Source organism: Pleurodeles waltl, chromosome 4_2 (assembly GCF_031143425.1).
Source record: "Pleurodeles waltl isolate 20211129_DDA chromosome 4_2, aPleWal1.hap1.20221129, whole genome shotgun sequence".
Taxonomy (NCBI): Eukaryota; Metazoa; Chordata; class Amphibia; order Caudata; family Salamandridae; genus Pleurodeles; species Pleurodeles waltl.
Window position 1 is genome coordinate 152,137,714 of NC_090443.1, and position 72,089 is coordinate 152,209,802.

Consider the following 72,089-nt stretch of genomic DNA (forward strand, 5'->3'; position numbering starts at 1 on the left):
ATATTAGAGATCATGAACTGCTGAAACCTCAGCTAGAACGCCAAACCCTGTGCAGCTGCTCCATCCCCACACATGTGCAAGTGCTGTGCTCACTGCACCTCTTGGCCTCGGGTGGCTACCAGGGGTGATTGCAGTTGCTGGTGGGGTGTCCCAAAGTGCCCTATGATTCTTTAGAAGGTTCCTAGATGCCATACTCGCACACATGTCCAGATACATATACCTTCCCAGGGATGCAGAGGAAATACACAACACCAAATTGGACTTCTACAGAAATGCAAACTTTCCCCATGTAATAGGGTGTGTGGACGGGACACATAAACCCATATGTCCTCCTGCAAACGTGGAATATGTGTTCAGCAATAGGAAATGTACTCACTCACTCAACATCCAGGTGGTATGTGATGCCCATAATGTCATAACTGATAGAGTGGCAAAATTTCCATGGAGCACACATGATGCGTACATATTCAGGCACAGTGGGATACACAAACGCCTAGTACGTGGGGAGTGTGGTAAAGGATATTTATTAGTTACTGTGTAGTACACACCAATGTCAGAAATACGTTCCAATGCATAACTATGTGAAGCCATGCTCATATTTGCTGTTTTGTTACACAGGTGACAGTGCATATGCTCTGAGGCCATGGATACTTACCCCATACCTAACACCTGCCAATCAGAATGAAAGGCGCTACAACATTTGACATCGGCGAACCAGAACTGTCAATGAGAGGACCTTTGGGATGTTGAAGTCATGTTTTAGATGCCTGCACAAAAGTGGAGGTGCACTCCAGTATGCCCCAGAGACTGCATGCAAGATTGTGGCGACATGTGCCATCCTACAAAACATAGCAACAGGACGTGGGCTACATCTCATCCTAGATGACACAGATTCTGAGGATGAGGAGCAGGAGTCACCAAAATGACAGCCTGGGGATGATAGCATCGCAATGGAGGGCAGATGGAGACGGGATCCCATAGCAACTCATTACCTTGGCAGGTAAGTGCCAACCGTAACAGCACTCACAAATGTAAGACACACATAGCCTGGTTGTGCAAAACAAATATATCCTTTAATGTCAGGAGTGGCGTATAGTTGGCAGTAAAGAAATATAATGTAACAAAGTCTGACACATTAAACTCATGTGCCTTAGGCTAAACCTAGGGAGACAACATCACACCCTCCTACGGCTACGACCACTATGGCCTGTGCCTGGTTGGTCCACTGATGGCGGGCACTGCTACTATGCAGAATGCAGACATCTGAGGCAGAAACGCTGCTTACGCTTGATATGTCCTTACTGTCCTGAGGGTTGTCACCAATACCTCTTGCTCCCTGGGAGGTATGAATGAGGTCAACTGCAGCAGTGATGTGCCCTAGTCCCCTTGCCACATCTCCAGCAAAATGGCCTAGTTCTACCTGGAGCGTGACAGTACGCCTTGACAGGCAGGTAGTTGTGGTGGCTAGGTGGCCATGGACTGACTGAGCTGGTCCAAACGTGCAGCTGTGTTGCGCTCTCTGCACCTTGCATGGGCTCGATGCCTAACCATTTCCCTACACAGGTCATTGATGGCGGTGGTGAAGTTGACCATGTTAGTGTTCATGGTGGATAATTGGTTCTCAACATTTCCAAATCCCTTTGTGACGGTCTGTTGCATTCGGTGCGGGTTCCGGTTCATCATCTGCATTTGTTTGTTTTGCAGGCGGTGACTGCTCAGTAGGGATGCCTCCAGTCCAAGGAATTGTTCTGTTGTGAGATCCTCCTCACCTGCATCATGTGTCAGACGACGTCTTCTACGCCCAGACTCAGCTGTTCGTAGTGGCAGACTCTCACCCATCTGTGGCCCCTGTGTCAGGTTTACTGCCTCATTGTCCACATCTGTCTCCTCTGTGGTCTCACGTGCATAGTGAACTATCGGTGTGGTACTGCACTCCCCTTCGGAAATGCTGACTGCCTCGTCTGCTGTCATGGTGGCATCGTCATCTCCCTCCACACTAAGGTCATCAGTGGTTACTTGCGGGAGACCTGTGGGACACATGGGGTACACTGTCAGTGCCTCTCAGATGTGTGGCTTCTCAAAATAAATATTCCTCAAAATTTGGACTACTGTACTACATTACCCATAATGCACTGAGGTTGGCATATCAGCATGGAACAATTTGGATGATGCCTGCTTTTGTGGACTGTGGTTGTGTGCATGGTGCCTTGAACAGTGTAAATAAGTGAAATTTGCTAATTACATTTGGAGGTTCCAGGTGCTGAACTGTCCAGTTCCCCAAATCCTACAACATCCTCTGGCTCCAGAGTGGTCTACACCATGCTCTCTATTGCTGTGAGTGGTGGTACTGTGGATAGTCCTCCCCTGTAACAAGCGCCTCCTTCAACCGCTCTGCTACCCTTTCCTCGGATCTGGACCTGATGTCATACCATTCTTTGCGCACCTCCTCGAAGGAGCGATGACTTACTCCTATTGCATTTATCTTGCTTTGTATGGCCAGCCAAATCTTCTTTTTTTGTGAGTCAGGGACACTCATTGCTGCCTTCCCAAACAGGACCTCATGGTGTAGGCAGCACTTCTCAGTGAAGACCTCCAACTCTTTGTCTGAGAATTTGAGCTTTATATTCCTCCCTCCAGTGGTTGCCTCCTTAATTTGGCTTGCCATGGCTGCAGTTGCTCCTTTCAGCTGGGTGCGCCTCTGCTGTATGTGCTGGCTAGACTCCTCCCACTTCCATGGGGGGTACTTCCTGGTTTTGAGGTCATCATCCAGCACCAGGAAGTGTGATTTCTCTTTTTTCCTGCACCCGTCTGCTAATTGTGACTCAGTCGCAATTTGCGATTCTATTACACACCGATGTGCAATTTAGGAAATCGCAATTTGTTATTGCACAAATTGCGATAAGACTCATCACCGAATCGCAAAATTGATTCGCCTTGTTTTGTTACATCCTGTTTTGCAAGTCGGAAATAGCGATTTGCATTGAGTCGCTATTTCCGACTCGCAATTTTTAGCTTTGTACATGTGGCCGTAAGTCTATAAGCTTGATCTGTTCATTATGAAAAGTTATATTCAAGCCAGTGGTCCTGACTTAATGATTGTGAAAAGGATATGTTAATGTTAATAGGCATTTAAGGGTGAATCTCCATGGAAATGTTTTGTTGTGTTGAATCTTACAATTTTCTATAGAGAGTAAGGGTTGTAGTGAATTAGTGGTTCATTGGTAAAAGTTATATTGAAAGCCATAGGTCTGATGTCTGATGTCTTCATTATACAAACATTATGACAAATGTATTAGACGTGGCTTATTTATTGTGAAAATAATTTGTTAAACCCAATGGGCCTTTAGTGGTGGATTATCATGCTGTGATTCAGGCTGTAAAGAGGTATTTTGGTACATGAAATCCCTCAGATTACTATAGTAGGCAAGGATTTTGGTGTTCTTCATCCCCTGTAACAATCCCGGGGGTGTTAGATATGCATTGTGATAATGCTTTTTATGCCCTTTTGAGAGAGATTGTAAATTGTTGGTCAGTTGTAATTTTGTACATATTGAAATTGTGTAACCTAATGCATGATGGTTGAATGCATATGCACATTTCAGTTGGATGTATTGGTTATGATATCAAGTCAAGGATAAAGGCTATAGGCCTATTAGGTTCTTGGGGAAAGTTACATCAGGTTTGATAGGTTTGATCTGTTTATTATGAAAATGTATGAGAAAGGTAATAGGCCTGATTTACTTATATTGAAAAATATGTATTAAAGGCAACAGGTTTTAATGATGGATTGTTAATACATTGTTGTCAAAACCTGCAGGCAGGTGTTTTCTTAAATGTATTCTCTTAGATTACCATAGTAGGTAAGGGTTTGGTGTTAGTGACCATCTCAAACAAACGTGGGTATGGAATATGTAGAATGTTATAATCCTTAGTAGGCCTTATAGAAGGGGTTTGTGACGGGCCGGACTGGGTCGGCCCGCACTGTTCCCCTGCTTGTGCTGGCGCTTCCCCTGCTGACCGGGAAGTGTTTCAACATCACACCAATCAAGACATCCTGCGTCAGCACCAGCGGGAAAACTGAATTTTAAATTGCTTGGCATCGAGTTGTCGGGGGAGGAAGGCGAACGAGAGGAAGACGAACGAGGAGAAGGCGAACAAGGAGGAGGAAGAAGGAGCAACCGAAGATGCGAACGGAGGACCCAGGGAGATCCCAGAGCAGTCCGTCCCACTCGGGGACGGGAGGAGGGAAGAGACCAGGAAGTCGGTAGTCCCAATTGGGGACAGAAAGAGCAGACTCCAGGAAGCAGAGTGCGACCGCCCGCCACGCTTTGGGAGAAGCGTGGCAGAGTCAGGTGCGTGGAAGTGGCCTGGGCAGGGGTAGGGAGGACGGGAGGGGAATTATAGGGCAAGAATTGGAGGGCACGTATTTCAAGTACAAAGTCACGAGGGAGGGTGAGCGGGATTACAAGAGAGGGGTGTGATGGAAATGCAACAGGAATTATGGTACTGAATAGGAAGAGATAACGAGAAGTAAGCGATGCAGTGACAGTGCACCAGAAAACAGAGGAGAAAACACCCAGATGTAAGGAAAAGAATAGAAACCAGAAAGACAAAAGAAAAGCCACCTCAGAACAGAAAGGGAAAGAATAAGAGAGGTGCAGACAGAGAGAGAGTGATACAAATCCCAAAGACAAGGAAGAGACAACAGCTGGAAAAGGGAAAGGCAGACACAGGAAGAAAAAAAGAGAAAACACAAACACTTACTGAGACTGTTTTTCTTCTTCCCACATGTGCTTCCCGAGAGACCTGAAAAAACAGAAAGAAAAGAGGAAGAGACCATGAACCACTGCCTGGAGCACATACCCGGAGAGTGAAAAACAGCACAAGACAGCCATCCATTACAAAATACTGCTATACTCAACAATAAAATAACACTTACCTGTGTATCTGACGAGTCTTGTGTAGTTACTCGCGCCAATCCCGCAACAAGTGGTGTCAGAAGTGGGATCTGAAACACGACATAATGGAGGAGAAACCCACCATGGCAGACGTAATTGCTCAGCTGGCGGAGGGCCAGCGCCACCTGCAGCTAATGTGAGAACAGCAAATGAAGGAAGCCAAAGAAGAACGAGAAGCCCTACAGACCGCTCTCAAGAGCCAAGCCACAATAATGGCGAACAATCAAGTGGTACATGAAACAGCCCTGGGAAAACTTACGGACACCATAGCACACACAAAGGTTCATCCCAATGTGCCCAGAAGCGTACTGCAAAGGTACCAGGAACATGAAGACCCGGACTCCTTTTTCACCAACTTTGAGAGAATTGAACTGCGAGTTGGCCGGAAGAGAAATGGGGACAGTATATCGCACCACTGCTTGCAGGGCATCTACAAGCCACCTATCAAGCTATTAACCCCAGTGGTACTCTTCCCTATAAAGATATCAAGAAAACAATATTGGAACAGGTAGGGCTGGACAGCGAAAGCTATCGTTCCAGGTTCCGCCAAACCAAGTGGCAACAACAAGAGAATCCTCGCACCCTCTACTATAGGGTTCAGCATGCAGCGGGGAGATGGTTGCATCCAACGGAAAAAAACAGAGAAGAAATGTTCGACATCATAGTCTTGGAACAGTATTTGGACGCATTACCCAGTACCACCAGTAACTGGGTGAGACAGCACCCAGGTCTGACCAATGAAACATCTATTGATCTCACTTGTGTGTATCACAGGGGCCCTGATTTCAGGGCCACCTCCAGTAGACATCCAGTCCCTTCCCCTGTGCGCCTGACTGTAGGGAGTGGAACAACACAAAGGCCAATGTTATTACAGGGACAAGACCGTACTTTATCGAACAACCCCTCTAACCCCACCTATCCAACCACTGGTCCTCAGTGTTACCACTGCTCCGAGTGGGGTCATATAGCCAGATATTGCCTGCATAGAAAGGATACGGAGGAACCCATGGAGATCGGAGTAGCAAAAGGGAGAGTCTCCTGGGCTGGCAGAGACAAACCTACCTACACTCTCCCTATCGTTCTCAATGGTGTGGAGAGGGCAGCGTTGATCGATTCCGGGTGTAGCCAGAGTGTAATACGACAGGAGTTGGTAGGACCCGACCAGTAATACCACAGGCACAAGTTTTGATCGCATGTGTACATGGGGATCAAAGATATTACCCGGTCGCTCTAATACAATTACAGTGGAGAGAAGAGAAAGAGACCCTCAAAGTAGGTGTGCTTCCTCGTCTGGAGGAAGATATCATCGGAACTGACTATAAGGACTTTTCCACCTTGTTAACAAAAGCAGGTCAGGAGGACACCCTTAAGACTTGGTGGGAGGAAGTACCCTTCGGGGCGGGCGAGGGAGTAAGTCGAACCCCAAAGGTAACCCTCAGTAGACGACAAAAAAGGGTCCAGCGACAATCCTATATGCAAAACCACAATACTTTGCCAAGACCTAACCCAGAAGTAGCAAGCAGGGTGTGTAAAGTTCCAGGGGACTTCCGACAGAGTCAACGAGATGACTCCTCCCTGAAAAACGTGTGGCCACAAGCCCTGAACCCAGAGGAGCATGCAGTAGGTCCACAATTTCTCATACAAAACCACCTCTTATATAGAATACCAAATCCAGAGGAAGGGCGGCAGAAACAATTGATAGATCCCAGAAGTCACAGACAGCAGGTCTTACATCTAGCTCATGGGGATAATGGAGACGGACATCTTGGAAGGGGAAAAACTGAGGAGGCAATACTCTGGCGGTTCTATTGGCCTGGAGTTTTCGGGGACATACGTAGACACTGTTCTGACTGTCCAAAATGTAAATTGTTCAACCCATCTCCACACCAACCTGCTCCCCTCCAGCCCCTGCCAGTCACAGAGACCCCTTTCTCAAGAGTGGGCATGGATATTATTGGACCCCTTACTCCGTCTAGTCGGGGACGGCAATATGTTTTGGTATTAGTGGACTATGCCACCCGTTATCCAGAAGCTATTCCCCTTCCTAGTATACACACTAAAGTAATTGCACAAGCAATGACTGATTTCTTTTCCAGAGTGGTTTCCCCAAAGAAATACTAACCGACCAGGGGACCCCTTTCATGTCTAGACTCATGGCAGAAGTAAGTAAAACACTAGAGGTGAAGCAGATCAGAACATCAGTGTACCCCCCACAAACAGACGGTCTTGTAGAGAGGTATAACAGGACAATTAAATCCTTACTCAGGAACAGTATTTCCGAAGGAGGTAAAGATTGGGAGAAAAAATTGCCTCTTGTGCTATACGGTATTCGCACACACGTTCAGTCCTCTCTAGGGCACAGTCCCTTCGAATTATTGTTTGGACGACCTCCTCGGACTCTTCTCGAAATGCTGGCCGAGCAATGGGAAGAGTCCGAAGATGAGGCAAAAGACCTCTTGACATATACTCGGGAGTTGAGGGATAATCTCCATACGGTGTGGGAAGAAGCCCACAACACCTTACAGGAATCACAAAGCAAACAAAAAAATTGAATGATACTAAAAGTGTGCTTCGTAGTCTAAAAGTAGGGGACAAGGCCTTAATCCTCCTTCCCAGTTGTGAAAACAAACTATTGGCCCGATGGCAAGGACCCTACGAAGTTATTGAGCAAATTAATCCCACCACATATAAATTAGCCTTTCCCCACGGCCAAGGTAGAGAACAAATATACCATATAAACCTCTTAAAGAAATGGCAGGAACCGACGGGCGAACAACCCATTCGGTATGTCACCAATGTGGCCACAGACGAAATCCCATATCTGTCCTTCCCCACGCAGCATCTTCCTGAGGGGTCTTTTCCCCAGATGAATTCCTCCTTCCCAGTTGAGAAAAAACTGCATTCGCAGCCCCATCTGGTCTCTATCAGTTCACGGTCCTTCCTTTCGGGCTCCATGGGGCCCCTGCCACATTCCAACGGCTTATGGATTGGATCTTACGACCCCATCACCAATACGCGGCTGCATATCTGGACGATATAGTCATATATAGTAACACCTGGAAGGAACACCTAGAACAGTTGGGTGAGGTTTTGCAAGCATTAAGGGAAGCCCATCTAACAGCAAACCCAGAAAAATGCAGGTTGGGATACACCAATATCAAGTATCTTGGTTATGTCTTAGGAGAAGGACTGGTCCGTCCACAGGTTGAAAAAATAGATGCCATCAGACAGATACCTGTACCATGAACAAAGAAAGATGTAAGAGCCTTCCTCGGCTTAGTAGGGTACCACAGGCGGTTTATCCCTCAGTTTTCCACCTTAGCAGAACCACTCACCAATCTGCTCAAGAAGTCCTGTCCCAACACTCTGACCTCCCTCTCTGACGCTGCACGACGCAGTTTTGAACACCTGAAAACCGCCTTAACTACGAATCCTGTATTATGCTGTCCAGATTTTCAAAAACCTTTCTTATTATAAACAGATGCCTCCGATGTGGGGCTTGGGGCGGTCTTATCCCAAACTCAAGGTGATGGGTCCATACACCCAATACTGTATATTAGTCGAAAGCTCCTTCCAAGAGAGGTCCACTATCCCACAATCGAGAAAGAATGTTTAGCCATTAAGTGGGCTATGGAGTCACTGCGGTATTATCTCACTGGTTGGACATTTATCCTTGTCACGGATCATGCGCCTCTCACCTGGCTCGCTCGCAACAAAGACACTAATTCTCTTGTCCTGCAGTGGTTTCTTTCATTACAATCTTTCTCCTTTCAGATCATACACTCACCTGGCAGCCACATGACGAATGTAGATTTCTTGTCCCGCTATCCGGCTCCTGAGCTTCATCTACTGCCGCTCTCTAGGGGGAGTGTCTGTGACGGGCTGGACTGGGTCGGCCCGCACTGTTCCCCTTCTTGTGCTGGCGCTTCTCCTGCTGACCCGGAAGTGTTTCTACATCACACCAATCAAGACCTCCTGCGTCAGCACCAGCGGGAAAACTGAACTTTAAATTGCTCGGCATCGAGTTGTCGGGGGAGGGAGGCGAACGAGAGGAAGACGAACGAGGAGAAGGCGAACAAGGAGGAGGAAGAAGGAGCAACCGAAGATGCGAACGGAGGACCCAGGGAGATCCCGGAGCAGTCCGTCCCACTCGGGGTCAGGAGGAGATAAGAGACCAGGAAGTCGGTAGTCCCAATCGGGGACAGAAAGAGTTGACTCTGGGAAGCAGAGTGCGACCGCCCGCCACGCTTCAGGAGAAGCGTGGCAGAGTCAGGTGCGTGGAAGTGGCCTGGGCAGGGGTAGGGAGGATGGGAGGGGAATTATAGGGCAAGAATTGGAGGGCACGTATTTCAAGTACAAAGTCAAGAGGGAGGGTGAGCGGGATTACAAGAGAGGGGTGTGATGGAAATGCAACAGGAACTATGGTACTGAATAGAAAGAGATAACGAGAAGTAAGCGATGCAGTGACAGTGCGCCAGAAAACAGAGGAGAAAACACCCAGATGTAAGGAAAAGAATAGAAACCAGATAGACAAAAGAAAAGCCACCTCAGAACAGAAAGGGAAAGGATAAGAGAGGTGCAGACAGAGAGAGAGTGATACAAATCCCAAAGACAAGGAAGAGACAACAGCTGGAAAAGGAAAGGCAGACACAGGAAGAAAAAAAAACCAAAAAGGGAAAACACAAACACTTACCGAGACTGTTTTTCTTCTTCCAACATGTGCTTCCCGAGAGACCTGAAAGAACAGAAAGAAAAGAGGAAGAGACCATGAACCACTGCCTGGAGCACATGCCCGGAGAGTGAAAAACAGCACGAGACAGCCATCCATTACAAAATACTGCTATACTCAACCAATAAAATAACACTTACCTGTGTATCCGACGAGTCTTGCGTAATTACTCGCGCCAATCCCGCAACAGTGTTGTATATGGTTTTTGATAACTGTTAATTGGGACATATTTGTAATTGTATTGCTATCTACCTGGCCATTGTAATTGTAATAGTATTTATAGAGCGCTTACTACCCCTGATGAGGCGTCGAAGCGCTTTTCGGCGAGTAGCACGCTACTCCGGAACCCAACAAGAATTAGTGATGGATTAGTTTTGGGAAATGTGAGTAGACTTTTAGTATTATTATGAGTTAATTTGAGCCGCGGATATGAGAGTTAGTTAGTTAGGTTGACTTTAGTAATGGAGGGGTGGAGGAGGAAAGAGTCTTAATTGGGAGTATATCCCTCATTTACTCATCCCAACGGCTTGGGATGAGTAAAGGGGCATGGAGGAGGGAAGGGTTAGGGAGATCATAGTAGCAGGGTGACATAAATGAGGGAGAATTTAGTAGGGTTGTTTGGGAGGTCATGGTAGAGTAGTGAGGTTTGGTGAGTTAGATGTGGAAGCAGAGGGAAGAGGTTAGGCAGAGTTATTTAGGAGATGAAAGTAATAGAATGGATTTGGGATGAGTCAGAGTGGGAATGGAGGATAGATTGATAGAGACATGAAATATGATGATGGGTAGATAAGTGTGAAAAGATGAGAGCAGTGATTCATAGATAACTAGTATAACAACCCACCCAGGAGCCATGCAATGACCCACGAACATGCCAAGCACAGAACAACATACACACACACATACATACATATATTTATATATATATATATATATAGATACATACACACATACACACACACGTACAAACACACATGAATACACACACACATGCACACATATTTGTAAATACATAATTAGAACCATGGGTAAATATACTTAATCAAACAGGTTTAAAGAGTGTGTGTGTATTTTATTGTTCTGACATAGTAGCAATACATATTTTCTAAAGAACTATACATAACTAGAAATAGACACATAATCAGAAAAAATATTTATCAACATAGGCATATGCAGTCCATAGTTGTTTGAATATGGTGGTTATGAAGGAAAGAGCCAACTCTTGACTAGTTTTCTGAAGACACAAATGTTATCTGTGGCTCTTATAGTTGGGGGTAATGAATTCCGTAGTTTGGCTGCTTGAACGGAGAAGGATGTACCACCTTTAGGGGCATATTTATACTCTGTTTGCGCCGGAATTGCGTCGTTTTTTTTTACGCAATTCCGACGCAAAACGAACTCCATATTTATACTTTGGCGTTAGACGCGTCTAGCGCCAAAGTCCATGGAGTTAGCGTCATTTTTTAGCGTGGACACCTACTTTGCGTTAATGAGATGCAAGGTAGGCGTTCCCGTCTAAAAAATTGACTCCGAGGCATGTGCGCCGTATTTACACTCCCGGGCAAAATTCACGCCCGGGAGTGGGCGGGTCAAAAAAAATGACGTACGGACGCTTTTGCGCCGTTTTTTAGCGCTCTGAAGGAGCCCAGAGGTGCCCTCCCATGCCCCCAGGGACACCCCCTGTCACCCTTGCCCACCCCAGGAGGACACCCAAGGCTGGAGGGACCCATCCCAGGGACATTAAGGTAAGTGTTTTTTTTTTTTTTTTGTGGCATAGGGGGGCCTGATTTGTGCCCCCCTACATGCCACTATGCCCAATGACCATGCCCAGGGGACAGAAGTCCCCTGGGCATGGCCATTGGGCAAGGGGGCATGACTCCTGTCTTTGGTAAGACAGGAGTCATTTCAATGGGGGTTGGGAGTCGAAAAAAATGGCGCAAATCGTGTTGAGGCGAAAAATTTGCCTCAGCCTGACTTGCCCCATTTTTTGGCGCCCAAGCTCCATATCCCCCTACGCCAGCGCTGCCTGGTGTACGTCGTTTTTTTCCACGCACACCAGGCAGCGCCGGCGGCTAACGCCGGCTAACGTCATTGATTAAATACGGCGCCCGCATGGCGCTTCAGAATGTCGTTAGCCGGCGCAAATTTTTTAGACGCAAAACTGCGTTAGCGCAGTTTTGCGGCAAAAAGTATAAATATGGCCCTTAGTCTTTTTCTTGTATGGTGGTGTTCTAAGGCGGGGTGTCAATCTTGAGCGGAGGTTTCTTTGTTGGATGTATTTGGTTATTTTGTTTCTGATAAAAAGCGGTCCTGTTCCATGAATAGCTTTGTGGGTGATACAAAGCAGCTTGAAAGTGCATCTTCTGGCAATGGGTAACCCGTGTAGTGCTCTCAAGGCAGGGGAGATGTGTGGCTTGCGGCTTTACATGTAATAGTAGCCTAGCTGCGGAGTTCTGAACAAGTTGTAGTTTTTTCATAATAGATAGAGAAGATCCATGGTAGAGGCCAGTGGCATAATCCAGTTTGGATAGTACAAGCGAGATAGTAGCTTGCACCTTGTGTGGAAATCCGAGGTGGGGGAAGATGTGTCGTAGAGTCTTCAAGGTGATGAATCTTGTTCGTGATAATTTGTCCACTTGGGCATTCATAGTTAACTTGGTGATTCCAAGGTTTTTGACTTCCTTGGATAATTGAGGAGGTGGTCTGAGATCGTCAGGCCAGACGCACAGAGGGTCATAACTTTTCCAGTCTGTTTTGGAGGTATTTAGTTTGAGATGGCTCCAGGTCATACAACGATCAAAGGCTCTGAGGCAACTGAAGATTTCTGAGTTTTCAATGTTTTTGGGACATTCTAATTTAAGTAGTATTTGTGTGTCATCTGCATAGTTGTAGCATGTGAGATGGAAATCATTGATCAGTTCTGGTAATGATATCATGTAGATGTTGAAAAGCAAAGGTGAAATGATTGATCCTTGGAGGACCCCTGCTTTTGTGAGGTAGGGTTTGGACGAGAAGGGGGGCGAGTAGATGATATTAGATCTTTTTTGAAGATAGGAAGTAATCCAGTCGAGAGCAGTCCCTTGTATGCCGGCTTTGTGGAGTCTTTGAATTAGGGTGTGATGGTCAACTGTATCAAAGGCAGCTGAGAGGTCCAAGAGAAGTAGTGCAGCAACTCCATTGCGGTCGAATGTGTTTTTAAGATCATCCCAGATTGCTAGGAGTGCCTATTCAGTGCCTCTTCCTGGGCAGAATCCAGTTTGGAAGTCTGAAAGTATAGAATTGTCTTCAATGACTTGTGACATCTGGGTGAATGCTGCTCTTTCTATTAATTTACCCAGGAAAGGTCCATTTGTGATTGGTCTGTAGTTGTTGGGGTCTTGCAGGTCTAGGTTTGTTTTCTTTAATAACGGTCGTATGGATGCCTTTGTCAGGTCTATAGGAAAAGTTCCTGTACTTAAAGAGTTGTTGATGCTTCTTATTACAGGTGTGGCAGCAGAAGTAGATAGAAGAATGTTCTTGAAGATTGTGGTGGGCAAGGGTCAGAAGGGCAACCGGAAGGTCTGCTTGCTTTGACCAAACCCATAAATTCACCATGGGATATTTGTTGGAAGGACTGTAGAGGCTGGGTTGGTTTATTCTTAGAGGGTATTTCAGGAAAGGGGTTGGTGCTGATGGTTTTCTTCTGTTTTAAATAGGAGTACAATGTGTCTGCCTTGGTTGTGTAGTGAGTTGCCAATTTGTTTGTGAAATCTTGAGTAGTGGGATGACTTCCTTCCATGCATGTAGGTTTTTGAAATTCATTGAGAATTTTATAAAATTCCTTGGTTGTAGATTGAGCATTTTGAATTCTGTCTGAGTAGTACCTTTTTTTTTAGCTTTTTTGATTGATGATTTGTATATTCTGTTAAGTTTGTGTAGCTGCAGTTTGTCTTGACTGTTGTTTGTTTTGAGCCAGGTCCGCTGCAACTTTCTGATTTGTTGCTTTATCTTTTTAAGTTCTGTGTTTCTCCAAGGTGTTGGTTTTCTTTTGTCGTGTTTAGTTTTTCTGAGTGGTATTAGGATATCAAAAGCTTCCTGTAGCCACTCATAAGGTTTTGGCACATAATTAATTGTATCTAGATCTGTGTTGGCTGTTAGTTGTGTTTCTAAGTTTTCCAAATTGAGCTTGCTCCATTGTCAATAGGTGCATGCATGTAAGTAGTTGTGGGGTGTGTTTATTTGTTTATTTATTTGTGGAGTTTTATGTCGGAAAGTTATCAAATGGTGGTCTGACCAAGTGATTGGCGTGATGCTACGAACGGGAACTAGTTCAGGCTTAGCAAAAATGATATCTAGGATGTGTCCGGCGTCGTGTGTGGGATTGTGTACAATCTGATGTAGGTTCAATGCGACTAGGCCATTGGTGATAGCTTTTGGATGGGGCATATTGGGTTTGCCAAACCAAATGTTTAGATCCCCAAGAATGCATAGGTTGGAGTATAGTGTAATAAGGTTTGAGACTGTATCTAGAAAAGCATCTGGGAATGTGGAGTTGTTAGGTGGAGGTCTGTAAAGAAGGAGAAAGTTACAGGAGGAAGTTGGAGTAGGGTGGCATCTGGTAAGGAGGGCTTCACAACCTTGTATGGAGATGTTGTCTGTTTTACTGAGGTTCATTACTTGTTTGAATATAATTGCTAGTCCACCTCCTCTCTTGCCTATACGGTTTTGTGTGATGGTTTGATAGCCCGGGGGAACGGCTTCGTGCAACACTAGGGCCATGCCATCTCCCAACCAGGATTCCGTTATGAATAGTAAGTCAGGTTGTGTGTCTGGGAGCAGGTCGTAGATGTGGTGCTTGTTTCTTGAGAGTGATCAAGCATATTATGAGCCTGAAGCAGGAGTGTTGCTAGTTGTGATAACTGTTTGAGGCTCACAATAGTCTTTCTTTTCAATATAGTGTTCCTCTTCCAGCACGTTAAGGAGGCATTTTGTTGGGTCTCAGTGTGTGGGTGGTGGACTTGGTGGCTGAGAGAGACATGAAGAGTGTATTGTTTTTTGTAGGGTAGTCTTATTATGTAATAGACAAGGGGATGCGAGGTTGCTAAGAGTACCATGTTGTTTATTTTGTTTGCGTCTGTTTAGTGTGGATGGAGTGTGGGTTAGGGGTGGTGGAGGAGCATGTGGATCATGATGTAAGGCTCTAAAACTGTGCAATGGAGGAGAGGCAAGTGAATAAAAGTTGCTGGGTTGGGGTGCTTGTGGTAGGTGTTTGTGAAGAGTGAGAAAGTAGGGGTAAAGAGGTTTGCATTCTTTGTGTAGTCCTGAGGGTGGGAGTGGGTGTGACGATAGGTGTAATGAAAGTTTGTGTTGCTTTGATGTGCTGATATGTGTGGTCTGTATTGTTTTTGTGGAATAGTGAGAGGGGATATTCGTGTAGTTGTTTTTGGTGAGGGATTTGTATGTGAAATAGTGCTGGTGAGTGGAATTAGAGTGTTAGATGGGGTGTTGTGTTTTGGAGATGAATGTACGAGGTGTGTAAGAGGTGAGGGATGTGTGTCAGGGGAGTTAGTGTTAGTTGTGATGACTGGAAGAGGCAATGTGTGTGGTGGAGTGAAGTGTGGGGATTGTTTGGTTGTGTGTAATTGGTGAAGAGAGGGGAAGGGTGTTTGTAGATGGTGTGTTGGAAGGCTGGGTTTTGACATTGTTATGATGAAAGGTGGTCTGTGTGAAGCAAACAGTGGATAGTGTTGTTGGTTAGTATGAGCAGAGAGTGTGTATCTAGAAGGCTGAGATGGAGAGAAATTTATACTGTAGTTTTGTGTCGTGTGGGTGATGGCAGGTTGTGTTAGTGGGAGTGGACAGAGTAGTGTTTGCGGTGAGAATGAAGGTGTTTGACTCTTGTAGTTGTGGAGGATATGTGTATATGTGTTGCATAATGGGTATTGTGTTGGGTGATGAGACATTGCAATCTTTCTGCGGTCAGTTTGTGATGCATGAGTCGGATGTCTTTGCAGATAATGTGTTTGCATGTTGATGGATGTGTAGGGACTGATATCAATCCTAGTCAATAGTGAATTGGGCAGCATTTCTGGCCCTAGGCCCTAGTCCCTACCTGTCCCAAACAGGCCCAAACAGGCAACTGCCCTTGTCCTCTCCGTCCTTTGCCCTGACGCTCAGGCTGAGACGCCCTGAGTCCTAGGCTTAAATAGCCCTACTGGCCAATAGGAACCTGGTCCTAACCCTAACCAATCTAATTTCTAATCCAAGTTCAAACAACTAATGGGAGACCCAGCCCTGATCACCAATCATACCCCTAATCCTGACCACCAATCACATCCCCAGCCCTGGACCAAGCAACCAATCAGAATCCCAGCCCTATCCACCAATCACAGCCCTAGAAACAACAGCTTATCAGAATCCCAGCTCTATCCACCAATCACAGCCCTAGAAACAACAGCCAATCAGAATCCCAGCCCTATCCACCAATCACAGCACCAGCCCTGGAGCCAGCAACCAATGGAAGGACCAGCTCCCAACAACCTATCACAACAACCTATGCAACAATCAATAGGAACTTATATAAGGAGCAAGTTAACTGAAGTCCAGTCCCTGTGGCCAGGGAGGAGGCAGCTGCTGTTCTATTCAGAATCTCCTTGGATACAGACAGGCTGAAGCCACACTTCCAATCTAGCAGAGTCTACTTTCCAGGTAAGGGAGAGATTTTTAAAAACAAACACTGGAATACTGCTGGTCGCGCGCTCAGAAACGTGGCTTTTTTAAGGCAAAAAACAAGGGGAGCAGACAGTTTCTAAACACAATTTAAATCACAAAAACAGATTAAAACAGTCTCCTAAAAACACACTCTGCAAGATGTATGTAGCCTTTTTACTTAGAAAAAAGAGGGGGGGGGGGTTATGAAGTCATGTGCCACAAACCAGCAAGGTAATACACACAGTCACAGCAAAAGCTATTTAAAAAAAAAAATCCCCACTTTAAAAAGGCCAGGCTGCCTGAAACACAGAGAGTCCACAGTAAAACAGGCACAGGTAGCTGAAATAAACACTTTTGAACAAATAATACTATTTACCCAGAAAAGTCTGGGGGCTCCTTACCTAGGTCTTTTTGCAATCCTTGAACACTGGGCTGTATTAAGACACAGGGAAGATGCTGAGGCTCACAAAATGGAGGTGGCTGTCTTGGGCTTCCCTCCACAAACTTAAGGGGCCAGAACAGGTGTGGGGGGGAGGGCTCAGGTTCACAGGGACTCAGAGAGCCAATCAGCTAAGTCCAAGCCATGTGGCCAGGGAGGAGGCAGCTGCTGCTCTATTCAGAATCTCCTTGGATACAGACAGGCTGAATCCACACTTCCAAGCTAGCAGAGTCTACTTTCCAGGCAAGGGAGAGATTGTTTAAAAACAAACACTGGAATACTGCTGGTCGCGCGCTCAGAAAAGTGTCTTTTTTAAGGCAAAAAAACAGGGGGAGCAGACAGTTTCTAAACAAAACTTAAATCACAAAAACAGATTAAAACAGTCTCCTAAAAACACACTCTGCAAGATGTATGTAGCCTTTTTACTTAGAAAAAAGAGGAGGGGGGGTTTATGAAGTCATGTGACACAAACTAGCAAGGTAATACACACAGTCACGGCAAAAACGAAATTTAAAAGAAAATCACCACTTTAAAAAGGCCAGGCTGCCTGAAACACAGAGAATCCACAGTAAAACAGGCACAGGTAGCTGAAATAAACACTTTTTAACAATTCATACTATTTACCCAGAAAAGTCTGGGGGCTCCTTACCTAGGTCTTTTTGCAATCCTTGAACACTGGGCTTTATTAGGACACAGGGAAGATGCTGAGGCTCACAAAATGGAGGTGGCTGTCTTGGGCCTCCTTCCACAAACTTAAGGGGCCAGAACAGGTGTGGGGGGAGGGCTCAGGTTCACAGGGACTCAGAGAGCCAATCAGCTAAGTCCAAGCCCTGTGGCCAGGGAGGAGGCAGCTGCTGCTCTATTTAGAATCTCCTTGGATACAGACAGGCTGAATCCACACTTCCAAGCTAGCAGAGTCTACTTTCCAGGTAAGGGAGAGATTGTTTAAAAACAAACACTGGAATACTGCTGGTCGCACGCTCAGAAATGTGGCTTTTTTAAGGTAAAAAACAGAGGAAGCGGACCATTTCTAAACACAATTTAAATCACAAAAACAGATTAAAACAGTCTCCTAAAAACACACTCTGCAAGATGTATGTAACCTTTTTACTTAGAAAAAAGAGGGGGGGTTTATGAAGTCATGTGCCACAAACTAGCAAGGTAATACACACAGTCACGGCAAAAACTAAATTGCTTTGTGGAAAAGCTTCTCCTCAATAATGCAAGTGTATTTGGTTATGATGACGAGCCAATAATCAAGGCTACAGTCCTCATTGGTTTATTGGGTAAAGTGATGGCAGATGTTTTAGTTTTGATCTGTTTTTATAAAAGATACCTCAAAGCCAGTAGGCAGCGGAGGTTGGTTCTCCATTCAGGGTTGGTTGCTGGGACAATTTAGAATATGATCAAAAACCACAGAAATTCACTGAATAAAAACAAAGGTTAAAGTGGTGTTCTAGTCAGGTTAGGGGCTAAGACCTTAACATTTGTTAAAAAACCCTAGAAATTCAGTGAAAAAGCCAAAAGCTTAAAGTGACATTATAGTTAGGTGTATAAATGAGACCATAATTAACATTAAAATGCTAAAAAATACTGAAATGTGCTAGTTATACGTAGTCAACTAACTATAACTTGTGCCCCCATCATGCACTATGACCTGATGTATTACATTATATTCACTGCATACGTACCCAACTCTCTAGATGCACTCATTTCCCATGCCAGTCACCTGTCACCTTTTTATCTTTATTGTTTTTCGTGGGGGGACACAACACTCCTTAGGAATTTGAACAATGTTGTTCCGAATCTAATGAGTGATGACATCAAGGATGTCATTAAGTATGTCATGATTGATGTACTGTGTGAGGTTCAGTTTTGAAGCGTTGATTTCTTTAAGATGGCGTTCAGGTGTTTCTTGAACTCACACCTTTGTCATAATTACAGAATGTTAGCACTCTAGTTTTTCACTAGAACACTGTGGTGAAGCTGCAGAAGAACAATAGGGAAACAACATTTTTCAAAGGGTAAAATCACCTTAAAACAAACAACAGTTTTTAGAATAAGCATAGTACCATCAGCAAACGATTTATATTGTGAGTAAAATCTGTTACCACCCTTCATATTTGTTCCTCATTGTGACTATTAAAAACAATGCATTTAAAAAATCAGAACAGTCTTGCCGGTTCCTGTAATGGCTGCCACAACTTGTAGGCCATGTTGTGGCCAGGCATTCAAGTAGAGGTTCCTTCGGGTTCCTTCAGGACCACCCACATGCCCTGGGGCTCAAAGTGTGCTAACCCTGCCTTCTTTAATATTTAATTCATTTTCAAGATGCAGGGATCATGTCCCTTAGTCCTGTAATGAGTGCCACAATTTATTGTTCACGCTGTGGTCAGCAAATTAGGATTGACCAATCCCCTTAAATTGGACAACCAAAGCATATCCGAAGGTCAATGGTCCAGATATCACTAACCTGTTCTGACCATCTCTTTAAATGCAAATTTCTCAAAAGCTACTCAATAGAATTACAGCATAAAACAAAAAGCACACTTTGTAAGTAAAGTTCTACCTTTGTGCCACATTTGGTGTAATTTCTTAGAGCAGTATCAGAGAGCAAACTTTCCTATGGCTGTCACGGACAGGGAAATATAGAATTGTCCCTGCCTGGCGGGAGCAGAAAGAAAAGCTTTTCCCGCCGGGTGGGAGCAATGCCAGCACCTGCCACACAAGCAATAGGTGCTGGCAGAGGAGCCAGCTGTGATGTGGGAGCCATGGGCCTCCCTCTCATGTCCTCAACTTAAAAAATGTTGTGTGGTTCTCCAGGTGGGCAACAGGTACCCCATAGTTTTAAAAACTGTTAAACAGTTTCATTAGCTCTTGTGTGGCACCAGGGAAAGGGCAGTTTGCAGAGATCTGGCAGGGCCAAGTGTGCCCTGGGGCTCCCCCAGCACGCCAAACGTTAGTTAACAATGTTTTTGGGTACCCGGTGTGGGCATCTGGGCACCACAGTGATAAAAAAGTATTGTTGCCGGGTCCTTTATGGCCTCGTGGCATGGGGCTGCTTGCAGGGAGCCGGAGGAGTTGGCCGTGGAGCTCCTCTGACAGTCACCTACAAAAGTTAAAGCTCTGGGTGTACCGAAAGGGACCAACACCCACTAAAAATACATACATAAATAAATGGAAGAATAATAAATGAGAGGAGGAATTGCTAATTTATTGTTCATGCTCCTGCCAAGGAGTGCCCCATAATACCATTCAGGGCTAATTCACATGCATAGGGCTGCATGAAGGTGCCCCATTCTGGGCGGGCTCACCACCAGCATGTTTTTAAGTGTTAGTCTTTATCACAGAAACTGCAGCACTCAGAAATAGATCATGATTAACCAGTCATCCAGATGAGTTTGGTTGTAGTAGGTTCCTTTTAATTTGTATATATGGACATCATAGTAATAAGCTGAGTGTCATTCCACCATTACAGCCAACAATTGTTTCGTCACAACAGGTGACTTTTTCAATGCTGCAAAATATACAAAAATGTGAATGCTGAACCTTATAAGCAGATGTTAAGGATGATAACATAGAGATAAAAATGTTAGCTCTGATGACTTAGGTATGTGTCCATCCAAACCAGGGGCAAGTGGTGAAGTACCCCTATGCCAAAATAGAAGGAGCCAAGTGGTTGTGAAGCATGTGAGACAATTAGTGATAGATCAGTGATCCCAGTGATGAGTGTGCAGGCAGAACGCCAAGGTTGAAAGTGCCCACCTCATAACAGTACAAATGGAACTAATCCCGAATGGGCTTAGTCTGCCCAGGCTAAAATTAGTGGAGTAAGTTTACTAGAAAAACCCACAAGGGTGGTGGTGGTAGTACATTGTGGGGGAGACCGAGCAGTGCAAAAATACAGCAAAAAACAGTAGTAGAACGCCATACCTCATTAGGTATAAGAGATCTAACCTGGAAGAGTCACAACAACGTGTGTCTAAAATAGAACAAGTAATTGTGATCAGTGGTGAAAAGAAAGCCTGTAACTGAAAGCTATGTAGAGTGAGCTAGCCCCTAATTGACAACTCACCTTCAAAAAACAACATGAAAGAAGTTAGATATGACGTCAGTCACAAGTTCCTGCACCGGGGTAGTAGGTGATCCCTGATGTAACAGACCATGGTAAGCCTCGACCTGGGGAGAAAGGATATAATTAATGTTAATGTGTCCAAATACACACCATGGTGTAAACTAATTTGAGCACTAAGAAGGAGAAATAGTAAGCTAAAGGTAAGAAAAATTATAAGAAAAAAATAGGAAGAAAATGGTGAACAAGGTCAATGGATCAAGTGCGCTGACTGTTCTGAAGCCACAGGGACCATGGCCAGTAAAGTAAGTTGGGAAAGTAAGGAAGGCGTACTCATTTAGAGACCAGCATGGGGCAAAGCAGCTAATAATTGTAAGCGGTCAAAGAATCATTGTGTCTAGGAACTGGGCAGCCCCCAGCCTAACCATGTAAAGCAAATAGAGACATGGGCCTCATTACAACATTGGTGGTAAATCCCGCTTACCGCTGTGCAGAAGACCGCCAACACACTGCTGTGGTGGCGGAAATCCGCTACAGCTATTACGACCCACAGACAGGAATCCGCCAAAATCCAGACACCCACACAAGTCCGCCACACCAAAGGTCAGTGATAAACTGGTGATAACAAAACCGACACCGTCACGCCAACAGGAATACGCCCACACTATCACAACCCACGAATCCACGCAGCGGTCTTTCAACCGCGGTATTCCATTGGCGGTACACACTGCCGCGCTCAAAATGCACACACATTTACAAAACACAACCACATTGGACAATTCCAAATACACACAATTGATACACATACACACACCACTCCCACACACCCAATACAATATAAAACACAAACCCACATCACCCACATCACCCACAAACCCCTACAACTAAAATTGAGAACGAAGCATAAAGAGAGACACCACTATCAACAAACTAGCATCCACAGGCACACAACACCATCACTCACACAACATCCACGCACCTCACACAACACACACAAACACATCCCCTCACACATCACCCACACCACACCATGGCACCGCTAAGACACCCCAGGTTCTCTGAGGAGGAGCTCAGGGTCATGGTGAAGGAAATCATCCGTGTAGAGCCACAGCAATTCGGATCACAGGTGCAGCACACCTCCATAGCTAGGAAGATGGAGCTATGGTGTAGAATCATAGACAGGGTCAACGCAGTGGGACAGCACCCAAGAACACAGGATGACATCAGGAAGAGGTGGAATGACCTACGGGGAAAGGTGCGTTCCATGGTCTCAAGACACCAGATTGCAGTTCAGAGGACTGGCAGCGGACCCCCACCTCCTCCCCCACAACTAACAACATTGGAGGAGCAGGTCTTGGCTATACTGCATCCTGAGGGCCTCGCAGGAGTAGCAGGAGGAATGGACTCTGGTAAGTCAAATCTTAACTATTCAATCCCCCACCCTACCTGCATGCTATCACATACCCCACCCTCACCCTCACCCCCATCACTCCAACACCTCACATATGTCCCACTATCACAACCCACACATCCCAATACCAAGCCCTGCATGCAACACCAAAGCATGGACACCCATCACCAAAGCATGTCCACTACAGATACCCACACAGATCCCCAAACCAAATATCACACAAGGTCCTAGACAAGAATGTAAGCACTGGGTTAGAGGGTCACCCACCCATTGCAAACGATGGCACACACAGATGCAATAATCATGCCTTTACACCCCTGCAGGACCCCTACCCAACGTCACCAGACAGGAGGTTCCAGACATGTCCACTCCCCCCACAGAAGAGGCCCACAGTGATGACAGCAGCTCTGTCCAACTGGATCTAGATGACCAGCCCAGCCCATCTGGGACCTCGGGACAGTTGGTTCCCCACACACTGGCACATGCCACCACAGAGCCTCCCCCTCAGGAAACACCAGCACAGCACCCACCCAGCGGGCCCATACCTCTGTCCCCAGGACACATCAAGCAGCAGTGTGTCCACCACTACAGGGAACCCAGGCAAACCCACCAACCCAAGAACATCAGGGACCTGGGGGCAGTGGCAGTGGGCACACGGTTCAGGGGACAGAGGAACAGGAAAACCGGGCAACTGGGAGGACTGCTGTGCGACAGGGGGAGGACAGGCACAGGCAACCCACTCTCCACGAGGCCCTCTCCAACATCATGGGAGCGTACCATCATTCCCAGGAGACAATGGCAACGGTACTGGACAACTTTCAGGAGACCCAGCGGCTGCAGGAGGAACAGTATTTGGGGATCAGGGAGGAACTCAAGTCCATCAACATCCCCCTGGTCACCATTGTAGGGGTGCTGAAGGACCTTGTGAACACCAGGAGGGACACTGTGGCACAACAAGGGGCCCCTGACACTAGCCTCGATGATGAACAGCCCACCACCTCTGCCGGCGCTAGTGGACAGGAGGCACCGCCACAGGACCACGACCCCAGCACCCTACCCCCTGCAGATGGAGAACCACCCCGCAAACGGTCCCTGAGATCCAGGACAAAGACAGAGAACAATGCCAAGACCCCCACCAAGAAATGAGACCACCCTGAATGTCATCCTTCTGTCCCACTTCGTCACCCTGTCCATCCTTAAACTGCCTTATCTCCACTTCCTATGCCCCTTTGGACAATGCACCTGTGAGACAAATAACTGAACTCTGCCATGGACATTCCTCCACCATCACCCCTGAGCATTTTAAACCCCCCTCCACTATTTTGCACTTAAATAAACACCCTTGAATCACAAAACAATCAGGAGTCAGTCTGTGCTTTCACAAATGTGTATTTGCTATAACTAAGGAAAATAGCAATGTCCATTGTATTGTCAACATACCTAAGTCACACAGCTCTAGTCCATGAGGTAATATAGCAGAGGACACACAGTGGGACCCACATCTGTGAAATGGAAATGCAAGGTGACAAGTCAGGGTCCATACACTGGGTGAAAGTGACAGACATATGATAGGTCTAACAATTGTATGAGATGTAGGAGGAAGTGATGTCTTCTTACCCGTGTCTCACTGGAAGTATTGCTGGATAACGTTGTTTCTGTTGTCGATATCCTCTTCTTCTGCCTCCTCTTCTTCACTGTCCACAGGCTCCACAGCTGCCACAAGACCTCCTTCTGGACCATCCTCCTGCAGAAAAGGCACCTGTCGTCGCAAAGCCAGGTTGTGCAGCATACAGCAGGCCACGATGATCTGGCACACCTTCTTTGGTGAGTAGTTGAGAGAACCACCTGCAATATGGAGGCACTGGAATTGGCCTTCAGGAGGCCGAAGGTCCTTTCGATCACTCTCCTAGTTCGCCCATGTGCCTCATTGTAGCGTTCCTTTGCCCTTGTCCTGGGATTCCTCACTGGGGTCAGTATCCATGACAGTTTGGGGTAAGCAGAGTCACCTGCACATGTCGAGGGACAACTGTTAGACAGACACTAACCCTTAGGGGCAACCCCAGACCCAGACAATCATTCACACCGTATAGGGTCCTTGTCCTCACCTATTAGCCACACACAGTGCCTCTGGAGCTTCCCCATCACATAAGGGATGCTGCTATTCCTCAAAATGTAAGCGTCATGCACTGAGCCTGGAAACTTGGCATTCACATGGGAGATGTACTGGTCGGCCAAACACACCATGTGCACATTCATCGAATGGTAGCTCTTCCTGTTTCTGTACACCTCTTCACTCCTGCGGGGGGTACCAATACCACATGTGTCCCATCAATGGCACCTATGATGTTGGGGATATGTCCCAGGTCATAGAAGGCATCTTTCACTGTGGGCAAATCCTCCACCTGATGGAAAATGATGTAGCTGCGCATGTGTTTCAGCAGGGCAGACAACACTCTGGACAACACGTTTGAGAACATAGGCTGGGACATCCCTGATGCAATGGCCACTGTTGTTTGAAAAGACCCACTTGCCAGGAAATGGAGTACTGACAGGACCTAGACTAGAGGGGGGATTCCTGTGGGATGGCGGATAGCTGAAATCAGGTGTGGCTCCAACTGGGCACACAGTTCCTGGATTGTGGCACGATCAAGTCTGTAAGTGATAATGATGTGTCTGTCTTCCATTGTCGACAGGTCCACCAGCGGTCTGTACACCGGAGGATGCCGCCATCTCCTCACCTGCCCCAGTGGACGTGCCCTCTGGACGAGAACAGCGAGCACAGAGTCAGCCAACACTGAGGTATTAAAAAAAGAATTTACTGCACACATTTGTCAACCCACAATGTGCCTGTCACTGTGTGTATGCAAGGCCTAGATAGGTGTGACGCATCTAAAATTAATGCAATGTGGCCTCCTCAAATGGCAGCTGCCTGACCTGTAATGTGGGACAAGGGGATATGAGGTAACTGCGCTGGCATTGTACACCGTCGCGGTAGGCGGTCGAAGACCGCAGCGCAATCCTGCATTGGTCAACATTGGACCCTATGGGTCCCAGGAGCCAATGACGATGTATGCCGGCGGTGACGGTACGCACCGCCGCGGATGTGACTGCCATTTTCTCTCTGTTCACTCACTTGATACGTGACCTTCGACAGGAGTGGACCTACACTGCAAGTGCTGCTGTGACCTCAGTCTGGAAGCAACGATGGCTCATGTGTCTGTGGAAAGGGCCCCTGCCTTCACTTCGGAGGAGTTGGAGAAGTTAGTGGATGGGGTCCTCCCCAGTACACGCTACTCTACGGTCCTCCAGACAAACAGGTGAGTACACTGTGAGCATGCTGTAAGGGCAATGCCTGTTTGGAGTGGTGTGGATGGAAGATACAAGGGGGGGGACTGAGGCCAGCATAAGTGGACGGTGAGTGTATGTGCGTCAGGGCAAGGGTGGGAACGTGGGTCAATGACTGTGACAGTCTGGACGGTTAAAGATTATCTTTTTCCTCTGTACTATTCCTCTAGGTCAGCGCCCACCAGAAGAAGGATATTTGGCGTGCCTTCGCCAAGGATGTCCGAACCCTGGGGGTCCACCACAGATGGAGCACCCACTGCCGGAAAAGATGGGAGGACATTCGCCGATGGAGCAAGAAGACGGCGGAGGCCCAGCTGGGGAGAAAACGGAGTCTGAAGCCACCAGTGGGATGGAGGGCGAGGGGAGCTCCACGGCGGGGACAGGAGGTGACATCAGCGACAGCGACTCCTCTTCTGATGGGAGATCCCTTGCGGTGGCGGGCCCGTCTATGCCCCCCGCATCAACAGGTACAGCCGCCACCTCCCCTACCAGCACCGCCCTCCCAGCAGCCCCTCAGCGTGTGTCCCGTGGTCGCTCACCCAGGAGGGTGGCATCTCCTTCGCCCCAGGCACCTCAGGCCCTGCCCCATTCACCCCTGCTGCCCTCAGTGAGGAGGCTATTTGACCTCCTCAGATCCCTCATTGTTGGGCAGTCTACCATTCTGAATGCCATCCAGGGTGTAGAAAGGCAGTTGCAACAAACAAATGCATACCTGGAGGGCATTCATTCTGGCCAGGCAGCCCAACAGCGAGCATTTCAGGCTCTGGCCTCAGCACTGATGGGAGCCATTGTCCCTGTGTCCAGCCTCCCCCCTCAAACTTCCTCCACCCAGACCCAATCCCCTGTACCTCAGCCTATCCCAAGCACACCATCAGACCAGCGTGCACACACATCAACACACAAGGGTGGCTCAGGCAAACATAAGTACCACACATACCACAGGCACTCACACAAGCATCATACTCAGGCACACATACCAACATCCACTGCCTCCACTGTGTCCCCCTCCTCCACGTCTCACTCCTCCCTTCCTGTCTCGTCTCCACTCACACCTGCATGCACTACATCTTCAGCCACTACCTCCATCATCAGCACACCCATCACCACACACCGCTCACGTGCACTCACCACCCCCACTACCATTCACACATCCCCTGTGACCTCTACCAGTGTGTCTGTGAGCCCTCCTCCCAAAGTACACAAACGCAGCCACACACCCACCAAACAGCCATCCACCTCACAACAGCCGCCAGCCCATGCACCTTCACCCAAAGTGAGCAAACGTACACCTCCTAAATCCACTACCTCTTCCTCCACTCCCAAACCCCCTCCATTAACCCGTCCCAGTGTGTCTAAAAAGCTTTTCCTATCAAATGTTGACCTCTTCCCTACACCTCCCCCACCCCGTCCGTCCCCTAGGGCCCGCCTTTCCAGGTCCCAACCCAGCACCTCAGCCACCGCATCACCAGACACAGTGGTGCCAGCAATAGCAGGATTTTGGAGTGCGGCAAGCAACAGGGCTGCCAGTGTCCCACGGAGCGAGAGCAAGGACATTCCGCCACCTCCAAAAGTAAAAAAGTTGCCCACATCCCAGAGTGAGAAGGCGAAAACACCTGCTACCAAGGGCTCAGGCAAAACAAAAGTGGAAAGTGGCAAGACAGCTGTGCCACCATCCAAGGTGGGGAAGGGCCAGAAAATCAAGGGCAGGTCCACGTTGATGCCAACCTGAACTGCAGACAAGACCGCCACCAGCACTGCCACCTGAACCGCCGCCACAGAGACTGCCGCCAGCACAGCAGACACTGAGGCCGCCACCAGCACCGCAGTCACCGAGCCCGCCACCAGCACCGCAGTCACTGAACCCGCAACCAGCACCGCTGCCACAGAGACCGCCACCAGCACCGCCGCCTCAAAGACTGCCGCCAGCACCGATTCCACAGAGGCCGCCGCCAGCACAGATTCCACAGAGGCCTCCGCCAGCACCGATGCCACAGAGCCCGCCGCCAGCACCGATGCCACAGAGTCCGCCGCAAGCACCGCCGCTACTGACACCGCCGCCAGCACCGATGTCACTGAGGCAGCCTCAAGCACCGCCGCGACTGACACCGCCGCCAGCACCGCCAGCGGCCACGCGACATCCTGTGCCAGTGGCACCACCGCAGACATGGCTGCCATTCCCAGTGGTAAGTCGTCCGAGGCTGGTGGTCAGTTCCAGGAGCCTGGGCAGCTTGCATGTTGCACCACCGTCAGTGGAGTGTCACACCCGTTACCCCAATCCTTGGCAGGATGAAGCACTCTGGGCACAAAGCCCCCTCCAGAACCAGTGAGACTGTTATCCACTTGAGAGACTGTGGCTTTGCACTCCCCAGGATAAAGCAGTGGGCAACCCCCCCACTGGAGAGACTCGAGAGACTGTGGCTTTGCACTCCCCAGGATGCAGCAGTGGGCAAACCACCCACTGGAGAGACTTGAGAGACTGTGGCTTTGCACTCCCCAGGATGCAGCAGTGGGCACACCACCCACTGGAGAGACTTGAGAGACTGTAGCTTTGCACTCCACAGGATGCAGCAGTGGGCAAACCACCCACTGGAGAGAATTGAGAGACTGTGGCTTTGCACTCCCCAGGATAAAGCAGTGGGCAACCCACCCACTGGAGAGACTTGAGAGACTGTGGCTTTGCACTCCCCAGGATACATCAATGGGCATGGAGCCCCGTCGTGGAGCTGGCGTCGTGCACTCATCCAGCTGAGGTGCCCCCCTTCCCTTCCCCCTGAGGTGCCTGTTTCATTTTGATCTGATGCCCCAGCAGTGTTCTCTCCGTTTGGAGTCTGATATCGAGTGTGGGCCTCGCCCATGCATTTTGGGCCCAGTGGTCTGCGGACTATGAATGGTGCACTATCCGGACTTGTATAGTTGGTGTACATAATTGTTTACCCTGTATTTCAAGTTTTGACTAATGGATTTTTATTGATTACAATCGTTCAACTCATTTCCCTTTGTCATTGCGTACTTCCAGGGGGGGATTTTGGGGGGTGTAATTGTAATGTTGCAGCATGTATTAGTGTGTATGTTGTTGTGGGTGAGGGTGGGGGTGTTGCGTGTTGCGTGTGTGTGTCACTCTCTTTTCCCTCCCCCGTCCCCTGTGTTGTAGGTGCAGGACTCACCGTGGTCGTCGCCGCCGTTGTTAGTGCTCCTGGTAGAGGAGCAGGAATACTATTGCAGGGAGGGTTTGGAGATCTGGCTCCATGGCATCCTGGTTCCTCGTGGGTTGTGTAGAGGTGAGTGTTTTCCTTTCCAAGTCCTGTTTCCGCCGTGATTTTGTTCGCGTTGGTTCCGCCCCGGAAAAGGTGGCGGATTGGCCTCTCATAATAGTGTGGGCAGTACATTGTCTTCCGCCTGTCTGTTGGCGGTGACCGCCATGCTGTTTGTTTGTACCGCCGTGGCGGTCGGAGTGTTAAAGTGGCTGTCTATGTTGCGGTTTCCGCCATGGTCGTGATTCCATTTTTTTTACCGCCGCTTTAACACCGACTGCCAGGGTTGTAATGAGGGCCATGGTCTCCAAAAACCTCCCCCATACTCTAGGGCGCTGCTGAAAGATGTGATGAGAAAAACATAAGGAGAAATGTTGATGAAAAACAAGTGACACGTTAGGTATGCTACAAAGTAGTGAGTCAGCTAAAGTGATGTAACACAGACAGGAACAGTATGAGCACCAGTAAAACAATAAAGGCATGGAAAACAGGTCTACAAACAGAGCGACTAGCAGTGTAAGAGCCAGCCTGTAATAAGTACCTGAAGTACAGCTGATGGAAACTAATGTGGGAATAGAGAGAAGTCTTAGGGCCTCATGCCGGCCTGGCGGGGCCCGCCAGAATACCGCTGCGCGGTCAAAAGACGGCCGCCCGCCAGCCCAGCGGAAAACACCCTTCCATGAGGATGCCGGCTCCGAATGGAGCCGGCGGAGAGGAAGGGGTGCGACGGGTGCAGTTGCACCCATCGCGATTTTCAGTGTCTGCATGGCAGACACTGAAAATCTTTGTGGGGCCCTGTTACGGGGGCCCCTGCAGTGCCCATGCCATTGGCATGGGCCCTGCAAGGGCCCCCAGGGGCCTCACGACACCCCATACCGCCATTCTCTTCCTGGCGGCCAAAACCGCCAGGAACAGGATGGCGGTATGGGGCTCGGAATCCCCATGCGCGCCGCCATGGAGGATTCCCCAGGGCAGCAGGAAACCGGCAGTACACCGCCGGTTTTCCGTTTCTGACCGCGGCTGTACCGCCACGGTCAGAATGCCCATGGGAGCACCGCCAGCCTGTTGGCGGTGCTCCCGCGGTCGTTGGCCCTGGCGGTTTTTACCGCCAGGGTCAGAATGACCCCCTTAGTCTGGAAGTAAAATTCCTGAAAACAAACAAGATAAAATTCTAGCCGCTTACCTGTAGCCATGCAGCAAACGTACGGGAAACATTGTTCAAAACAAGGTGAGTGGAAACAACACAAAGCGCTTATTAGCTTGGTGAAAATCAAAGAAGGAAATGTAGGGGGCGGAGGGCACCCAGAGGGATGTGGCGGCCATCTTTAAATGTACTGAACCAGAGACATAACGCAGCAAATACAGTGGTAACCACGTGAGAAGCAGTTACACAAATGCACGAAGCTCTCAAAGACAGTTTGGCCCTCATTACAACCCTGGCGGTCGGTGGTAAAAGCGGCAGTAATACCGCCAATAGGCCGGCGGTAACAAAAATTGAATTATGACCACGGCAGAAACCGCTCAGACAGAAAGCCACTTTAACACACCGACCGCCACGGAGGTAGTAACAAGCACCACGACCGTAACCGCCAAAAGTCAGGTGGAAGACAATGTACCGCCCACTGCATTATGACCTTTTCTGGGGCGGTACCAATGACATCAGTAGCACGGCGGAAACAGAAGTCAAAGGACTCACCTCTGGAGACACAGGGAACCACCATGACGCCATGGAGCCCGAGTTGCACATATTTCCCATCCTCGTCTATCTTTTCCTGCATTACGAACACCAACGCCAGCGAAGACGACCACGGTGAGTACTGCCGCCTAGCACACAGGGGAGGGGGGAGGAAAAAGAGAGTGACACAAACATGCAACACCCCCATCCCCACCCCCAACACCATACACACAATCAGATGCAGTAAAATTACAAATCCACCTCTCAGGAATAATGCTAGGACAAAATGATTGGAGGAAAGTGAGTGTAATACGATTAAAGAACATGAATAAGTGCATTAAGTTACAAACGTATATCCATACGTACAAACGGAGGGACACTACCCAGTCCTCAATGTCCATTGGCTACATGGCCACAACACATAGGCCAAGGCCCCACATCACTCCTGCAACAACACGAAAAAAACACTGCAGTGGCATGAGGTCGAAAATACACAGGCACCTCAGGGGGACGGGGAATGCGGAGGCACCTCAGCCAGAAGATGTTACAACACCCTGGTCCTGGAGGGGGTTACATGTCCTGTGTGATGTCCTAGGGAGTGCAAGGCCACAGTCTCTCAAGTGGGGGGTTTGCCCACTGCATGGTCCTGGGAAGTGCAAGGCCACAGTCTCTCAAGTGGGTGGTTTGCCCACTGCTTGGTCCCGGGAAGTACAAGGCCACAGTCTCTCAAGTGGGTGGTTTGCACACTGCTTGGTCCTGGGGAGTGCAAGGCCACAGTCTCTCTAGTGGGTGGTTTGCCCACTGCTTGGTCCTTGGGAGTGCAAAGCCACAGTTTCTCTAGTGGATGGCTTCTCCACTGGTTCTGGAAGGGGCATTGTGCCCAGTGTGCTTCATCTTGGGAAGGATGCGGTGAGTGGATGGCTTCTCCACTGGTTCTGGAGAGGCATTGTGCACAGTGTGCTTCATCCTGGTTCTGGAGGGGGCATTGTGCTCAGTGTGCTTCATCCTGGGAAGGATGCAGTAAGTGGATGGCTTCTCCACTGGTTGTGGAGGGGGCATTGTGCCCAGTGTGCTTCATCCTGGGTAGGATGAGGTGAGTGGATGGCTTCTTTCACTGGTTCTGGAGGGGGCATTGTGCCATGTGATGCAGATCTTGGGGAGTGCAAGGTCACAGTCTCTCACCTGGGTGTCAGACCCACTGGATTTGCAGGGGCCAGGATGCACAACAGCCCATGGAGGCAGGACTACACACTGTCCGCCGGCAGTGACGGCTGCTCAGTGGTGGCAGTGGCGGTGCTGGTGGCGGTGCTGGCAGTGGTGGTGGGGGGGGCTTCAGCCCTTCCCCTACAGCCTTTGATGGCTGAACCACCTTGTTTGGTGTTGGGGGCTCTGAATGTCGACACTACTGTGCCCCTGGGCTGGGTGGCTGAGGTGCTTGCCTGGGTTTTCTTCACCCTGGCCTGATGTGAAGGACGGGGGGGTAGGAAGGGTAGGGAAGAGGTCAATGGTGGAGAGGAAAAGCTTCTTAGGGACATTGGGGCGGGAAGAGGGTGAAGGTTTGGGAGTGTAGGAGGAGGAAGTGGTTGTAGGAGGTGTCTGTCTGCTGTGTTTGGATACAGGTGCATGGGCTGGATGCTGTTGTGAGGTGGATGGATGTTGGGTGTCAGAGTGCTTGCGTTTGTGTACTTTGGGAGGATGGGGCACAGACACAGTGGGAGAGGACACGGGACGTGTGCATGGAAGTGGGGGTGGTGACTGCCAGTGATGGGCGTGTAGTGATAGGCGTAATGGTGGTAGTGGATGAGGATGTAGTGCATGCAGGTGTGAGTGTAGACGCTACTGGGAGGGAGGTGGACGAGGAGGAGGAGGGGGACACATTGGAGGCAGTGGATGTTGGTATGTCTGCATCTGGATGGTGTTTGTGTGAGTGCCTCTGTGATGATGTGTGGTGCTTGTGTTTGCCTGAACTATTCCTGTGTGCTGTCCAGGGTGCATGCTGGTCTGCCTGTGTGCTTGGAATAGGTTGGGATTGACGGGATGGGATTGGGCAAAGAGGTTGGAGGGGGGAGGCTAGAAACAGGGACAATGGCTGCCATCAGGGAGGAGGCTAGAGCCTGGATTGATTTCAGTTGGGCCGCCATGCCAGAGTGAATGCCCTCTAGGAATGCATGTGTTTGTTGCAAATGGGCTGCCAGCCCCTGGATGGCATTCACAATGGTTGACTTCCCAACAGAGATGGATCGCAGGAGGTCAATAGCCTCCTCACTCAGGGCAGCAGGGCTAACTGGGGCAGGGCCTGAGGTGCCTGGCCCGAAGGGGATGCCCACCCTCCTGGGTGAGCGGGCATGGGAAACACAGAGCGTAGGGGCTGCTGGGAGGGCGGTGCTGGTAGGTGGGGTGGCGGCTGTACCTGTAGTTGGGGTGGGCACAGAGGTGTCCACCACCACCAGGGAGCTTCCAGTGGAGGAGGTATCACTGTCAGAACTGTCCCCTTTAGTCTCCACTGTGGTGCTCCCCTTGCCCTTGTCTCACTGGTGCCCTCACCGTCGGTGGATTCAGCCTATTGGGACCTGTGGGATGTAGCTCTCCCCGTTGCCGGTGCACATAAGAACAGGGTGCAAAACAAAAAGGGGGGACAAGACAAAGGATACCCATGGCCAATGGCCGCAACAAAACCACTGTTGGCGTACACAACACACTCACACACAGGGAACAGCCCTACGCACTAGGCAATGCACTACCAGTCACAATGCTAGTCACCAGCCCATGGACAGGGATACCTAACGCCAATTGCAGCATACCTGAGTCCCACAGACCCCTGCCCAGTAGTGGAGGCCTACTAGCTTGTTTGGAGGAGGTTGACATCAGACCCTGCCCAACATGGGCCCTACCCTGCACTGACCGGCCTGGCCTAGGGGCACCCACAGGCCCACATCCCCCACCGGATGCCACCCAACCATGTCCAGGTAGTATATTGGGGCACTGTACTCACCCCCTTGTGGCTGCTGTGATGCCCCCAAGCGCCCATCCAGCTCTGGATAGGCCACCGTCAGTATGCGGGCCATCAGGGGGTCAGGGTTCGACGGGCACCTCTTCCTCGTTGGAAGGCCATCCCCAGCTGGGCCTCTACCGTCTTCAATGCCCAGCGTCTCAGGTCCTCCCACCGTTTGCGACAGTGGGTGCTCCGCCTGCCGTAGGCCCCCAGGGTCCGCACGTCCTTGGTGATGGCACACCATATACCCTTTTTTTGATGGGCGCTGACCTGCAGAGAAATACACATAGGAAAAGGTATCAGTCAGACTGTCCTGCCTGTTACACTCATGGCCCACCATAGTCCTCACATCCCCTTACGCACAGACATTGCCCACCATGCATGAGGCATGCTGCCCAGTGCCCTTACCCCAACCTCCCCCTACACGAGGCCCTCACACACAACACTCCATGCATTCATGCCCCATTCATTGTGCTCACCTGTTGGTCTGGAGACCCATACAGCATTCGGTACTGGGGTACGACCCCATCCACCAGTCTCTCCAACTCCGCAGCGGTGAAGGCAGGGGCCCTTTCCCCAGTGACACGAGCCATGGTCGGTTCCAGACACAGGTAACAGCAGCACTTGCAGTGTAGGTCCTCTCCTATTGAAGGTCAGGTAGCAAGTGAGTGAACAGATAGAAAATGGCAGTCACGTCCGCGTACATCCACATTGGCCACTGTAACCCATAGGGCCCAATGAGATCCAATGAGGAGTTGCACAGCTGTTTTCGACCGCCTCCCGCAATGGCGCACAACGTCAGCGGTATTACCTCATTTTCACATGTCCCTCCATACAGGACAGGAGGCCACCATTTAAGATTGGGGCAGGCTATGGCACCTAACTGTGTCACAGTACACATAGGCACCATTTGGGCCTGTGCAACAATATTGTGTTACAGTCACAACATACAATGCAGTGTAGTGTTTGGAAATATGGAATACTGCCGAGCTACTCACCTTTTGCCCCCTAGATTGCACCCGGTGCGGATGAATCGGAGACGGAGACACCCCCTGTGTACAGGCCCCTTGTGGACTTGGCAACAATGGAGGACAGGCACATTATCCTCACCTATAGACTGGATAGGGCCACAAGCACAGAGCTTTGTGCCCGTTTGGAACCTGACCTGATATCTGCTATCCGTCAACCCACTGGGATCCCCCCTCTTGTGCAAGTCCTATCTGTGCTCCATTTCCTTGCAAGTCGCTCCTTCCAAGTGACAGTGGGCTTGGCAGCAGGAATGTCTCAGCCAATGTTCTCAATAGTGCTGACCAGAGTATTGTCTGCCCTGCTTAAACACATGCGCAGCTACATTGTTTTCCCCCAGGTGGAGGATTTGGCCACAGTGAAAGCTGAATTCTATGCTATGGGACATATCTCCAACATTATTGGGGCTATTAATGGTACACATATTGCATTTGTCCCACCCCGGAGAAATGAACAGGTGTTCAGAAATCGAAAGAGCTTACGTGAATGTGCAGGTAGTGTGCATGGCGGACCAGTACATCTCCCATGTCAGTGCAAAGTATCCTGGGTCTGTGCATGATGCCTTTATCCTGAGGAATAGCAGCATCCCATATGTGATGGCTCAACTCCAGAGGCACCGGGTGGGGCTAATAGGTGAGACCTGGTTCCCACCCAGGGGTTGTTGGTGTATGGGTATGGTGTCCCAAGGGTTAGTGTGTGTCTAACAATTGTCCCTCGATATTTTCAGGTGACTTTGGTTACCCCAACCTCTCCTGGCTACTGACCCCTGTGAGGAATGCCAGTACGAGGGCAGAGGAACGTTACAATGAGGCACATGGGCGAACAAGAATAATAATAGAAAGGACCTTCACCCAGGTTTCGTTGCCTCCATCTAACAGGTGGATCCCTGTACTACTCACCCAAAAAGGTGTGCCAGATCATCGTGTCATGCTGTATGTTGCACAACCTTGCCTTACGTCACCAGGTGCCTTTTCTGCAGGAGGATGAGGCTGGAGATGGGCGTGTGGCAGCAGTGGACCCTGTGGACAATGAAGATGAGGAGGATGAGGATGAGGACAACAGAAGTGCTATAATACAACAGTACTTCCAATGACACACAGGTAAGACACTGTAAGTACACATTACATTGACAGTTTTGTATTTGACATTGTCACTGGCAGGCTGATTTTCCCACTTCTATGGCCACTTACTGTACCCTTTGGCATCTCTATTTTCAGATATTTGTGCCCCACTATCGCTCCTGGTGTGTTGACTGCAGCCAACTACAGGTCATTCCTATGTATACATTACTGTACAGTTATGTTTCAGTGTTTAAAGCTTTTTAAACTAATACATGGTTAAATGTTTTGACAGACCCCATACTTGTATTTATTCAAATGGTGTTTATTTAAGTGCTAATGATTAGAGGGGGATGTGCAATAGGTTTGGGGTGATGATGGAGGAAATTCCAGGATAGAGTCCAGTCTATTTTTATCACAGGTGCATTGTCCAAGGGGGCATAGCAAGGGGAACAATGGCAGTTCAAGGTGGACAGGGTGACAGAGTGGGACACAAGGGTGACATTCAGGAGAGTCTTATTTCCTGGTGGGGGTCTTGGCAATGTTCTCTGGCTTCTGCCTGGATTGCAGGGACCATTTGCGGGGTGGTTCTCCTTCTGCAGGGGGTGGGTTGCTGGTGGCCTGTTGTTCCTGTGGTGGGGCCTCCTGTCCACTAGTGGCAGCGGAGGTGGAAGGCTGTTAATCGGTTTGGCTAGTGTCAGGGGCCCGCTGGTGTGCCACTGCCTCCCTCCCTCATGGTGTTGGCCATGTCTGCCAGGACCCCTGCAATGGAGACCAGGGTGGTGTTGATGTCCTTCAAGTCCTCCCTGATCCCCAGGTACTGTCCCTCGTGCAGCTGCTGGGTCTCCTGCACCTTGTCCAGTATCTGGCCCATCGCCTCCTGGGAATGGTGGTATACTCCTAGGATGTTGGTGAGTGCCACCTGGAGAGTTGGTTCCCTAGGCTGTGTCCTCCCCTTGTCGCACAGCAGTCCTCCCAGCTTCCCTGTTGTCCTGTGCCTCTGTCCCCTGAACTTTGTGCCCACGGCCACTGACCCCAGGTCCCTGATCATCCTGTGTTTGTGGGGAGACCTGGGGTCCCTGTAGTGGTGGACACACCACTGATCGACATGTCCTGGGGACAGAGGCATGGGCCCACTGGGTGGGTACTGTGCTGGTGTTTCCTGAGGGGGGAGGCTCTGTGGTGAAATGGGACTGTGCCTGGGTTACCGACTGTCCAGAAATCCCTGATAGGCCAGGTTGGTCATCCAGATCCAGGCATCCAGAGCTGCTGTCATCACTGTGGGCCTCTTCAGGGGGTGGACTGGAAGTTGCTGGCACCTCCTCTCCAGTGACGTTGGGTGGGGGACCTGTGGGGATGTAAATGCAGTGTTATTGTTTGTGGGTGTGTCATCTTGTGCATGGGTGTGTTGCCCTTTATGGTTGTTATTCCCCTGCCAGCTTTGCCTTGTGTGAGTAGTGATTTTGTGGGTTAGGTGATTCTCTCTAATGTGAATGCTTTAGTGATGGGTGTCCATGCAGGTCTGTGAGGGGTGTCCATGCATTGGTGTTGCATGCAGGGCTTGGTAGTGGGATGAGTGGGTTGTGATGGTGGGGTATGTGGGAGGTGGTGAAGTGATGGGAGTGAGGGTAAGGTGGGGGTTTGTGATGGCATGCGGGTGGGGGGGGGGTGATAGTAATAGAGGTTTGACTTACCAGAGTCCAGTCCTCTGCTTACTCCTGCCAGGCCTTCAGGATGCATGATTGCCAAGACTTGCTCCTCCCATGTTGTTAGTTGTCAGGGAGGAGGTGGGGGCCCACCACCAGTCCTCTGTACAGCTATTTGGTGTCTTGGTGCTGTGGAACGTACCAGCCCCTGTAGGTCGTTCCACCTCTTCCTGATGTCATCCTTTGTTCTGGGGTGCTGTCCCACGGTGTTGACCCTGTCCACGATTCTCCGCCATAGCTCCATCTTCCTAGCAATGGACGTCTGCTGCACCTGTGATCCGAATAGCTGTGGCTCTACCCGTATGTTTCCTCCACCATGACCCTTAGCTCCTCCTCAGAGATCCTGGGGTGTTGTTGCGGTGCCATGGGTGTGTTGGGAGTGGTGTGGGTGAGGGTGTGTGGGGTGCTGTATTGGGGTGTGTGATGTAAGGTGCGTTGATGGTGTATAGGTGATGGTGGTGTGTGTCTGTGGTCTTGCTATCTCTCTTTTGGCACTTGTTTGTAATGGTAAAGGGTTGTAGGTAATGTGGGCGTTTGTTTTATAGTGGTGTGGGTGTGGTGTGTTTATGTGTGTCAGGTGTGTGTAGTTTGAATTGACCAATGTGGTGTACTTTTGTTAGATTGTGTATATTTTGAGCGCGGCTGTATGTACCGCCGATGGTTTAGCGCCATTGAATGTCTGCCATAGTGATTCGTGGGCTATAATACTGTGGGCGTAGTTCTGTTGGCGTAGCGGTGTGGGTTTTGCTACCCCCAGATTATCACTAACCTTTGGGCTGGCGGGCTTGTGTGTGTGGCTGTATAGTGATGGATTGCTATGTGTGGGTCATAATATGGGTGGCGGTAATCCACTGCGATGGCGGTATGTTGGCGGCAGTCAGCATGGCGGTTAGTGGGATTTACCGCCAATGTCATAATGAGGGGCTTTGTTTCTTTGTGAACAATAAAAATGGGGTCTACTAAGTAAGAGGATGCTGGCTGGACCGTTGTTACGCTAAAGGAGAATAGAAGAAGAAAGCTAAAGGAAAATGGCAGCTATCTTGGTATTGTGTATATAGAAGCATGGCCTATGTTACTGCAGTGTCCAAAAAAAAGCTGTGTGAATAGAAAAATCGAACTAGCATCTGAAGACAATGGCAGCCATCTTGATGCAGTCCAGAAGAACTCAATGTAAGAGCATGCAGTGTAAAGGGGTAAATGCAACGTGCGGTTCGATAAACAGCAGCACATGCAATGAAAGCGGAAGCACGCGGATTATGTAAATACACAGATTGGCCAAAGAAGGGATGTAGAGTGTACAAAAACAAAATAATTTTGATACTTATGACTTAAAAAAACAAAAAACTGTTTTAAGTACAGGAAAAGAAACTAACGAAAAATGTGGAAAGTCACAAAGTCTGTAAGCTCCTTAGTAGACCTAAAGAATGGTTTGCTACTCCTAGTATATGTAGAAAGTGGTAGCCATCATAATGTAGCCCAAAGACCTCTAAAAAAAACACGCAGCCACAAGGAGTAAATGCTGCATTGAACACCTAAAAGTGTAAATATAAGTGGTAGCGAGTGGAATTAATAATGATTATTTCCACAGAAACTTATGACGTGAGAATGGAAGAGAAACTCTGCAAAGCCGATGGCTAAGTACAACCAACAGGCTCAGTTAAAGGCAGGAAAAAGGGAGTACCATGCAAAGTGTGGAAGACAAAAGAAGTGGTAGTATGGAAACCAAGTCACTAATTGTGGACATGCTAATACGGTGACATATGATGGTTTGGTCCCGGTGTTCCGGAATGTAAGCTTACATCATAGATATTAAGGGGGACCTCAAAGGGATGAAAAGATCACACTAGTAATTCTATATACATATAGGAAAATGTAAAGTAACCCTCCTCACCAGAACTGCAAGGTTATTCATGATTCAACACTGTATAGTGAATTGTCAAACAGTGAAGATAAAACATGAGTGACACTCCATTATATGCTTCATGACACACGGATACAGAAATTCAGCGGGTATTAACATACAATGCTCAGGTCTTGAGTAAAATGATTTACAAAAACACCTGTAATTCTCTATCAACATTGAGACCCAGGTCAACCACACGTAGTTTGATGATCCATTTAGCCTCACACTTTCTCAGTCTAATGACCATGTCACTGCCCCTTAAATCATTAGTAATACGTGTGATGCCATGGAATCTGATACCCATGACCACTGATCCCGCATGTACAGAGTACTGGGCTGCCAGGAGGTAGCTGGGGTGATTGTTCCTAATAGCTCTAATGTGTTACTGGATCTGTTCTTTCAAAGGGCGAATAGTGCTGCCCACATAAATAAAACCACTTTCCATGGCATCACACGTATTACTAATGATTTAAGGGGTGGTGAATCATTTTACACAAGACCTGTGCATTGTGTGTTAATATCCGATGAATTTCTGTATCCGATACAACATATAAAACCCAAATCCTCACTAAAATATTGGCATGAAGAATGGATACAGTCATACCTGGTCAGATCCACCCCAATCAGAGCGACTTCTTGCCCCATAAATCCACCAGTCATAATATTCAGTAAAGGTTTAGCACCTTGGCGGTAGGCAAAGGAGTACAAGAGCCCACTGTCTTACTATTTATAGGTTTAGCGAAGGCATTCATCAGTGTATGCTGGGAATACCTCTTTAAATGGCTTACGCATGTGAAAGGGAGCCCCTGTTTTGACGCTTGCACACTTAGAGCCTGAGTTAGAGTGGGGAACTCAGTATCCAATTCTATTGAGCTTGATGTAGGGGTAAGGCCGGGTTGTCCCCTTTCTCCTCTTCTCTTTGCTATGGCAGTGGAGCCCTGGCCCATCGGATCTGGCAGTCAAGTCAAGTGTTGGGCTTAAAGTGGTCAGACAACCTGGAAGACAAGATATCTGTATGCAGATGATCTTCTCATTTCCTTGTAAAACCAGAAACATCAGGTCCAGCAGTGATACAGCTGCTTGATGACTTTAGACACTCTTCAGGACTTCAGGCTGACTGGAACAAGAAAAGCCTATTTCCTGTATTTGGTCATGTATACTGTGGGCCACGGAGAGAGGGATCAACATGCAGTATGTTTGGAAGTCTATATCACAGGGAGGGAGGACTAGCCTTTGACAAAAGTATACTCCCTCTGTTAGATGATACACGCAAGGATACACAGGCCCATATTTATACTTTTTGACGCTAAACTGCGCTAACGCAGTTTAGCGTCAAAAAATTTTGCGCCGTCTAACGCCATTCTGAAGCGCCATGCGGGCGCCGTATTTATGGAATGGCGTTAGCCGGCGCTAGCAGACCGGCGCTGCCTGGTGTGCGTGGAAAAAAACCACGTAGACCAGGCAGCGCCGGCGTAGGGGGAAAATGGCGTTAGGGCGTCTTAAAATGGGGCAAGTCAGGTTGAGGCAAAAAAATTGCCTCAACCCGATTTGCGCCATTTTTTTCGACGCCCAGACGCCATTTAAATGACTCCTGTCTTAGTAAAGACAGGAGTCATGCCCCCTTGCCCAATGGCCATGCCCAGGGGACTTATGTCCCCTGGGCATGGTCATTGGGCATAGTGGCATGTAGGGGGGCACAAATAAGGCCCCCCTATGCCACCAAAAAAAATTAAAAAATATAAAAAATTATACTTACCTGAACTTACCTGAATGTCCCTGGGGTGGGTCCCTCCATCCTTGGGTGTCCTCCTGGGGTGGGCAGGGGTGGCAGGGGGGGTCCCTGGGGGCAGGGGAGGGCACCTGTGGGCTCATTTTGAGCCCAGAGGCCCCTTAACGCCTACCCTGACCCAGGCGTTAAATAGTGGCACAAATGCGGGGTTTTTTGACCCGCCACCTCCCGGGCGTGATTTTTGCCCGGGAGTATAAATACGACGCATTTGCGTCGCCGTCATTTTTTTAGACGGGAACGCCTTCCTTGCATCTCATTAACGCAAGGAAGGCGTTCACGCAAAAAAATGACGCTATTTGCCCATACTTTGGCGCTAGACGCGTCTAACGCCAAAGTATAAATATGGCGTTAGTTTTGCGCCGAATTTGCGTCGAAAAAAAACAACTCTAATTCGGCGCAAACGGAGTATAAATACGGGCCACAGTATCCATTGTCAGTGATTAGGAGAATCTCTTAAAAATGGTTATCCTTCCCATGATTTTGTATATCCTGTAAAATGACCCTTTTGCCCTCTCCAGAGACTATCTTCATATAATGACTTCTACCTTGAAAACCTTTCTCTGGACTAAAGGTCATCCACAAATCTCTTTTGCCAAATGCTGCCAATCAATGTACGAAGGAGGCCTAGATTTGATAGATCCTACACCATACTATAGAGAAGCCCATTTAATAGCCATAAATGTCTGGATTTTTACTTTTAACCTGAGATCTATGGTGGATCCGGCATACGCAAAGAACTCTTAATGCTGACTAGAAATCTCTAATTCATTTCCTGTATGAGGGATGATCGCCCAATGACATATCAACAGCTACACAAGTGGTTGATGAAAGCTGGAGATCCACCGGAAATACAATGGGTGGGGGAGGTGGCTCACTGAAAAGACCCTACATGGGTGGATGCTTACCTCCCAAAGGTGACAGCCCTGGAGGGCTTTTTCGGCTAGGAGAGGCTTAGGGTTTCCTTACTAGGAAATGTGACCAGGGGAGGACACATAAATACATTTCCAGAACAAAGGGGTGCAGACCCAGTTCTATAGGTACCTACAGCTCAGGCATTCATTGACACCATAACATAGCAGTGTGGATGTGATCCCGGAACATAGCCCCCTCTTCCTCCCTGGAGGCGAAACTGTCAATGTCCCCGTTCCCCCAAGAGGGAAGGTGTCCCATGTACAAATAACTCTCACATAACCTTCATGAAATGTAGAGAGAAATGGCTGATGAACATTGGCTTTTTAGAGGACAGGTAATGGATGTTTGCGATCTTGGCTCCACTCGAAGCATCTGCTGCAAACAAACTTGCCTCATACAGTTCAGGTTCCTTCATAAAGTAAAATTAACGACAATTGTAAGAGGCATTTATTCAAATCCAGAGCACAGTTCAAAAATGTTTTTTTTAAAACATCTCAATGTTATTGTTTTTATTATTTTTCACGATACACACATCTATTTGGATTCATATATTCGTGCAGTATAGTCATTTTGTTTCATGATTGTTAGAAATAATTCCTTACTCCATTCTCACTTGATAAGGAACGAAAAAGTCAAAAAGAAAATCTCTTAAGAAAATGAATATTGAAGACGTAATATAGCAACACATGTTTCACAATATCTGTCACTTTGTCAGGGCTAGCTACATTTCTTATTGATAGCTGGTAATCCTAGTAATGAAGAGACATACCTGCAAAATGTTACTAAAATATACATATTGAGATGTTTATATGATGTTTAGAATGGGCTCATCACTTCGTTTTTTATCTGACAGAAGTTGACATATCTTTGAGTTCTTCTACTGTGACTTTCCCTGATGATGATCAAAGGTTGTGTCCCTCACAACCTTCTTTTCTAATATCTATGCCACAAGCGATGGGATGTGTAATGTGGACAGCTGATGAATAATGTCATCATGGGGAGTTGCAATTGACTGTTTCATTACCTCCACCTTAAGTTATATAGGGGGTCATTCTGACCCTGGCGGCCGGTGGCCGTCAGGGCCACCGACCACGGGAGCACCGCCAACAGGCTGGCGGTGCTCCCACGAGCATTCTGACCGCAGCGGTTCAGCCGCGGTCAGAAGCGGAAAGTCGGCGGTCTCCCGCCGACTTCCCGCTGCTCGGGGGAATCCTCCATGGCTCCGGAGCGCGCTCCGCAGCCATGGGGATTCTGACACCCCCTACCGCCATCCTGTTCCTGGCGGGTCTCCCGCCAGGAACAGGATGGCGGTAGGGGGTGCCGCGGGGCCCCGTAAGAGGGCCCCACTGTGTATTTCAGTGTCTGCAATGCAGACACTGAAATACGCGACGAGTGCAAACTGCACCCGTCGCACCCCTGCAACTACGCCGGCTCAATTCTGAGCCGGCGTCCTCGTTGCAGGGGCATTTCCTCTGGGTCGGCGGGCGCTCTTTTGGAGAGCGCCCGCCGGCCCAGAGGAAATGTCTGAATGGCCGCCGCGGTCTTTTGACCGCGGTGCGGTCATTTGGCGGCTCCCTCAGAATGAGCCCCCTAGTTCGTAGCATGGTTGTTGTATGTTGCCACAAAAAAATGAGTTCTTTCCATGAGTGCAAATATATCTTATCAAGTATGATTAGGCCTGCTTGGCTATACGTAAAGTATCTTAATTACTAATAACATTGTCTCTGGCTGCTGAGTTTGCAAAAACGTGCATGCAAGGAAGATTGGATCTGAAAAGTTTTCTGTGAGTCCCAAATTTGCACTTTCACAAACCACAATTCCTAAAGAGAGTTTTGTTAGAAGACACCCCAAACATTGTTAGCAATGTTTCCAGATGCTTTTGAAATAGCCCCTAAAACGGCAAATAGATTGCACAGGTATCTAAGAGTTCTACTCATAAGTCTGATTAGGAAACAAAATATGTCCATCCCATTGGATTAGAGCAGGTGCTTTTAACCTTTTACCTCTGTTGATCCCCACTGAATCACTACTGGAAGCCAAGGACCAAAGCCTAAGCAATTTCTACTATTTGAACCTCAGAAAATACACAAACATACAGAAGCAAGTATACATCTAATAAATAAACAAATTATAAAATATTTTATTTAGTTCACCAACCAAAACAATTATAAAACAAGAAACATAATCTTATTGGGAAGGTTAGAGCTTATCAAAATCTGGTTTTATTTCTAAAAGAGGAAGTGAAATGATAGACCCTAGTTTGTGGTGTTTTCGGTTTTTGCTGCTAATGCATGCTCTCTTTTTGTCAGTGGATATCAGTGCTTCAGCTGAGGACACCAACCGTCCAGAGAAGGTTCAGTTTGATGAAAAATACCAATTTCATTTTTAGCCACCAATTTCAAATTCCTAAATTCTTTCACTCATGCACAGCCCTTTAAATTTTAGATTTTCAATTTTGCTTTTTTATGTATATGTACTTTATTAATCTGCTAATATTATTTAATTTTCTAAACAGTTGCAGACCCCCTGAGTAGAAGCTGTACATTCCAAGGCATTCACAGACCCCAGGTTCAGACCCTATGATTAGATACATTAAAATTAAACTTGGACCAACACACTTGTGAACTAAACTGACTCTGGAGTTCCACCAAGTCCCTGTAAACATAGTTGCTCCAGCAGTGGAAACATCTTAAGCATAGCCCGTGTGCAAACTATTATAAACAAAATTACTTCTACTGTCTCTGATATTTTATGACCTAGCGCTATGAATGTATGTCATTGGTCCTGAGGTGAAAGAACAGTGAGATGCAGATGTTGAGTCTGGAGTGAAAATGAATTCGATGACCGCTTTCAAATGCTGGGATGGTAGAAAGAGTTTCAGTTTGTGCAAAAGCAATGTCTCTTTTGGAAAGCGCAGACCGTCTAGCTCTTGGTATTGGAAAATTATAGTTTGGGGTTCAGATAGGGTGCTTATGGGCTTTGCTAAATGGCCGGAGAGAACAGTCAGTACAAATAAATTTTATTTTGTATATTTTGGTCAATGGGGTACTATCGAGTTTCAATGAGACTCAGGTAAATGGTGAGCACCCATTTCTGGACTGAGATCAGACGAGTGGCCAGTTTGCTTGTATCTTCAGAAACTTTGCTTTGTAGTTAAAGGGAAGATTCCACCCAACAAGCTTAGAAATCCCCACAATACAAAATCTCAGAATCATAGTCGGTTTAGTTTTACCAGAGTAACGACTCACACTTTTTAAAAGTAGGGGTGTGCGATATTTGCATAATTTGTATTTGCATGATTATGTGAAAGTTTGGGAAGATTACATGAATTTACATATAATTATGTGCAATGCAAATCCATCAGGTAGCGCTATATTTTAGTGTTAAATGAGTCATTGCGTCAATTAATGGCATGAGGACGCATTTCTTGCTTAAAAAGCAAAAAACGCAAGTTCGACAAATAAAAGCTGCTGACGTGCTGATTGTTTGCATTGTTCCTGGGCTCCTGCCCTATAAATTTTTAAACAACTGTTGCATAATTACATGATGGGGCATAGTAGCTTAATTTCTGGAATTTGCGTAACATGAAATTAAGTGACTTACTGTATCGTAATTTAAATTTCGACCATCCCTTTTTAAAAGCTTAGTCATCAGTTGCTCGCCACCCCCTTTCTCCCTCCTTGCTTTTCTCTGATATATTTCAAGTGGAAGAGAGGCACACTATGTTGTTAGTTTACGTGTGTTTGTTGTTATTCTGGCATTTGAACATAAAGCAAACTAATGACGTGCTTCTTTTCTACTTCAAGTATGTCAGAGAATAGCAAGGAGCGACCACTTTGACTCCGATCATAAGAATCACAGTACTGTTGCGGGTACCCAGATTCTGAAGTGCTTTGAGGCTATACAAAAAAGGAAAAGGGCATTGCTATGAAAATGCACTTAACATAACATTAACAAAACATTAACATAACATATCATGACATGACATATATCGGGTCCAGCCTCCGCTGCATGTCCTGGAGATCCAAAGAGGGTTCTGCTCAGTTAAATATTATCAATTGTTTGCTCAGTGTGCTGTGGTTCGAAGATATTTCAGTCTGAGGTGTGAGATTTTGGGCCTCATTACGACCCCTGCGGCCGGCGGTAAGCTGGCGGTAACATCGCTACAGGCCGGCGGTGTTCCGCCAGCTATTATGATTGTGGCACAATACCGACGGCCATACCGCCGGCCTCTCCACTATACCACCAGTCATAATCCCCAGGGCTTATGAGTCCCCGACCGCCAGCCTGGCCACGGCAGTAAACACTGCCATGGAAAGGCTGGCGGTAAGGGGGACTTGTGGTGCCCATGGGGGCCCCTGCACTGCCCATACAATTGGCATGGGCAGTGCAGAGGCCCACAGGCATAGCCCCATCGCGCATTTCACTGCCCGAATTTCGGGCAGTGAAATATGCAACAGATGCTACTGTACCCGCTGCACATCAGCATTGCCGCCGGCTCTATTACGAGCCAGCAGGAATGTTGATGTGACTTTTCCGGTATTACCATCCGCTGGCCCAGCGGAAAAGTCGGGGAGCCAGGAATACCGCCAGCACTGCTGGTATTCTTGCGCCCGATGCCTCGGCGGTCTTCTAAGAAGACCGCCGAGGTTGTAATGAGGGCCATTGTCTGGTCAAAATAGCATTACCTTGGCTGCCTTGGTAGTCCTTTAAGCCTAAGTAGTTCAGGGATGGCATATTATGTATGAGCTTCAGATTACAAGTGCAGATTTGAGTTTTACTGGTTTAAATTTGTTGAAGTGGAAGTGCTCAAGGGATAGTCTGATTTAAAAAGATTATCATTGTTAGCTGGAGGTGGCTGTTGTACTCAGCAGTTTAAATCCATGGGGTGAAGATATGTTTTAGCTATGTATGCATTGGGTTATTTTTTCTGTCTTGAGACGGGTGTGTCGGCAGTAGTTTAAGTCGAGGGGACAAGGAATGACCTGATCCTTGCGGGTCTGAAATTAAAAGTACTGGGTTTGGCTGAGGGAATGATAGGTGGTCTGCTCAGTGGGGTTCCCAGTTTGGCTTGACTTTTGTTTGGTTGAAAGTTAAGTTTGAAGGGTCCGAGGGATCTATATGAGGTTCCAATGCTGGCCTTAGTTAGGTTTGGTTGGAAATTACGTAGGTCTGGAGGGCAGGGAGGAGGGTGGTGGAGGTCAAAGTATGGCTTCAGCAGTACAAGTCTACAAGTAATGGTATGAACTTTATAATACAATACAATATTATTTATCAAGCGCATAGCTGCTTCAGAAGAAGCGTTCCCAGAGCTAATATTTTAATAGGACTTTGTTTAGGTTGGAGGGTTCTGGGGGATTTTTTGCCCAGTTTTACCTTAAACTGGGCTATATTGGAATAAGTCAAAATCTAAAGGTATAAGGGATGGGAAGATTAGTGTGTGCCTGAGATTTGCAATGTTGGGTTTGGTTGGATGTTCTTTTAGTCTGAGTTGTCCATTGATGGTCTGTTCATTACAGGATTACCAGTCCTCACCTGATCTTGGTTCGGTTGGGAGAATTCTAAGTTTGAAGGGACACAGGATGGTCTTTTCAGTACAGGTCCAGGATTACTAGTGCTGCCTTGAGGTGGAGTTGGCAGGAAGCAGTTCAAAGACATAATTTAGAAGGTGATAGTGACGTCCTTTTGGGGAAAAAAAGTTTGTTGTTCTTTTCACCCTTCCATCTTCATTACCACCCTGTTTAGGGGCTGGCAGACCGGAGACTGACGCAAATGATATGGACGGCAAGTTGGATGCCATTTCCACTGGCAAAGGCTTCTAGCATCAGTAGTAAAATTCTGACAAAAATTGTTTTTAAATGCCCTATTGTGCTGGGTGAAATCGCCACACATGTCAGAAACATCAGATACAAGGATCCTGGAAATGGACTCACACATTGGTCGGAGGTCTCTCAAACTCACACATATGACAATAGTTGCCCCATTCTGAAAGAGCATGATGGATTTTCAGCCATGGCTTTTTTTCACCTAAAGTGGCTACCACCATACAGGTGGAAGATGCTTCAGGGGAAAATGTCCACTCCAGTGGCCTGCAACTTTAAATTTGTATGAAATGACCAACCATGGCCATGAGCCTGGGGAGACAGTGGATGGTTTAGTCAGTATGGGCCTGGCATTCCCAGTGCTAATGGGAGCTGGATTTAGTTGTAAGGTGTTTATGTTTCTGGGAAGACGAGAAACTGTCTTGTCAGCATGGAGCCAACAGTGTTGGCCTGAGTTGGGCTTGACTGGAAAATTATACATCATCCATTATCAAAGGTTGACAGGCTGCTTGGCATTGTTGCCATAACTTTGTTTTTTGGAGGGTGCTACAGAGCACAACTCCAGCCCAGCCTATGGTAGGATCTGTGATAGCCTTTTCACTACGCTTGTCCTGCGTGCACGGACCCCACTAAAGCAAGAAGAACAACGAACCAGAACAACAGATGGAGGCAAGGACCCCCGAGTGTAGAAAAAACACAACTCAGTTAAGGGAAAAGGAAACGAGGACTACGTGTTCTTTTGGGAACCCGACCTCCCTCTATCACTGTTTTTTTCCTCACGCCCACGGGGAGACATTTGATTAAAAAACATAAAGACGGCCCAACTGCTGCACATTCTTTTTTACATGAAACAGTCGGCCTCGTAAACCTGCCCTGGGGTTTCTTCCCTTTCTCCTTTTAATGACCGGCCAGAAACCCTCGGAGTTTGTAAAAGTCAAAGTTTCGAGAGCGAGTCGAGACTGACTGCGCGCATTGGCTCTCACTTGAAAGGGGTGCAGCAGGGGGCTTCGAAAAAAAAAAACTGGACTCCTCAAAAATTAATCAAAATCTTAATTAAATCCTGACGTGCGACTTGAAGTCGTTTTCTTTTTCCAGGCCAGGATTGAGAGGGAGAGAGGCGGGGGATGTGGTGCGGAACTGGAAGAGGGAGAGAGAAAGGGAGAGAATAGAATATTTATGAGAAAAATAATAAAATCATGGACGGAAGAAAGGCTAAATGTGTGATAATGGCAAAGTACGTGGCAGTATTAAAGAGCAGTAAGAAAGAAAGTACATGCGCATGTAGGAGAGTAAATGTAGGGAGAGAGAACTGTTTGGTTTAATAGAGAAAATGAACTGTGGAATAAAGAATGAGTGCCAGAGGCAGAAAGCACCAGAGTGAATACATGCATGTGAGAAATAGAAAGCAATCTTACAAGAAATAGAGTGAAAAATAATAGATGCAGCTGCAGAAGAAACAAACATTGGCAAAGCCAATAGGTCTGACGTTGGTTGACATCTTATTGAATTTGTCTATGCTAATTTTACTTTATCATGTTTTTTTAATAAATTTATTTTTTTGGGGTAGCTGTGACTCCATGAAGAATGCAAAACAAGCAGTGACAACGGCAATAGGTCTCTAGTATTGACTTTGCTAATGTTTTGGCCATGTTGTACAGCAGCGCATCTGCTGTGCAATATGGTTGAAAGTTAACGAAAAAACGCTGGTTGCCTCTTAGTGCTTTTTAGGTTGAGCCTAGACAGAACGCATACTCTGTCTGCATGACATGCTATATTCAGTCTATGGGCTTTAACCACGTCCGCCAATGCCATTCGTTCTTTGTTGTGCTTGTCTTATATGCTTCCTTTTTATTGGAGCATTTTTTGTAAGTGTCCGTCTATTGTGTGCTTAGTTCCCTCCTAAGCAATTTCACTAAGAAATTTTTTTTGTTGGCCACCGCACTATGTTCATGCACGTTCACGCTTCCTCCTGTTACAGTGTGTGTTGGCCCCTCCTTCCTCCTCCCGTCTGGGCATCGCAGCCTTAGTGCTCTTTTGGTTGTCCATAGCAATGTGTTCACATCACACCAAAGTTTTCAGGGTTAGTTTGTTCTTGTGCCCCTGATCTGGTATACTTAATTGATGTTTTCCAAGCCACTTTCCCCTCTTCTGCTGTTTTAGAAATAATTGGCTCTGTGTGTGTGTGCTTTTCAGTCTTCCTCATTCTAAAGTCCTCTTAACAGTGTTGCAGGTGCTTCTCTTATCCCAGTGGCAATTCCTCATTCTCAGTCCTGTAGACAATGCTGCAGCTGCTTCTCTGATCCCAGTGGTAATTCCTCATTCTAAGTCCTCTAGACAGTGCTTAAGCTGCTTCTCAGGTCCCAGTGGTAAATTCTCATTCTTAATCCTATAGGCAGTGCTGCTTGCTGCTTCTCTGGTCCCGTTGGTAATTCCTCATTCTAAGTCCTCTAGACAATGCTGCAAGCTGCTTCTCTGGTCCTGTTGATAATTCCTTATTCTAAGTACTCTAGACAGTGCTGCTAGCTCAGTCTCTGGTCCCAGTGGTGATTTCTCATTCTAAGTCCTCTAGACAGTGCTGCAGCTTCTTCTCTGGTCATTCTTAGTCCTGTTAACAATGCTGCAGCTGCTTCTCTGGTCCCAGTGGTAATTCCTCATTCTTAGTCCTGTTAACAATGCTGCAGCTGCTTCTCTGGTCCCAGTGGTAATTCCTCATTCTAAATCCTCTCGACAATGCAGCAAGCTGCTTCTCTTGACATGTTGGTAATTCCTCATTTTAAATCCTCTAGGCAGTGTTGCTAGCTGCTCCTCTGGTCCCAGTTGTAATTTCTCATTCTAAGTCCTCTAGACAGCTCTGCTAGCTCAGTCTCTGGTCCCAGTGGTAATTTCTCATTCTAAGTCCACTAGACAGTGCTGCAGCTGCTTCTCTGGTCCCAGTGGTAATTCCTCATTATTAGTCCAGTTAACAATGCTGCAGCTGCTTCTCTGGTCCCAGTGTTAATTCCTCATTCTAAGTCCTCTAAACACTGCTGCAGTTGCTTCTCTGGTCCCAGTGGTAATTCCTCATTATTTGTCTTTTAGAAAGTACTGCAAACTGCTTCTCTGATCCCGTCGGTAATTCACCATTTTAAGTCCTCTAGACAATGCTGCAAGCTGCTTCTCTGGACCCTTTGCTAGTTCCTCATTCTAAGTCTTCTAGGTGGTGCTGCTAGCTTTGTCTCTGGTCTCAGTGGTGATCCCTCATTCTAAGTCCTTTGGACAGTACTCTAGCTGCTTCTCTGGTCCGAGTGGTAATTCCTCATTCTAAATCCTATAGACAGTGCTGCTAGCTGCCTCTCTGGTCCCAGTGGTAATTCATCATTCTTAGTCCTGTTACACAATGCTACAGCTGCTTCTCTGGTTCTAATGGTAATTCCTTATTCTGCGTCCTCCACACAGTGTTGCAACTACTTCTCCAGTCCCAGTGGTAATTCCTCATTCTTAGTCCTCTAGGAAGTGCTGCTAGCTGCTTCTCTGGCACCATCGTTAATTCCTCATTCTAAATCCTCTAGACAATGGTGCAAGCAACTCCACTAGTCTTGTTAGTCATTTCTCACTCTAAGTCCTCTAGGCAGTGCTGCTAGCTGCTTCTCCTGTCCCAGTGGTAATTCATCATACTATGTCCTTTGGGCAGTGCTGCTAGCTGCTTCTCTGGTCTCAGTGGTAATTCCTCATTCTAAGTCCTCTTGACAGTGCTGGTAGCTGCTTCTCTGCTCCTAGTGGTAAATGCTCATTCTTAGTACTGTAGACAATGCTGTTAGCTGCTTCTTTGATCCCACGGCAATTCCTCATTCTAAGTCCTCTAGCCAGTGCTGCAACTGCTTCTGTGGCCCCAGAGGTAATTCCTAATTTTTAGTCCTCTAGATATTGCTGCTAGCTGCTTCTTTGGTTCTGTGGGTTATTCCTTATTCTAAGCCCTCTACAAAATTCTGCAAGCTGCTTCTCTGTTCCTGTAAAACATTGCTCATTCAAAGTCCTCTTGGCAGTGCTGCTAGCTGCTTCTCTGGTCCCAGTGGTAATTCCTCATTCTAAGTCCTCTGGACATTGCTGCTATCTGCTTCTCTGGTCCTAGTGGTAATTCCTCACACTTAGTCCTGTAGACAATGCTGCAGCTGCTGCTCTAGTCCCAGTGGTAATTACTTATTCTAAATCCCATAGACAGTGCTGCAGCTGCTTCTCTGGTCCCAGTGGTATTTCCTCCTTCTTAGTCCTCTTGGAAGTGCCGCTCTCTGCTTCTCTGGTCCCATCAGTAATTCCTCATTCTAAGTCCTCTATACAATGCTGCAAGCTGCTTCTCTGTCCCCATCAGTAATTCTGCATTCTAAGTCCTCTAGGCAGTGCGGCTAGCTGCTTCTCTGGTCTCAGTGGTAATTCCTCATTCTAAGTCCTCTAGACAATGCTGCTTCTCTGGACCCTTTCTTAGTTCCTCATTCTAAGTCTTCTAGGCGGTGCTGCTAGCTTTGTCTCTGGTCTCAGTGGTAATCCCTCATTCTAAGTCCTTTGGACAGTGCTCTAGCTGCTTCTCTGGTCCGAGTGGTAATTCCTCATTCTAAATCCTATAGACAGTGATGTTAGCTGCCTCTCTGGTCCCAGTGGTAATTCATCATTCTTAGTCCTCTAGACAGCTCTGCTAGCTCAGTCTCTGGTCCCAGTGGTAATTTCTCATTCTAAGTCCACTAGACAGTGCTGCAGCTGCTTCTCTGGTCCCAGTGGTAATTCCTCATTATTAGTCCAGTTAACAATGCTGCAGCTGCTTCTCTGGTCCCAGTGTTAATTCCTCATTCTAAGTCCTCTTAACACTGCTGCAGTTGCTTCTCTGGTCCCAGTGGTAATTCCTCATTATTTGTCTTTTAGAAAGTACTGCAAACTGCTTCTCTGATCCCGTCGGTAATTCACCATTTAAGTCCTCTAGACAATGCTGCAAGCTGCTTCTCTGGACCCTTTGCTAGTTCCTCATTCTAAGTCTTCTAGGCGGTGCTGCTAGCTTTGTCTCTGGTCTCAGTGGTAATCCCTCATTCTAAGTCCTTTGGACAGTACTCTAGCTGCTTCTCTGGTCCGAGTGGTAATTCCTCATTCTAAATCCTATAGACAGTGCTGCTAGCTGCCTCTCTGCTCCCAGTGGTGATTCATCATTCTTAGTCCTGTTACACAATGCTACAGCTGCTTCTCTGGTTCTAATGGTAATTCCTTAATCTAAGTCCTCCACACAGTGCTGCAACTACTTCTCCAGTCCCAGTGGTAATTCCTCATTCTTAGTCCTCTAGGAAGTGCTGCTAGCTGCTTCTCTGGCACCATCGTTAATTCCTCATTCTAAATTCTCTAGACAATGGTGCAAGCAACTCCACTAGTCTCGTTAGTAATTTCTCACTCTAAGTCCTCTAGGCAGTGCTGCTAGCTGCTTCTCCTGTCCCAGTGGTAATTCATCATACTATGTCCTTTGGGCAGTGCTGCTAGCTGCTTCTCTGGTCCCAGTGGTAATTCCTCATTCTAAGTCCTCTTGACAGTGCTGGTAGCTGCTTCTCTGCTCCTAGTGGTAAATGCTCATTCTTAGTACTGTAGACAACGCTGTTAGCTGCTTCTTTGATCCCACAGCAATTCCTCATTCTAAGTCCTCTAGCCAGTGCTGCAACTGCTTCTGTGGCCCCAGAGGTAATTCCTAATTTTTAGTCCTCTAGGAATTGCTGCTAGCTGCTTCTTTGGTTCTGTGGGTTATTCCTTATTCTAAGCCCTCTACAAAATTCTGCAAGCTGCTTCTCTGTTCCTGTAAAACATTGCTCATTCAAAGTCCTCTTGGCAGTGCTGCTAGCTGCTTCTCTGGTCCCAGTGGTAATTCCTCATTCTAAATCCTCTGGACATTGCTGCTATCTGCTTCTCTGGTCCTAGTGGTAATTCCTCATTCTTAGTCCTGTAGACAATGCTGCAGCTGCTGCTCTAGTCCCAGTGGTAATTACTTATTATAAATCCCATAGACAGTGCTGCAGCTGCTTCTCTGGTCCCAGTGGTATTTCCTCCTTCTTAGTCCTCTTGGAAGTGCTGCTCGGTGCTCTCTGGTCCCATCAGTAATTCCTCATTCTAAGTCCTCTATACAATGCTGCAAGCTGCTTCTCTGTCCCCATCAGTAATTCTGCATTCTAAGTCCTCTAGGCAGTGCGGCTAGCTGCTTCTCTGGTCTCAGTGGTAATTCCTCATTCTAAGTCCTCTAGACAATGTTGCTTCTCTGGACCCTTTGTTAGTTCCTCATTCTAAGACTTCTAGGCTGTGCTGCTAGCTTTGTCTCTGGTCTCAATGGTAATCCCTCATTCTAAATCCTTTGGACAGTGCTCTAGCTGCTTCTCTGGTCCCAGTGTTAATTCCTCATTCTAAATCCTCTAAACACTGCTGCAGCTGCTTCTCTGGTCCCAGTGGTAATTCCTCATTATTTGTCTTTTAGAAAGTGCTGCAAACTGCTTCTCTGATCCTGTCGGTAATTCACCATTTTAAGTCCTCTAGACAATGCTGCAAGCTGCTTCTCTGGACCCTTTGTTAGTTCCTCATTCTAAGTCTTCTAGGCGGTGCTGCTAGCTTTGTCTCTGGTCTCAGTGGTAATCCCTCATTCTAAGTCCTTTGGACAGTGCTCTAGCTGCTTCTCTGGTCCGAGTGGTAATTCCTCATTCTAAATCCTATAGACAGTGATGTTAGCTGCCTCTCTGGTCCCAGTGGTAATTCATCATTCTTAGTCCTGTTACACAATGCTACAGCTGCTTCTCTGCTTCTAATGGTAATCCCTTATTCTAAGTCCTCCACACAGTGCTGCAACTACTTCTCCAGTCCCAGTGGTAATTCCCCATTCTTAGTCCTCTAGGAAGTGCTGCTAGCTGCTTCTCTGGCACCATCGTTAATTCCTCATTCTAAATTCTCTAGACAATGGTGCAAGCAACTCCTCTAGTCTCGTTAGTACTTTCTCATTCTAAGTCCTCTAGGCAGTGCTGGTAGCTGCTTCTCTGGTCCGAGTGGTAATTCCTCATTCTAAATCCTATAGATAGTGCTGCTAGCTGCCTCTCTGGTCCCAGTGGTAATTAATCATTCTTAGTCCTGTTACACAATGCTACAGCTGCTTCTCTGGTTCTAATGGTAATTCTTATTCTAAGTCCTCCACACAGTGCTGCAACTACTTCTCCAGTCCCAGTGGTAATTCCTCATTCTTAGTCCTCTAGGAAGTGCTGCTAGCTGCTTCTCTGGCACCATCGTTAATTCCTCATTCTAAATTCTCTAGACAATGGTGCAAGCAACTCCTCTAGTCTCGTTAGTAATTTCTCACTCTAAGTCCTCTAGGCAGTGCTGCTAGCTGCTTCTCCTGTCCCAGTGGTAATTCATCATACTATGTCCTTTGGGCAGTGCTGCTAGCTGCTTCTCGGGTCCCAGTGGTAATTCCTCATTCTAAGTCCTCTTGACAGTGCTGGTAGCTGCTTCTCTGCTCCTAGTGGTAAATGCTCATTCTTAGTACTGTAGACAATGCTGTTAGCTGCTTCTTTGATCCCACGGCAATTCCTCATTCTAAGTCCTCTAGCCAGTGCTGCAACTGCTTCTGTGGCCCCAGAGGTAATTCCTAATTTTTAGTCCAATAGATATTGCTGCTAGCTGCTTCTTTGGTTCTGTGGGTTATTCCTTATTCTAAGCCCTCTACAAAATTCTGCAAGCTGCTTCTCTGTTCCTGTAAAACATTGCTCATTCAAAGTCCTCTTGGCAGTGCTGCTAGCTGCTTCTCTGGTCCCAGTGGTAATTCCTCATTCTAAGTCCTCTGGACATTGCTGCTATCTGCTTCTCTGGTCCTAGTGGTAATTCCTCATTCTTAGTCCTGTAGACAATGCTGCAGCTGCTGCTCTAGTCCCAGTGGTAATTACTTATTCTAAATCCCATAGACAGTGCTGCAGCTGCTTCTCTGGTCCCAGTGGTATTTCCTCCTTCTTAGTCCTCTTGGAAGTGCTGCTCGCTGCTTCTCTGGTCCCATCAGTAATTCCTCATTCTAAGTCCTCTATACAATGCTGCAAGCTGCTTCTCTGCCCCCAACAGTAATTCTGCATTCTAAGTCCTCTAGGTAGTGCGGCTAGCTGCTTCTCTGGTCTCAGTGGTAATTCCTCATTCTAAGTCCTCTAGACAATGCTGCTTCTCTGGACCCTTTGTTAGTTCCTCATTCTAAGACTTCTAGGCTGTGCTGCTAGCTTTGTCTCTGGTCTCAATGGTAATCCCTCATTCTAAGTCCTTTGGACAGTGCTCTAGCTGCTTCTCTGGTCCCAGTGTTAATTCCTCATTCTTAGTCCTCTAAACACTGCTGCAGCTGCTTCTCTGGTCCCAGTGGTAATTCCTCATTATTTGTTTTTTAGAAAGTGCTGCAAACTGCTTCTCTGATCCTGTCGGTAATTCACCATTTTAAGTCCTCTAGACAATGCTGCAAGCTGCTTCTCTGGACCCTTTGTTAGTTCCTCATTCTAAGTCTTCAAGGCGGTGCTGCTAGCTTTGTCTCTGGTCTCAGTGGTAATCCCTCATTCTAAGTCCTTTGGACAGTGCTCTAGCTGCTTCTCTGGTCCGAGTGGTAATTCCTCATTCTAAATCCTATAGACAGTGATGTTAGCTGCCTCTCTGGTCCCAGTGGTAATTCATCATTCTTAGTCCTGTTACACAATGCTACAGCTGCTTCTCTGGTTCTAATGGTAATTCCTTATTCTAAGTCCTTCACACAGTGCTGCAACTACTTCTCCAGTCCCAGTGGTAATTCCCCATTCTTAGTCCTCTAGGAAGTGCTGCTAGCTGCTTCTCTGGCACCATCGTTAATTCCTCATTCTAAATTCTCTAGACAATGGTGCAAGCAACTCCTCCAGTCTCGTTAGTAATTTCTCATTCTAAGTCCTCTAGGCAGTGCTGCTAGCTGCTTCTCCTGTCCCAGTGGTAATTCATCATACTATGTCCTCTGGGCAGTGCTGCTAGCTGCTTCTCTGGCCCCAATGGTAATTCCTCATTCTAAGTCCTCTTGCCAGTGCTGGTAGCTGCTTCTCTGCTCCTAGTGGTAAATGCTCATTCTTAGTACTGTAGACAATGCTGTTAGCTGCTTCTTTGATCCCACGGCAATTCCTCATTCTAAGTCCTCTAGCCAGTGCTGCAACTGCTTCTGTGGCCCCAGAGGTAATTCCAAATTTTTAGTCCTCTAGGAATTGCTGCTAGGTGCTTCTTTGGTTCTGTGGTTATTCCTTATTCTAAGCCCTCTACAAAATGCTGCAAGCTGCTTCTCTGGTCCTGTAAAAAATCGCTCATTCAAAGTCCTCTTGGCAGCACTGCTAGCTGCTTCTCTGGTCCCAGTGGTAATTCCTCATTCTAAGTCCTCTAGACATTGCTGCTATCTGCTTCTCCGGTCCTAGTGGTAATTCCTCTTTCTTAGTCCTGTAGACAATGCTGCAGCTGCTGCTCTAGTCCCAGTGGTAATTACTTATTCTAAATCCTATAGACAGTGCTGCATCTGCTTCTCTGGTCCCAGTGGTATTTCCTCCTTCTTAGTCCTCTTGGAAGTGCTGCTCGCTGCTACTCGGGTTCCATCATTAATTCCTCATTCTAAGTCCTCTAGACAATGCTGCAAGCTGCTTCTCTGTTCCCATCAGTAATTCCACATTCTAAGTCCTCTAGGCAGTGTGGCTAGCTGCTTCTCTGGTCTCAGTGGTAATTCCTCATTCTAAGTCCTCTAGACAATGCTGCAGCTGCTTCTCTGGTCCTAGTGGTAATTCCTCATTTTTAGTCCTGTAGACAGTGCTGCTAGCTGCTTCTCTATTCCCGTCAGTAACTCCTCCAGTCTAATTCTTCTAGGCAGTGGTGTAGCTGTGTCTCTGTTCCCAGTGGTAATTCCCCATTCTTAGTCCTATAGACAGTGCTGCAGCTGCATTTCTGTTCATACATCCCTACACTCCAAACCAAAATACATAGATAAATGACTGTCATTTACCATGCCAATAGCTCTAACTCTCACAAATACGAGACCTATTGCATTGCAAATGCTTGTCAATTACTGTCAGGAGAAAGGCAGGCCGGGAGACATCGGAGCGTGCCCACCTGGGGGCAACAGCACTTTGTTTTTGTTATGGCCGGTTGGAGAGCATCACAAACAACGAAAGGAGTGCCCCTGACAGTAGGAATCTGGACAGTGGTAGGTGGAAAGCACAAAGCGGATGCTCTGCTAGAGAATGTAGTGAATGAAGCATGAGTGCGGGTTCGTGAGCTTTAAAAAGCTCACATTGCCATAGTAATGCCTGTAACCTATGAGAACAACTTGGTGTGTGAAGATGCTCCTTGTGAAAGAACACAATGTCATCACTCACAGTGAAGTTAGCCAAAAGCTAAAGGGATTTACTTACAACCATATGCTGGCCCATGGGGTAAAATAAAATGTGACTGACACAGATGAAGATGGAGGGGGAGGCGGTAAAGCAACACGCGGGATACCACAAAGCAACATTGGTGGGGAGGTGGTGGGGAGGTGATAAAGGAACACACGGATACAGGAAAGCAACATGAAGGGCATTGGTGGGGGAAAAAGCATTGTGGAGAAGAACACAGGTGAGCGAAAGAGGGAGGAAGGCATGGAGAAGCAGTCGAGCAACAGAGAGCAACACAGAGCTAAGGGGGAGAGATGTGACATGGGCAATGGCTCAAAAACACACACTGTCTAATGAAGTGCTTCACACATAAGAAAAAAGTAGTACTTGAAAAGCAAACAGTGGATGTAGCCATACCACCCAATCTAAGCGATTATAAAGAGGCAATACTCCATAGTTGGGATTAACACAAGATAGACAAGCTGGGACATGAATAACAAGCAGGTAAATGAGAGTGACAAAGAAAGCCAACCAATGGTAAGCAATGGGTGGGGTCCAAGCTCTTCTATGTTCTTGGTAAGTCCCAATATGCCTTGGGTGTCAGGGAGACCAGATCATCGGGGCTTGCACACTTCCCAACATGTCCACCACTAGACAGCTCCAAAGCTCCGATAGAAATATCACAGAGCCTGAGAGAGTCCAAGTGGGGGAAAAGGGGATTAGGTAGGGAACAGCTGGGAAGGAGACCTGTAGTAAGCAAAAGGTTAAACAACACAATATCAAGATATAATCACATTGACTTTCAATAGACTATGGTTCTAAAAGTTTTCCATTCATCACCTTCTCTCATTCTGACTAAATGGTAAGCACCTCGTAGATCGAGCTTAGTGTAAATCTTTGCTTTTTTCACTTGATCCAACAAGACCGGAATCAGAGGCAAGGGGTATTTGTTCTTGACTGTGACCTTGTTCAAACCCCTATAGTCAATACAGGTTCGAAGGTCCCCATTAGCCTTGGGGACAAAAAACAAAGGAGAGGCTGCAGGAGACTTGGAAGGGCGGATGAAGCCATTCTCTAAGAATTGATCAAGGTACTTTCATAAGTGTTGATTTTTATGTTCTGACAACGCATACACACGACAGCTAGGGAGTATCGCACCTGGAGTTAGATCAATTTGGCAGTCAAAAGGTCTATGAGGAGGCAAGGTTTCTGCTTCTTTTTCATTGAACACATCTTCATAGAATGAATACTGCCTGGGCAACTTTACTTCTTTCTCCGCTGCCCTGGCTATGTGAGAGTTACAATTTTTGTCGACTCGAGACGTCTGGAGACATTTCTTATTACATAAGGCGGACTTTCCGTTCTGCCCAGTTAATCTCAGGATAAGCCAAGGATAATTCCATACTGAGGAGCATGGATAACGTCAAAGATGAGCTTCTCTTCATGTTTGGTTCTTTGATCTCGCCCATCACAGATTACCAACAAGGGGAGAGTTTGAAGAGTTACTGGGCAACCAGTCAAGAGTTTTCCGTCTACTGCTTGTATTATCTCTGGAGTCTTCTTCTTGGTGCATGGGATCCCCCATGCGTGAACCAATTGGGCATCAACAAAGTTCCCGGTAGCCCCAGAATCTATGAGGGCTTTCTTGAAATAGTTATTTTTCTTTACTTGAACTGTAATGCCCAGCTTGAGATGACTAGACTGTTAAGGGTCCACAGTGACACACAAGAGCAACCCTTCTTTACATCTTGGGCGATCTAGTTTTCCGGCTCGACTTGTACATTGGCTGCAATTTTCTGGACAGGACCTCGTTTGCTCTTTGGTTTGATTGGACAATCTTTGACGAAATGACACTTGCGCCCGCAATAAAGACATTGTCCGTTCTTTCTACGTAGGTCCTTTTCGTTAGTTGGTCAAAGGTCTCCTGATAGTTCTGATTTCCATAGATTCAAGAGTTCTCTCTTTCTGAGTTCTTGATTCTCTATGATCGTGAACACGCCAGGAATATTTCTCAGTCTTTTTGCGTGTTCCCCTTCGTTCTGCAAGAAGATGATCCAGTCTCAAAACAAGGTTTATTAGATCTTGACAATCTGTAGGCTGCGGGTCTATCTGAGCAAGAATGTTCTTTAACTCATCTTTGAGTCCTTTGTAAAACAAGGCCGCTTGCTTTTCTTCAGGCCAGGATGTCTCGGCTACCAGCTGATTAAAATTAGCTAAGTAGGAAGCTAGATCTTGGTTATCTTGTCGCAAGTCTAACAGTTCACGATGTGCCGACAATGTCACTGTTCTTCGATCAAACACTTGTTCAAACTCACAAACAAAATTTCTCCAATTGCAAAGCAGGGGACTGTCTTTACGCACAAGAGGGATTGCCCAGGGGGCTGCGTCCCCAGTCAGGTAAGATAACAAGAAGGCCAACCTGGATTGGACATCAGGGAAAGTGTTTGGTCAGCAGGTAAAATGTAATTCCACTTGAACCAAGAAGGATTGTGGTTTCAGGGGATCGCCTGAAAAATGTCCTGAAGGAGCCAGGGGGATAGCTGAGGGAACGTTGAGGGAAATGTTCGTAGGAGGATTCCCTCCAGAAGCTTGAGAAGGAGGACCAGGCCAGGACACACCCAAAGGACTTTGGGGGTCATTACGACCCTGGCGGACGGCGGAGAAGCGGCGGTAAGACCGCCAACAGGCTGGCGGTAAATTTTTTGCAATTATGACCATGGCGGTCACCGCCATGGTCATCCGCCGCTTCTCCATTCCGCCCGCCAGTGCGGAGACGGCCGCTGGGCTGGAGACCTGGGTCTCCATCCCGGCGGTCGTCACTATACCGCCGGAAGGTATTTGGACCCGGCTGACCGCCATGGATTTCATGCGGTTTGGAACTGCCCTGAAATCCATGGCGGTAAGCACTATCTAGTGCCAGGGAATTCCTTCCCTGGCACTGATAGGGGTCTCCCCCACCCTCACCCCCACCCCGAATCCCTCCCCTACACCCCCCACAAACCCTGCCACCCCCCAAAGGTGGCAGGACCCCCCTCCCCACCCCGACCCCCAACATCACATCACTCATTCACACACGACACGCACGCAGGCACCACCAACACACATACACGCCCAAACACCAACATACATGCCAACATCCACACACACAGTCAGACACGCACACCCACATTCAAACATACATGCACACAACCATACAGACATACCTACAGACATACATGCACTCATTCCCAAACTCACAGCATCCCGCAAGCATACACGCACTCACACACCCCCACTACATACACACACGCACACCCCCATGCACACACACAACACCCCCACCCCCCTCCCCTAACGGACGATCGACTTACCTGGTCCGTCGATCCTCCTGGAGGGGACGGGATCCATTGGGGCTGCTCCGCGGACACCACACCGTCAACAGAACACCACCAGGCCGAATCACAGGACGTGATTCGGTGGGCGGTGTTCTGTTGACTTGGCTGTGGAGGTGGAGCAACCTCCACTTCCCCGCCGACCTCCAGTGTGGCTGTTGGCGGCTCTCCGTCCGAAAAAGGACGGAGAGCTGCCAACAGTCATAATACGCCGAGCGGAAAACCGCCACCACTGACGGTCTTCAGCACGGCGGTCCCTCGGCGGTCTTGACAAAAGACCACTGAGGTCAAAATGACCCTCTTTGTTCCTTCTTTTCTACCCTTTCCTGCAACTGACTCACTCTCTCAGCTAAGCTGGCTGCTATATCCTTTGATGACACTACCTCTACTTGGACCTGTGTGATAACTTTGACTAGCTCGTCCAATGTGGCCATGCTGAGAACACACGCAAACCAGGAGGATAATAAATTTGTGGGCTCAGTATTCTGTCAGGGAGACCAGATCATCGGGGCCTGCACACGTTCCCAACATGTCCACCACTAGACAGCTCCAAAGCTCCGATAGAAGTATCACAGAGCCTGAGAGAGTCCAAGTGGGGGAAAAGGGGATTAGGTAGTGAACAGCTGGGAAGGAGACCTGTAGTAAGCAAAAGGTGAAACAACACAATATTAAGATATAATCACATTGACTTTCAATAGGCTATGGTTCTAAGAGTTCTCATACTGTAACCATGGATAACCTAAGAAGTGACTATAACTAGACCTCAAGAAATCTGGGTACCTGGAAAAAATCAAGAATGGGTTAATACAATGTTTCATATGAGCTTTTCATGAAATATCACATACTGTCTAGAAATACAAGATCCTTCTAGAATAATGTTTCAGAACAAACATTGCATTTTTACATGAGGACAAAAGGCTATCTGAAACATTCCCTGGAAAACAATAGGAATTGTACTAGGGACTTAATATGCACAAAGAATGTCACATTTTGAATTGTGCATCTTAACAGAAAATCCAAAAGCTCTGGATAAATGTGTGCACTTCAACAAACACTACACACCAAAATTTTAATTGCCATGAAATGATCACGCACACTGTTTCCGATCTGAACGTAGTTTTACATGCTGGAAATGAATTGCGCACACTGCCGATTCGAACAAGAATATGCCAATGCCATGAAATGATCGTGAACATTGTTGCCGATCTGAACATCAAGTTTTACATGCTGGAAATGAATCGCGCACACTGACGATTCGAACAAGAATATCCAAACGCCATTAAATGATCACGCACACTGTTGCCGATCTGAACATCAAGATTTACATGCTAGAAATGAATCGCGCACACTGCCGATTCGAACAAGAATATGCAAATGCCATGAAATGATCGCGCACACTGTTGTCGATCTGAACATCAAGTTTTGCATACTGGAAATAAATCGCGCACACTGCAGATTCGAACAAGAATATGCCAATGACATGAAATGATCGCGCACACTGTTGCCGATCTGAAAATCAAGTTTTACATGCTGGAAATGAATCGCGCACACTGCAGATTCGAACAAGAATATGCAAATGCCATGAAATGATCGCGCACACTGTTGCCGATCTGAACATCAAGTTTTACATGCTGGAAATGAATCGCGCACACTGCCGATTCGAACAAGAATATGCAAATGCCATGAAATGATCGCGCACACTGTTGCCGATCTGAACATCAAGTTTTACATGCTAGAAATGAATTGCACACACTGCCGATTTGAACAAGAATATGCAAATGCCATGAAATGATCGCGCAAGCTGTTGCCGATCTGAATGCCAAGATTTTCATGAGAGCAATGAATTGCGCACTCTGAAAGTTTCACAAGTAGGCCCAAAACTCGAGAGTCTTTGAGAACGGGGTCAGGGGCCCAGCCTGACCTCCGCCTTACCGCCCTGCTCAAGGATCACCAATATAATGCAGGGTAGGCCTGGAACATCAAGGTAGGCCTCCGGAACAGGAGCTCAGGAGGTTGCTGCAGCTCTGCACCAGAACCTCTGAATAGTGAGCACATGGAGCTGGGCTGGCTCCCTTATATGGAGTCTGGCCCAGCCCACACACCACACACAGTCATGCTGCAGGGAAAGATTCTAGAAGGTCCTAGAAAGGGACCACAACCTAACACACTCAGTAAGCCTGCAGCAATACCTTGCAAATAAACAGGTATTGCAAACATCATTAATAGTGTTTTTCAAGGTTAAACTCTGCAATGCAAAAGGTTAACATACTGCATATAAACACAATGCATGAATTATGCTCTTGCATAAAGGCTGGGTTTTTGCATTTTTGTTGCCCATAGAGCGCGCATTGTCCTGATGTTGACATTGGGACAGACAGCGCATGTGCTGTCTAAAGGACTTGATCTAAAAACTCATAGAAGTTATTTTTAGAAGAGAGATAAATTCATTGTCTAAGAAAGGGGAAGCCAACATGTTTTGTGGTAAAGAAAGAACAAGTATTGGTGCTCATGCAGGAGATCCAGTAAAATCCTTGTTTGGTGTCACAAGAAAAGCCATACTACATGGACTGATTTCCATCACTATCATCAACTCTTATACTATATAAAATTCCAGAGGCTTTATGTCAGCCCTTTTAATCTATTGTTCTGCTGTATTATCATTCTCATATTTTGCTTCCTCACCCCATGGGAATATAATATTGGGCACAGGGTCAGCCCACTTTAGCCACTGACTTACCTGTTGCTGTTGGCATTCTGTTTTTTTTTTTAACAACGTGCAAATCTGCATAATAAATTGTCCTCCTAAGTGTCAGGGACTACTAGTGCAGTGTGTGCTTTTACATAAAAATATACATTTTGGTTTTTAGCCACTTCTTGTTCTTATACTTGCACAATAAGTTGTCCTCCTCAGTGTCAGGGACTACTAGAGCAATGTGTGCTTTTACATAAAAATATGCATTTTGGCTTTTAGCCAATGCTTGTTCTTATACACTGGATACCCTTGTACAAAAACATTCACAAACAAAAAACATATTGGAAAACCAAAAGATCAGCAGCCAACTTCAGAATTATTGGCTTTGGCATTGCTTGTTTTAAAATGTACCCTTATTAATCAATATTTAGTTTGCAACAAGCACAGGTGTAGGCTCTGATTTGCTTAAAGGGCACCAAAAATGCTACCTTACTCAAAACTTGAAGGTGTGACCTCTTTTTCATTGTGGTCTGTAGTATGCATGAGTGACAGACGATTTGATGTACGGTCTTTGAACTGTCCAACCAGATATGTCGAACCACTCCTCTCCTATGGAAAATTAGTGAAGTCCTCCATAACTGGACACTTCAATGCATTACAAGCTGGTTGTGATCCCTGCTCGAGGGCTGACTCAGTGCAGTGTGTTGGTTCTGCACTAGAGATCCTTCCTGGGACTCGACTTTCTTGCCCCAGACTGCTGCCTTTGGAAATATGTCAATCAGGTATGGAGGTCCTTTTGAGATGGCTGACTTTCTACTTGATTCCACATTCCTTACCACTAAAGCAACATGCATCACTTTTCCAGGGAAACTGCCCATGAATGTGACCCTTCCCCTGAAAAGTAAGTAGCTGTCATCCTTCAGTTTAAATAACGATCCTTGAGGGTTTGTTGATGGATCCACAGACATCTACTGCACATATTGTGAAGAGTTACACCCTGATGGTCTCTGTGAACTGGAAAGCATTCAGAATGCAGCAGGCAGACTCATCCTCCCGCTACCACGCCTCTGGAAACTCCACTGGCTCCCCATACACAAACACACTCAATTCAGACTTCTCACACACACATACAAAGCACTACACAAAATAGGCCCTGCCTAACTCAACAGCTACATACACTTCCGCCAAACCTCCAGACATCTCCACAAAGCAGAATTCTCACAGTGACACATACCCCTCGGGCACAAAAGAAGAGCAGGGGTTCACGCCCTCTCATACATCTGCCCCAAAACATGGAATGACTTCCCACAGCATATCGGAGCCTCCTCATTTCTTGAGTTCCACAAGAAGATGAAAAACCTGGCTTTTTGAGTATTAGCCAGGGAAACCTCTGCCCACCCACCTTAAAAGAATCTGGACACTCTCACAGGTTATTAGTGTGCTAAACAAATCTTCATAACATAAGATAACATAATATTACCTCCTGGATGTTTGAGTTGCTTGTCTATTGCTTTCCAGCTAAGGCCAGTTTATGATGAAGCACTACTCCAGACATCTGACAGAAAGTTTGTGTTTCTGACCCAGATTGTATATAGATGAGATTTAATCAACAGTTAAAGAAAGACCCCAGTCTGTGGCCTAGGACCACTCTACATGCTCTGCTGGAGAATGGAGTGAATGAAGCATGAGTGAGGATACTGGAGTAACAGACGAGCTGATCAAGACAAGGGTATACAGGTGCAGTTGAGCAGCACTTCATAGTGACTATGACCCTCATTATGACAGTGGTAGTAAATCCCACTTACCGCCATGCAGCCTGCTGCCAACATACCGCCGTGGCTGCAGATATCCATTCACCATATTATGACACACACACATAAATTCGTCACTACTCAGACACAACTCCGCCACACCAAAGGTCAGTGATAAACTGGAGGTATCAAAACCCACGCTGTTACTCCAACAGAACTACGCCCATCACATTATGACCCACGAATCACCACTGTGGACATTCAATGGCGGTAAACCATTGGCGGTACATACCACCGCGCTCAAAATACACACACACATACACAACCATATTACATTGGACAATTCAAACTACACACACCTAACACCCATACACACACCACACCCACTCACTCACACCACTATAAAACACACACCCACATTACCCACAACCCTTTACGACTACAAACAATTGCCACCAGAGGGAGACACCACAACCACAGACAAGACCAGAGCCACCCACTACCATCACCCATACACCACCCACGCACCTCACAACACACACCCCAACACATCACCCTACACACCCTCACCCACACTACTCACACAACACCCATGCCACCACAACGACACCCCAGATTCTCTGAGGAGGAGCTAAGGGTCATGGTGGAGGAAATCATCCGGGTAGAGCCACTCCTATTGGAGCACAGGTGCAGCAGATATCCATTGCTAGGAAGATGGAGCTATGGCAGAGGATCGTGGACAGGGTCAACACAGTGGGACAGCACCCAAGAACACTGGGTGACATCAGGAAGAGGTGGAACGACCTACAGGGGAAGGTGCGTTCCATTGCGGCAAGGCACCAACTCGCTGTACAGAGGACTGGCAGTGGACCCCCTCCTCCTCCCCCACAACTAACAACATGGGAGGAGCAAGTCTTGGCAATCATGCATCCTGAGGGCCTGGCCGGAGTAGGAGGACTGGACTCTGGTAAGTCAACTATTTACTAATGTGCCCCCCCCCACCTGCATGCCATCACGTACCCCACCCTCACCTTCACTCCCATCACTCCTCTCCATCCCACACACCCCACCATCACCACTCACTCATCCCAATGCCAAGCCCTGCATGCCATACCAATGCATGGACACCACTTACAGACCTGCATGGACATCTATCACTAAATCATGCACACTAGAGAGAAGTAATCATCCCACCATACGCCAACATACACAAGTGAAAGCTGCCAGGGTAAATGCAAACAAAGAGGGCAACCCACCCATGCACAATATGTCACACACAGAAACAATAACACTGAATTTACATCCCCACAGGTATCCCAGCCAATGTCAGCGGAGAAGAGGTGCCAGCACTATCCAGTCCCTCCACAGAAGAGGCCCACAGTGATGACAGCGACTCTGCTCACCTGGATCTGGATGACCAACCTGGCCCACCAGGGACCTCTGCTGGACAGTCGGTTACCCAGGCACAATCCCACACCACCACAGAGCCTCCCCCCTCAGGAAACACCACCACAGCACCCACCCAGCGTACCCATACCTTAGCCCACAGGACATATGAATCAGCAGCGTGTCCACCTCTACAGGGACCCCAGGGCACACCTCACCCCCAAGACAATCAGGGACCTGGGGTCAGTGGCAGTGGGCACCCGGTTCAGGGGACAAAGGCACAGGACAGCCAGGAAGCTGGGAGGACTGCTGTGTGCCAGGAGGAGAGCAGGCCCAGGGAACCGACTCTCCAGGAGGCCCTCACTGAAATCCTGGGAGCATACCAACATTCCAAGGATACGCTGGGCCAGATTCTGGACAACATGCAGGAGAACAGGCGGCTGCAGGAGGGACAGTACCAAAGGATTAGGGAGGACTTGAAGGCCATTAACACCACCCTGGTCTCCATTGCGGGGGTGCTGGCAGACATGGCAAACATTATGAGGGAGGCAGTCTTACAACAGCGGGCCCCTGCCACTAGCCAGACTACTGAACAGCCTTACCACCTCCGCTGCCGCTAGTGGACAGGAGGCACCGCCACAGGACCAACAGGACACCAGCACCCCTCCCCCTGCAGAAGGAGAACCACCCGCAGACGTTCCCTGCGATCCAGGCAGAAGCCAGAGACTATTGCCACGACCCCCGCCAGAAAATGAGACTCCTGATTGTCACCCTTGTGTCCCACTCTGTCACCCTGTCCACCTTGAACTGCCATTGCTCCCTTCCTATGTCCCCTTGGACAAGGCACCTGTGCTAAAAATAGACTGGAACTATACCCTGGAATTTCCTCCATCATCACCCCAGCCCATTGCACATCCCCCTTTTCTTCTTAGCACTGCAATAAACACACTTTGAAAAAATACAAGTATGGAGTATGTCAAATGATTTAAGTATGTATTTGTTTAACAAGGTTTAAACATTGCAATTCAACTGTACAGTAATGTTCACATAGGAAAGACCTGTAGTTGGCTGCAGTGAACACACCAGGAGCGATAGTGGGGCACCAACATCTGCAAAAAGGGTTGGCAAAGGGTACAGTGAGTGGGCATAGAAGTGGGAATTCACAGCCTGCCAGTGACAATGCAAAACAAAAAAATGACAATGAAATGTGAAGTTACACTGTCTTGCCTTTGTGTCATTGGAAGTATTCTCTAATCACTGCAGTTCGGTTGTCCTCATCCTCTGCCTCCTCATCTTCACTGTCCACAGGGTCCACTGCTGCCACACGGCCATCTCCAGCACACTCCTCCTTCCGAAAAGGCACATGGCATCTCAGGGTAAGGTTGTGTAACATGCAGCATGCCACTATTATCTGGCAGACCTTCTTGGGTGAGTAGCACAGGAATCCACCTGTCAGATGGAGGCACCAAAACCTGGCCTTCAGGAGGCCAAAGGTACGTTCAATGATCCTTCTTGTTCACCTTTGTGCCTCATTGTAATGTTCCTCAGCCTTTGTCCTGGGATTCCTCACAGGGGTCAGTAGCCATGATAGGTTGGGGTAACCAGAGTCACCTGCAAATATTGAGAGACAACATTTAGCCACTGTAGGAAAGTACCATCTTGCCTGGCATGTTACCCCCATTTTTCACTGTATATATGTTGTTTTAGTTGTATGTGACACTGGGACCCTGGTAACCCAGGGCCCCAGTGCTCATAAGTGTGCCTGAATGTGTTACCTGTGTAGTGACTAACTGTCTCACTGAGGCTCTGCTAATCAGAACCTCAGTGCTTATGCTCTCTCATTTCCTTCCAAATTGTCACTAACAGGCTAGTGACCAATTTTACCAATTTACATTGGCTTACTGGAACACCCTTATAATTCCCTAGTATATGGTACTGAGGTACCCAGGGTATTGGGGTTCCAGGAGATCCCTATGGGCTGCAGCATTTCTTTTGCCACCCATAGGGAGCTCTGACAATTCTTACACAGGCCTGCCACTGCAGCCTGAGTGAAATAACGTCCACGTTATTTCACAGCCATTTTACACTGCACTTAAGTAACTTATAAGTCACCTATATGTCTAACCTTTACCTGGTAAAGGTTAGGTGCAAAGTTACTTAGTGTGAGGGCACCCTGGCACTAGCCAAGGTGCCCCCACATTGTTCAGGGCCAATTCCCCGGACTTTGTGAGTGCGGGGACACCATTACACGCGTGCACTACATATAGGTCACTACCTATATGTAGCTTCACAATGGTAACTCCGAATATGGCCATGTGACATGTCTATGATCATGGAATTGCCCCCTCTATACCATCCTGGCATAGTTGGCACAATCCCATGATCCCAGTGGTCTGTAGCACAGACCCTGGTACTGCCAAACTGCCCTTCCTGGGGTTTCACTGCAGCTGCTGCTGCTGCCAACCCCTCAGACAGGCAGCTGCCCTCCTGGGGTCCAGCCAGGCCTGGCCCAGGATGGCAGAACATAGGACTTCCTCTGAGAGAGGGTGTTACACCCTCTCCCTTTGGAAAATGGTGTGAAGGCAGGGGAGGAGTAGCCTCTGGAAATGCTTTCTTGGGCACAGATGTGCTCAATTCTGCATAAGCCAGTCTACACCGGTTCAGGGGACCCCTTAGCCCTGCTCTGGTGCGAAACTGGACAAAGGAAAGGGGAGTGACCACTCCCCTGACCTGCACCTCCCCTGGGAGGTGTCCAGAGCTCCTCCAGTGTGCTCCAGACCTCTGCCATCTTGGAAACAGAGGTGCTGCTGGCACACTGGACTGCTCTGAGTGGCCAGTGCCACCAGGTGACGTCAGAGACTCCTTCTGATAGGCTCCTTCAGGTGTTGCTAGCCTATCCTCTCTCCTAGGTAGCCAAACCCTCTATTCTGGCTATTTAGGGTCTCTGTCTCTGGGGAAACTTTAGATAACGAATGCAAGAGCTCATCCGAGTTCCTCTGCATCTCTCTCTTCACCTTCTGCCAAGGAATCGACTGCTGACCGCGCTGGAAGCCTGCAAACCTGCAACATAGTAGCAAAGACGACTACTGCAACTCTGTAACGCTGATCCTGCCACCTTCTCGACTGTTTTCCTGGTGGTGCATGCTGTGGGGGTAGTCTGCCTCCTCTCTGCACTAGAAGCTCCGAAGAAATCTCCCGTGGGTCGACGGAATCTTCCCCCTGCAACCGCAGGCACCAAAAAGCTGCATTACCGGTCCCTTGGGTCTCCTCTCAGCACGACGAGCGTGATCCCTCGAATCCAGCAACTCTGTCCAAGTGACCCCCACAGTCCAGTGACTCTTCAGTCCAAGTTTGGTGGAGGTAAGTCCTTGCCTCACCTCGCTAGACTGCATTGCTGGGAACCGCGACTTTTGCAGCTACTCCGGCCCCTGTGCACTTCCGGCGGAAATCCTTTGTGCACAGCCAAGCCTCGGTCCACAGCACTCTAACCTGCATTGCACGACTTTCTAAGTTGGTCTCCGGCGACGTGGGACTCCTTTGTGTAACTTCAGGTTAGCACCGTTTCACGCATCCTTGTAGTGCCTGTTTCTGGCACTTCTCTGGGTGCTACCTGCTGCTAAGAGGGCTCCTTGTCTTGCTCGACGTCCCCTCTACCTCCTGGTCCAATTTGCGACCTCCTGGTCCCTCCTGGGCTACAGCAGCGTCCAAAAACGCTAACCGCACGATTTGCAGCTAGCAAGGCTTGTTGGCATTCTTTTGGCGGGAAAACACTTTTGCACAACTCTCCACGGCGAGAGGGATCCGTCCACCAAAGGGAAAGTCTCTAGCCCTTTTCGTTCCTGCAGAAACCTCAGCTTCTTCTGTCCAGTAGAAGCTCCTTTGCACCCACAGCTGGCATTTCCTGGGCATCTGCCCATCTCCGACTTGCTTGTGACTTTTGGACTTGGTCCCCTTGTTCCACAGGTACCCAAGATTGGAAATCCATCGTTGTTGCATTGTTGGTTTGTGTCTTTCCTGCATTATTCTTCTAACACGACTTCTTTATCCTTAGGGGAACTTTGCACTCACTTTTCAGGGTCTTGGGGAGGGTTATTTTTCTAACTCTCACTATTTGCTAATAGTCCCAGCGACCCTCTACAAGGTCACATAGGTTTGGGGTCCATTCGTGGTTCGCATTCCACTTTTGGAGTATATGGTTTGTGTTGCCCCTATCCCTATGTGTCCCCATTGCATCCTATTGTAACTATACATTGTTTGCACTGTTTTCTAAGACTATACTGCATATTTTTGCTATTGTGTATATATATCTTGTGTATATTTCCTATCCTCTCACTGAGGGTACACTCTAAGATACTTTGGCATATTGTCATAAAAATAAAGTACCTTTATTTTTAGTATAACTGTGTATTGTGTTTTCTTATGATATTGTGCATGTGACACTAAGTGGTACTGTAGTAGCTTCACACGTCTCCTAGTTCAGCCTAAGCTGCTCTGCTAAGCTACCATTATCTATCAGCCTAAGCTGCTAGACACCCTATACACTAATAAGGGATAACTGGGCCTGGTGCAAGGTGCAAGTACCCCTTGGTACTCACTACAAGCCAGTCCAGCCTCCTACAGCCACACATCATCCCTTATGGCCCACATCATACCCATACATCAAATCCACTGGGTGGGAACCAGGGCTCACCTATTAGCCACACCCTGTGCCTCTGGAGTTGTGCCATCACATTTGGGATGCTGC